Source organism: Phragmites australis, chromosome 18 (genome assembly GCF_958298935.1).
Source record: "Phragmites australis chromosome 18, lpPhrAust1.1, whole genome shotgun sequence".
Lineage (NCBI taxonomy): Eukaryota > Viridiplantae > Streptophyta > Magnoliopsida > Poales > Poaceae > Phragmites > Phragmites australis.
In genome coordinates, this window is record NC_084938.1 from 25,149,056 (window position 1) to 25,208,976 (window position 59,921).

At 45.6% G+C, this 59,921-nt stretch overlaps 6 protein-coding genes and 1 pseudogene across 6 annotated transcripts; 4 read left to right on the plus strand and 3 right to left on the minus strand.

Moving 5' to 3' along the window:
- Nucleotides 1-16,759: 16,759 nt before the first annotated feature.
- Nucleotides 16,760-17,471, plus strand: LOC133899045 (uncharacterized). Its single transcript, XM_062339946.1, has one exon. The coding sequence runs from the start codon at nucleotides 16,854-16,856 to the stop codon at nucleotides 17,274-17,276; it is 423 nt and encodes a 140-aa protein (XP_062195930.1). The 5' UTR covers nucleotides 16,760-16,853; the 3' UTR covers nucleotides 17,277-17,471.
- Nucleotides 17,472-19,733: 2,262 nt separating this feature from the next.
- LOC133898629 (uncharacterized) lies at nucleotides 19,734-20,633 on the minus strand. The gene has a single exon (XM_062339315.1). The coding sequence runs from the start codon at nucleotides 20,583-20,585 to the stop codon at nucleotides 19,734-19,736; it is 852 nt and encodes a 283-aa protein (XP_062195299.1). The 5' UTR covers nucleotides 20,586-20,633.
- Nucleotides 20,634-26,093: 5,460 nt separating this feature from the next.
- On the plus strand, nucleotides 26,094-28,819 carry LOC133898630 (wall-associated receptor kinase 3-like; annotated as a pseudogene).
- Nucleotides 28,820-29,823: 1,004 nt separating this feature from the next.
- On the plus strand, nucleotides 29,824-30,603 carry LOC133898386 (uncharacterized). The gene has a single exon (XM_062339064.1). The coding sequence runs from the start codon at nucleotides 29,917-29,919 to the stop codon at nucleotides 30,337-30,339; it is 423 nt and encodes a 140-aa protein (XP_062195048.1). The 5' UTR covers nucleotides 29,824-29,916; the 3' UTR covers nucleotides 30,340-30,603.
- A 4,607-nt stretch (nucleotides 30,604-35,210) lies between these two features.
- On the plus strand, nucleotides 35,211-36,140 carry LOC133899738 (uncharacterized). Its single transcript, XM_062340792.1, has one exon. The coding sequence runs from the start codon at nucleotides 35,314-35,316 to the stop codon at nucleotides 35,734-35,736; it is 423 nt and encodes a 140-aa protein (XP_062196776.1). The 5' UTR covers nucleotides 35,211-35,313; the 3' UTR covers nucleotides 35,737-36,140.
- Nucleotides 35,999-38,766, minus strand: LOC133899737 (serine--glyoxylate aminotransferase). Its single transcript, XM_062340791.1, has 6 exons — nucleotides 38,602-38,766; nucleotides 37,648-37,859; nucleotides 37,248-37,532; nucleotides 36,789-37,155; nucleotides 36,445-36,655; nucleotides 35,999-36,338 (listed from the first exon to the last, which is right to left on the minus strand). The coding sequence occupies exons 2-6, from the start codon at nucleotides 37,853-37,855 to the stop codon at nucleotides 36,201-36,203; spliced, it is 1,209 nt and encodes a 402-aa protein (XP_062196775.1). The 5' UTR covers nucleotides 37,856-37,859; nucleotides 38,602-38,766; the 3' UTR covers nucleotides 35,999-36,200.
- A 9,895-nt stretch (nucleotides 38,767-48,661) lies between these two features.
- On the minus strand, nucleotides 48,662-50,279 carry LOC133899026 (uncharacterized). The gene is made up of 5 exons (XM_062339916.1): nucleotides 49,841-50,279; nucleotides 49,487-49,595; nucleotides 49,307-49,388; nucleotides 49,071-49,128; nucleotides 48,662-48,958 (listed from the first exon to the last, which is right to left on the minus strand). The coding sequence occupies exons 1-5, from the start codon at nucleotides 50,165-50,167 to the stop codon at nucleotides 48,815-48,817; spliced, it is 720 nt and encodes a 239-aa protein (XP_062195900.1). The 5' UTR covers nucleotides 50,168-50,279; the 3' UTR covers nucleotides 48,662-48,814.
- Between the last annotated feature and the right edge of the window lie 9,642 nt (nucleotides 50,280-59,921).

A 59,921-nucleotide genomic window follows, 5' to 3' on the forward strand; every position in this document is an offset into this window, starting at 1 on the left:
TTTGTATTCCGTCCCTTGCTTGCTTTTAGCCGGTGCAAAGAAAACATCAGTCTCCTACCAAAACCATAAACTCCATCTGCAGAAACCACCATTTCGTCTTTTTTCCAAAAGAAAATGATTAAGTGATCGCATTGCATCTGGCACACGGCAAAACAAAACAAACCACTAGTGATAAGAAATAAAAAAAAAATCATGTGCAGCCTAATCTGCTTGCGTTGTGTCCATGCACTGTGGTGGTGGAGACTGGAGATTTTTTTTAGAAAATGGATAAAAACATCCGGCTTTTTGCATTCAAAGATACATACAGCCAACAAATTATTACAACTCCTAACAAGAGTAGCCCACATCACACCAAAAAAACATCAAGAAGCTTGCAACCTTGCGGGCAATTATTGGCTCGGCCGGTGACCGGAGAACAACCGAATGAGAGCCTGAAAACGAGCGGCTCGACGCGAAAAACGGATGAAACTGACGAGGAAGAAATGTGCCGCTCAGGCTTTGCAAACCGGACGTCTCCGTCTCGAAGTCGATTAAGTGATGAACCAAGTTTTAGCTTGGATGATTAGTGAAGATGACGGTATCTCCTAACCACTAGGGATTAAATCTTATGTTTATTTATTATGTGATTCACCAAAGTAGAATTTTCGTTAATCTTGAGGTTTCACATCTTTGATCTTCTAAAAGCGTTGTGTAAATATATGTGTAGTGATACGAATGTATACGTACGTCTATGAGTTGTATCAGCATTTAAAAAAGTGATGAACGTGATAGGAAGGACGAAGAATCTCTGTTCCAAGACATGTCATGGCGTTCTTGTTCGCCAGTCAGTGTTGTTAAGAGGCGAGATTTTAGGCGCCACTTACTTTACGTACTCTCTGCGCCTGTGAGCACCGACATGAAATTCAATCATACGGTACTGATGATTGTCGGTGTACGAGGGTAGAATCGGACGCTAGATCGGGTTGCCGGCCAGGTTTAAGGTGCTGTACCCATGCAGCTAATGTGGGTATTAAGGTGAGCCCCCGTACGTACCCTCTCTCTCCACGTGATAATTTCTAGCTACTTTTGCTCTGAGGTGAGGTTTACGGTGTCGTACCGATTCACCTGGTGGCGCCGCCTCCAGAGACGGCATGGACGGCGTTCTCGCCGGACTTGGCGTCCCCGGCCGCATGATCGCGTGGCAACGGTGCCAGCCGAGTTCTGTCTCGCTCCATCCATTTGGGTGGATGGAGCGATGCACTCGTGTGCATATTCGTGCCTGCCTGCCTGCCTTCCGGCTGTAAACTGAAGACGCGGATGGTACGTGCGCGGCCCGGTGCTTGTCCAGATTTCGTTTTAGCTTCTGCAGATTCATGCCAATGCAGGCTGCGGCGGCAATCGGCCGGTCGCCGTCGCGTTTGCTATGGGACGAGATGTGCCGCTGCGTGCGTCGGTGCGTGCGTGTTGCCGTGTGGGCATGAGCTGTGACGGCTTCCGAAGGCACGAGATTTTTTTATATATTTTATTTCTATAATATTTTTATGAATACATGAACTTTTTAAAAAATAGTAGATCTAACCTACCGTCTCCTGTTGTAAGTGTGAGATCTTGTGGATATCAACGATCAATGAATTAAATGACTAAAGAGAGAAAGATCGTGCCCGTGTAGAGAACGAGATCAAGTTCTCGCCTGTTGAACGAGCAAGACCTTCGTGACGTCTCCGTCACGTGAGACCACCCAAAATGTCTTGTCTGTTGAGGGAACGAGACCTTTTCAGTATTTAAACTGGCACGACTGGTTTTGTCGACATCACGCCTCATTTGTTTCCCATTGAGCCGAGAGGAGAGGAGCGGAGGGGAGGGGAGAGAAGAGGGGAAAATTGCGCGGCGAGGTTTTGTTGGAGAAAAAAGGTATTTTTTTCTCTGATTTATTTATAAACCCGGTAAGATAGTCACTAGTGCTAGATTTTGATATAGGTTATATGCTAGATCTAGAATTTTTTTACAAATCTAGTAGGATAGTCTTTAGACGTAGGTTAGAATGTAGATCTAGTTTTAGAATTAGGATTTGATATAATTTAACAATTAGATCATGTTTATACACAAATTTTAGCAATTAGATATAGATTTAGACATATGTTATATATTAAATATAGGTTTTAGACATAGTGTAATTATAACTGATGTGGTAGATATATAATTTAGATGTGTTTGATGTACGGTCTGGAAATATTTTGTTACAGAATAGATTACATGTTGAGCTATGTTTGTAATGAATTTTACATTGGAGACGTAGTTTTACATAATTATTTATATTTTGTTGCAATAATGTTAGAGTTTTTATCGATGTTTGCCAGAGATGTCGAATATGTGGCGGTTTAGGATTTTTTATGAGGACGATGAAATATTATATGTTCTGAAAGGGTAATATTGTCTGTATTTTAGTTAATATACAATGATATCTTTAGAACTATGAATAAAATTGTCGGACACTTGTATGTCTGTTTGATACGGGGTTTCAAAATAGACATCGAGATTCAAGAGATGATCATTAATATTGTGGGGAACCGTTACAGAGAAGGTGTGTACCAGGAGGTGTTCCCGCTTTGGGAAGATGAAGTGTGAAAGAGGTACCTGTAGGATGTTGTGGAGGTTGGCTTCCTATGTTTCTTGTGCAATGGAAGAATAAGAAGATAGTTAGGGAGATTCATGGTAGGGGAAAGCAGATGTGAGGAACCATCCAAACAATATTTGAATTAATCATTAAGTCGATCATTACTTAATCACGACTTCAACGATTAACCCGAATACCGCTCCGGTAGTCCCGGCACGTATTTTGTGCCCAAGATCGAAACACATGCCTTCCAACATGATACATCACAACATAGCTTAATAAAAAGCGAGTAATTAACATTATATTACAAGTTCTTTAAACATAAAACGGTTTCCAACAATTTACAGCAAAAAGGAAACAATAACTACACGGCGGAAGAAACCTATACAACAAAAGAGAGAGCAGTGCCACATGCCCTTAGGCACCATCCCAAAAGCACGACCTCCTAGAGTAGGATGAACTACTCTTTCCTGCCACCCTGATCGGCAGGTACGAAGTAGCTAAAGAGAACCTCTTCCTCAGCAGCAGCAATACCTGCATCAACTTAAGGGCAGCACCCTGATTACGAAGGTACTCACAAGACTTACACAATATGGATATATAATATTCCGATTCCAAGTATTATGCATTGAGCTGTTAGCAAGGACATGCCATAAGGTTAAGTAAAACATATACGGTAAGCAACCTAGACAAATATGTGTGAGCACCTATACTTAACCAAATATGTCATTCTACCCTGCAATAACCAACTGAACATAAATAAAACTGTAACATAAATGTAACATAAGCACTTGAACATATAAGTAAAATGAACCAACTCATCCATCACCATAACAACCGAACCATCAACCACATATCCGAACCATCAACCACATACGAGAATTCTATGACCGGGTGCAAATGAAACAATAGCATGCTCATAACCGAAAGCGCGGCCTTTCGAACTGTTTATACACCCTACAGGGGATACTCCTGGACCCACATGATATGAGGACCATACGGCTTATACCACCCGCTAAAGTGCACACAAGGGATACTTGTGAAAACCTTTCCCAACCAGCCCCAACCATGTAGATCGTGCATTGCTCGGCGCGGTGGTACTAGAACTACTCCCGAAGCAAACTAGTACCACTTACAAGCCCGTCCGCTCATTAGATTGTGAACAAGTAGTAAGCACTACAAAGGTATTAGTCTCACCTTATCATTAGATCGGCATGTGGTGAGTAAGGTAAGTGCTAAAGCCAACTACCCCGACGATCAGCCTTAAACGATGCAAGCGGTCTACGGTGCCCGGGTTTCTCTCCCGAACTGTCCCCAGGACTTTCCTTCGAGGCAGGCGTCACCCCTAACACCGCCCATATCTCGTCTCATACTCACCACTCATCCAACAAACATCCACATAACCATATACGTGAAGAAGTAGTAAGCACTAAGCTCACGAACAACGGTCGAACCATTGATCGTCTTCTACCGAGGACCTATGCATTGCTAAGCATTTCAATCGACTCTTAGACTTTTACCACGTTACTAAGGCTACAAGGATATAGATGAATAATTCAAGGTAGGGATTATGCAATCAATATAGGTTCTACCCATAAAAACCCGACCTCGACTCCCTATACATGCAAACCTATACATAAGCATAGTTTATCAATATTTAGATTTCATTCAATTCGACAAAGGTGCAATATGATATATGCTTATCTTGCTGCTCAGGTGGCTGCCTATAGTTATCCACGCAACACTCATAGAAATCCGGAAGATTAGAGTCATCTTCGACCACGGTCGCCTCCCGCTCCGGCTCCGTGTTCGCTAAATAAGAATGAGTGCAATGATGAGCATGAATGAATGTAACAAGGTATGCCACAATGCTCAACAACATGCTAGAAGTATAAGATATACGAATCAATGCAATACTAAACGATCTAAACAAAATCCCGAAAATAACAGTCATTGGTTCGGAGTATCCAGGTTCGGACCCTCTGGGTGAACCTCCAGAAGAGGCGCTCGGTTACTGCCTTTTGCTTGTCTCACTCAGAGTATCCGGGGAAATCCGGAATATCCGAGTTTCGGAGCCTCCGGGCCAAGCCTCCGGGCCATCCTCCGATGAAGACTCTCGGTTAACCACTATTCCAACTTAACCCGGAACCTTCGGACTGGTCCGGACTATCCGGGATATGCCGGACACTCCGGGTGAGGCTCCAGGAGAGGCTCTCGGTTATTCGCTAACGCAATTAACCGGAGTCTCCGAGCTTACCCGAATTATTTGGGTGATACAGACTTGGGTTCTTCCATAACTTTCCCCCCAGTGATTCGACTTACTTTACAAATTTATGCTACACAAACGTGTATATGCCATATCCAAATGATTCTAAACACATCTTGCACTCTAAACCCTAACTAATTTTGAACACAATTCGACGAACGAGTTTTTCTAAACCCAGAGTATCCGGGTGAGGCCAGAATATCCGGGTTAGCCTAGAAAACTGCTCTTGAGTGGATTTTTTGGTCGATTCGAGTTGTGATCATTTCCAAGCCTAAAGGGAACATGTTAGGGGTAGTCCAAGGGTCCTGAAACTTACTCACCAACTATCAACACGACTCTAGAGCTCATATTCGCCAAGACTCAATTTTTGCTCCAAAAAGCTCAAGAACGCCAAGAACTTCAAGAACTACTCGAATCTTCCACAAAAATGAAAATGGATTGGATAGATGAGCAGCTCATGATCTAGAGAATGCAATGGTACCACATGCATACCAAAATTCCTCCTCTTGAGCTCGGATTTGAGGGAGGAAGAGAGAGTTTGAGAGAGATGGGAGTGAGAGGGGAAGCTCCCAGCTGCTGCACGGGTGGAGAGAGAGCACAGGAGAGTGAGGGAGGAGAGAGAGAGGATAGGTGGGGCTGATGCTCATAGAGAGGTGGGGAGATTGGCCCACATCTGGGGCCCACATTTTAGAGAAAAGGGTCTGTTTTGACTGTAAATTTTATTTTTTTCCCTCACAAATTTCTTTTCTCTCATCTAATTGACTTTTAACGAAATGCATTAGTATTCCCAATTACAATTACGCAAAATTAAACATAATGCTTAAAAAGCATAATTATGCTTAATTGCGTGATTAAGGATTTGGGACGTGACAACAGAGGAGGAGGGTGTTGAGGAAGAGTATGAGAAGGATGTTGATCTAGATGGTGCACATTCACCAGATTATTCGAATGAACCTACCGGTGAGGTAGACGAGGGGGAGAAAACCCCTTCTCTAACTGAACAGATAGAGCGGAATGATCTTGAGGCTAACGAATCCCCTAAGTATGATATCTCGGATGATGAGGACGATGCTCCAGTTCTCGTGGACTGGGACAATCTCAACTGCAACAACCTTATGGTGAATGAGCGGAATTAAGTGGCCTTGGAGTATACGCAGAATGAGGTGACTCAAAGTGCTAGGTATCCTATTAGTCAGGCCATGAAGGATGTTGTGACCCAATGGGCGACATCGCTTCGACGATAATTTTAAGTTGTCAAGTCAAACAAGAAGGAATATGATGTCAAGTGCGCGAATGTGGGTTGCCCATGGCGGGTGCATGGCTTCAAAGGGAACTACGTTGACTATTGGGAGGTGTCGATTGTAGTCAAGCATACTTGCATGATGGACAAACTTGAGCCCAGCCACAGGAACATAACCTCATCCTTTATCACTAATTTGATATACACACATATTGTGAACAACCTGAACTATGAATCAGGATTCATAATTAGGTAAATTAAGAAAGAGTACAAGTACACTATCAGCTACAACAAGGTATGAAAGGAGAAGAGGAAGGCAGTCGAGATGATGTTCGAGACCTATGAAGTTTCGTATGAGAATCTGCCATATTTACTGTAGACCATTTCTCGATGGAAACCGGGGACGTATAATGACATTGACAAGTACCCATTGATGTCCAAACCTGATAAGTACGTCCTGAAACGATTTCGCAATAGGGGCATGTATTGAAGCTTTCAAGCATTGATGACCTATCTTGTGCATCAACGACACTTTTCTTATCGGCAAGTTCACGTGATAGATCCTAACTGCTATTGGGGTCGATGGGAATAATTAAGTTCTATCGTCAGCCTTTGCATTTGTTGAGGGTGAGAATAGTAGCAGTTGGTTTTGGTTCTTGTACCGTATGAGGATGGTAATTGTTTATGGTCGGTCGAACATGTGCATTATACATGATCGGCATGCTGGGATGCTCAAGGCAATTATGGATCTGCAAAATAAAACGGACGATGGCTTGATTGGACCTGTGTGGCCAGATCTGCAGAGTAGGAGGTGCATGAGGCATTTGGATGTAAACTTCTTTCGTCAATTCAAGAACAAGAACCTCATGAACATGTTCAAGCGGTTGTGCGGTCAGAACCAGCAGCGGAAGTTTGATGCTCTTTAGCCGATACTGGATGAGCTAATGAGAAAGCAAACACATGAGTGTGCAAGGAAGCCCATGAGAGGGCCGGAGGACAAACCAGTACCTCTTGAATCCCTACCAAAGGACAATGAAGCAGGCATCATACGGAGGACCGAGTCATCTATCAGGTCATTTAGCAAGTGGATTGAGAATGAGGCAAAGGAAAAGTTGGCTCTTCTCTACGACATAAATGGGGCTAGGTACAACATTATAACTACAAATTTAGCAGAGGTTTATAACTAGGTGATAAAAGGTGTGAGGGGATTATCGCTGGTAGGGATTGTAGAGTTCATACTTCAAGGGACATGCAAGTATTTCAGGGACCGCTAAATAATGCTAGTATGATTTATGGGACGAAGATGACTAAGTACATGGAAGACAAGGCAAAGAAGACAAAGATGCACCGAGGATAAAGATCATGCCTAGCTCGCTATCTTCTTTTCCTAATTTCTTGAAAACCGAATATGATATTAAATTCACCATAGCTCCACCATCTACTAACATCCTAAAAATCGGCCTCCCATCAATAGGCCCTTTAACATACAATGATTTCAAGTGTTGGCTCGATTATTTAGGTTTTTCAAATATGGCTTCCTTCGGACCAAGATTCAATTGAGCAACCTCCTCATCAATAGCTCAAAATTCCAAAGGTAAAAACCATATTGACATCCATACCATCATGAAGTGGAGAATAATCTCTAATCACTGGAGAGTCATCTAACATGTCATCCTAATCATCACTAGGTGATACAACATGTACTTCAACTTACTTCAATCTTCATTCTTTCCGAATAGGCATCATCGACTTAATTTCATTGAAAACTTCATCTCTCACCTTTTCTGCTTGAGCTTCTCCCAATTCTTGCTTGCGTAACCTTTGTAGCCTTCTCTTTTGGGAGTGTGAGAAACCTCGAGGACACCATTAGAGCTACGGTTTAGTTCTAAGCAGCAAGGACACCTTCCTTTTAACCTTCTGATCACCCGAACTACCGATCAGCTTGGCACTGGAACTAGTTTCTTCAACTTTTGGCGCCATGGACTACTGCACCACCGTAGGGGGTGCCAACTTGATCCCAAGATCAGTACTAACCACCTCTATAACTTCCTCCTCATTGCCGCCATTCAAACCGCTATTAGCTGATTGTTAATAACTGATTGTTTTCCCTTCTGTTCAAGATCTAATTTTTCATTAAAAACACTCACATTCTTCCCACGATACACATTTTTAATTTCCCTTCTATCCCTTCAATCATTTGACCGATTTCCTAAACTAAATCGGTCTTGTTTAGGATGAGATAGCATGTCGAATGCCAAATGTTTAGGTGATGTCCATCTTGGATGAAACGGTGCAAACAGCATAGGAGGTGATGCCCAAGGTCCATACCAACTCTATGACGGACATGGTAGAGACATCATAGGAAGAAACCCCTATATCATAGGTATTGGCGGCCCAAACGGAGGAAACAAAACTGTTGTAATATTACTCTCTCATTTCCTTTTCCTCCCCCCAAACTCATACTTCGGATGTGACCTTGAACGTTTAAGAGTATTTGACCGGTTGCCTCCCTTTTGGTTAGGCTTGCCACTCACATACTTAGTCAAAAATACACTGAATGTAGATTTTGGCTTTTCAAGATTCTCAGTGACTTTGTTTCTATTTCCATTCACTTTCCAATGATCAACCTCTGGGCTTTTAGGTTTGATCATCTTTGGTTGCACATTATCCTCACCAATAACCACATCCTTGCCTTTAGTTGACTCGGCTTGAGGTGGTCGAATCAAGACTTTCTTGCCTTCAAAATTGACCATGTTGACAGAGAATGGATCACTATCTAACTTAATCTTAGAATTTCTAGCAAACTTCAATCATCTTTCATTAATGGTCGATTGAACCTATCGACTGAAGACATTGAAATCATTAGTAGCATGAGAATAAGAATTATTCCATTTGCAATATGCACACTTCTTAAGCTCCTCAAATGGTGGAATAACATGGTTAGGAGGCAAACTGATCTATTTTTCTTGTAGCAAAAGATCAAACATCTTATCACACTTAGTAATATCAAATGTAAATTTTATCTCTTCTTGCTGATTCTTTTGTGGAGTCGGCTTCAAAACGGAGCATACAAATAGTTTAGATTTAGATTTTCATGTCCACTCAGCTATGCACATATCAACACTATACTCATCCGATGAATCGTCCTCATATTTGACTACATTAACACTAGAACGATCCACTTTGTTCTTCTCACTAAATTTTTGGACTTTTCTATACTCTTTGGCACGACTTTCTTGAGCCAGAGCCCGCTGCAAGACTTGATTCACATCTGAAAATTCTTGCCCCTCTAACTTTTCTTTTATGTGTGCTTGCAAATCAGTAAAATCTAATTTAGCAAGATCTCTATCGGATAGCGCTACATTGAAACATCGATTTTTTAGTATCTCTAAACCTTCTAATATATTCAAAGACAAACTCATTATAGTTTTGTCTAACCGATGTTAAATGAATCAACCTCAATTCCGTATCTCTAGTATAGAAATACTCATAAAATTTTTGCTCAATTTGTGCATGTGTATGAATAGAATTAGGTGTAAGCAAAGTAAACAAAGTAAATGCATTGCCGGAAAGTGATAAAGGAAATAAACTCAATCTTAAAATATCACTACCCCGGTTTGCCACATTGTGCAAGAAATTGCCCTATATGTTCTATTGTGGTTCTACCATCCTCCCTATTAAACTTAACAAAGTTAGGCACATTAAACCCACAAAGATATATAATTGTATCATAATAATCGGGATAAGGTTTTTGATAAATATGTGCTCTACCTTTAGGTTCTATCCCAAAATGCTTCCTTAAAAGACTAGTCCTTTGTTCTCTAATGATCTAATGTCTTATAGGTTGCTCGGCCATGGGCCGAGCAGTCGTAGAACTTTGTAGAACACTTTGTGGAGGCACATCTAAGCAAGTATCCGGCAATGGATCATAAGTGATGCCAGTACCATATGGAGGTATGTGAGACTTACTATATGATACGGTGTTATATGAAACTATATGAATGCTTGCTAAAATTTCATTAACTCGGCTATTGTGATTAGCTACATGTGGAACCGAGATAGTTACACTACATGTAATATTTGATACTGAAAAAATAAACGATGAAACCTCAGGTTTAATAATATTTGGTGTAGTAAGTGGAGGTGTCACAACATTGGTCGAACCTAGAACATTAGTTCGGCCATGAATTTGATCCATCTGCATATCTTGTTGTAGAGGTAGAATTGTGCCGATGAACCAAAAGAATCTTGCTGAAATTTGCTACCATTGTTCGAATTGGAAGTACTAGCATCATGTAACAAAGCCTATTTTTGTGTATCTCTAATACCATGCACCTCTAGATCTATAGAATAAAAATGGCTATTGAACAGTTGATCTAAAACTTTAGCTAACGTGTCAAATTTGTTACTCATGGTAGTACCTACGGATTGATCAACCATATGCATGATTTGTTGTTGCAAAGTATGAGACGAATCACTTACATTGGGATTTACCTCAATTTTTGCGTAGATGATCGGGGTTAGATCACTCTTCTTGATCACCCCTTGTCTTGTCTTTTGGTAGCACGCAAGCATCACCCTCTCCACCTCCCGCTTTTGAGTTTCAATGGCTTGGTGATCGTCCTCAGGAAGCTTTTCAAGCACCAGCGCGATGATGTTGTTGGGCTTGATTTTGGCTTCCTCATTGGCCATGGCACAGCAACTAGAGGAGGGGATTGGTGCTGAAACCATAGGTGTTGAAGTCGATGGAGAACCGTTGTTCCCCAGCGGAGTCATGAATTTGTGTTGGCACAAGATTTTGTAACCCCGTGCAACACACAAATCCTTGAATCCTAGATAACAATCCCAATTTTGTAGGAAAATCACGACTTGTTTGCGAGCAAATAAGCAAAGAATTTTAAATAACAATCATGAGAGTCGTTGCTCGGTTGATATACAAGCAAATCAATAAAGAAAACCATCCAAACCACGAGGATTTGGAGCAATAGAGCTAGCCCTAATATGCAGGAAAGAAAAACAAAAGTAGATGCGAAATTTGATGATTGACTAATGTGTTACAATCGGCATCCACCCCCTTAACTATTTATAGGGGCGGTTTGGACTTGGCCCTTATGGAATACGACTCTAACCCTAGCCTACTTGTAACATCCTGAGTTTGAGCATGTTAATTGATTGCAAAATTCACTCCAAATTAAATATTTTTAGGGTTAATTAAGCTAACTATGGGTTAAGAGAATAGGTATGTGGATATATATATACCAGTATATGTATACATTCATATTTATAAGTTGAGCTGAGTTGCATAGGTAATTCAAAGTGCACTAGAATCAAATTCAAATAGTCTCTACATTAAGTTGGTTCATATGCATTAGTTTGAGATTTATTTGGTTCTTTGTATGGAGGTTTGAAATTGAATGTCTCTCAACTTCAAATCTACTCTTAGATTATATTCAGCTCCAATCCAAATTGAGTTCGAATCCTTTGTTTCAAAACCTTCCCCAAAGATCTTATTCCAAATTCAAATCAAAGTTCAAATATTCCAAATGGAGTTGATCTTAATCCCAAGTTAAAATTCAAATTCAAAATTTTCCATTTTGAATTATTCCCAAAATCCCTCCCTCTCTCCTTTCTTATTTTTTTCTCTCTCTTTTCCTTTTCTCTTCTCTTTTTTCGCTCGGACCGAATTTCCCTCCCCTCCCTCTTTCTCAGCCCACCAGCCGGCCTTTCTTTCTCTCCTCCCACGCGTCGGCCCTTCCTTTCTCTCTCGCCACGCTCGGTCCACATCACAACGCTGCCGGCCCAGCTCGCGTGTGCGTGCCCACGCCCCGCGCGTCGCTTGGCCGTCCGCAGGTCCACGCGTCGCTGATCCGACCTCCGTTCCGCGCGCCTTCTTTCCCTCCTTCCCTTTCCAGCGTGACAACACCTCCGCCGGTTGTCGTTCCCCGGGAAGCTCTCCCGACTGGCTTCCCCTTTCTCCGCTCTCTCTCTCTCTCTTCTCTCTCCCTCTCTCTCTCTATCTCTGCTGCCCATGCGTCTGCACCGTGACTTCACACGCCCACGCGCTTCGCCAGGGCAGAGCATGCCCATGATCCGGGAAATAAGGTGGGCACCAGCTGCCACCTCGCCACCGACATCCCCATGACGCCAGTGCGCGCACCGCCTCTCCATGCTCTCTCTCCATCTCTATAAATAGTAGCCCCGCGTCTCTCTCTCCCTCTTCTCCATTCGCCTCGCCACAGCACTACCACCGTCGCCATTGTCGCCGCTGCGACATCTTCAATGCCCGTCTGTCGACGATGTGCTGCCAAGGAGCATCGGGAAGCCATCACCATCCTTATGCCGCCGTCCAATCGTTGGGAGCCTGCCGGGAACCAGTCCGCACCGCCAGTCGATTCTTTCCCCCTTCTCCACCGCGCGCTCGCGCACGCGCATAGCTGGGCCGTTGCTCGCACGCATGGAAATCGGCCACAGGTCATGGCTCAGCCTGGCTCTACCTAATCGCCAGCCTCACCGACCCAGTCTCCAGACGGGCCACTTGGTAGGCCGGCTTGCCTTCGTGGCCCGTTAGCCAGCCAGCCCAAAACCCAAGTGGGCCTGCACAGTGCGGGCCCAGTACTATACAGCCTGACACGTCCAAACCCAAACTTGACCCATCTAGGCCCAGACCTGGCCCAATCTGGGCCCATCGTGACCGGATAGGCCCCATCTATGAACAGTGCCATTTCTTAATTCCTCGATTTAAATTCTGAATAAACCTTCTGGGAGCCGTAACTTCTCCGTTCTGGCTCTGATTTCGACGATTCTTTCGCCGACATTCATCTAAAATCGAGATCTAGTCATCTGTCATGTTGTGGTATCCATTAGGGCTCATTTGGCTTTCTATTTGGTGTTAAATTGATTCTTCTTTAGTATCACCGTTGTTGATCGTAGTCGCGATTTCAGGGCAACCCGAGTTATGTGAGTGCTGCGCCGGAAGCATCGGGAGTGAGGAGGATCCCGATTACAATCAACACTTCAAAGAAAATTCCGGAGAAGGCAAGTCCTATCTTTTTTATCATATTGAACCTATGGTTTTCAATTAATATACATGATCAACTAAAATTGGACTTATTATCGCATGTGATATATATTACGTTTTCTTTCAAACTACTTGTAGTAGTTAATCCTATCAACACTGCCATGCCTTATATGTCATCATCCAGAATACATACCACCCTAGGATTACCTGTCGTTATCTATATTAACGTTGGACGACTCCATGATATCTAGCATGCTTAGGATTGAATACATCTCCTTGGAGATATCGCTTTTAAAACACCTCTTCTCGGAGACAAGACTTACTATTATCAACGAAAACTTATATACCATGCCTCTTTGATGGTTGTGAATTCCATAATGGTCGTAAAACCCTTGATGTCATGTGGGACATGGGTGGTGATGTGTAAAAATGGGTGAAAACTGTTTTGGCACGGGCAGGTAGAGTGGTCCTCGAGGGATGATGCTTTTGGGGGCTTGAGTTACATAGTGGTATTTATTGCCCATGAAGATGCCTAGCCCGGCCACTTAAGGACCGAGTCTTGCACCGTCATGTCTAGCCACCCCCGTGCAACCATGCGTCCTGTATGGGCAGGACTTGACTTTCCTTCACTAGACTGAGTTGGGCATCATACCAGGGTCCATATGTCTCGCTGTTGGAGGTTTTAGGGACTGGCTTAGGCTTAAAAAGGGATGCTAGCCTTCGGAACATGCAGCTCTGGGACTTGGCGTGTCTCGTGGAAAAGCCCGGCAGGAAAGGTGTTGGAGAATCTCTGTATGATTCGCTCCTCCACTTGCAACGGTTGGAGGCTGAGCATATCGCATGAGTAAAGTTGCACAATCTCTGCAGAGTGTAAATCTATTTGAATTGTCGTGTCTACGGTCATGGACATGTAAAGGCATGGTCACGCTTGAATAGACTCCGGGTGCGCGAAGTTTGATGAGTGAGTGTGTGGACTAGATGTCCGTGTGATGTGGTTCCTGGCTCACTCCGCTAGAAGCTGTGTGGTACTAGAGGTATACCAGATATGATAAAAAGGACTGCGGAGTGAGGTGTAGCCCCTCCCAGGATCGAGAAACCCCAGATACGGCTCGTCACTGATATTGAACTACTTAAAATATCTTGAAGTCAATCATAGTTGATACAATAGGTAATCTGCATAAACTGCTTTACGCTTAAATCTAAATCGTAAAGCCTATCCTTGAATAAACCCTTTATGAATCTATCAACATTTTGAAGTAGTATAGGGATTGCTGAGTACCTTCCGTACTCACTCTTGCTGTCATTCAGATGAAAAACCCAATGCCGACTCCGCCGGAGGTGAAGTCGGGGATGAAGAATAGTCTCTGAGGTCACGTTCGCCCCCTCGTTGCTTGTGGCTTGGGCTTTTGCTTCCGTTATGTGTTTTGCTGGCCGCTAGACCAGGCTTTTAATATTCAGTATGGATTGTAAACCTTTTTTTTTACCCAGAACCTTAGTATTTACATACGAAGTTTGACTATGATACTACAACTGTTATACTATGCGTATCAACTACATAATCCAGAGACTGATACAGGAGGCACAGGAGATCCCGGTAATGGGGGTCTTACACTACTTGTGCCATGTTCGATAGAAAACACGAAAAGAATCCAAACAGATCTATAATTCCAAATCAACTCGGACTCAGAGTAACACCGGATGGTCCGACAAGAAATAAATGTGAATACCGGACTATCCGACGAGTTCAATCAATCAACAAACCTAAATTATATTTAATAAACACCGAATGGTTCGGCGTAATAAATGAACTCACCGGAGACTTCCTTCGGAATAATTTTTTCAGAGAGTAATTTCTCTGCAAGAATTTCCTTTGAACGTGTCGGATAATCCAGCAATCGTCAGATGACTCGCCAGACTAGTATTTCTAGAGAGAAAAACTTTATGCAAGATTTTCCTTTGAATGCGTCGAATAATCTAGCGATCGCCGAATGACTCACCAAACTAATATTTCTAGAGAGTAAATTTTTTTGTAAGATTTTCTATTAAACACGCCAGATAACTCACCAGACTAATATTTTTAAGGAGCAAAACTTTCTGCAAGATTTGAGCTATACTCACCGGATGCTCCAGCGTTTCATCAAATACATCGCCGAAGCAATTTTTCAGAGAGCAAACTTTTTTACAAAATTCTATCATTTCACCTACCGAATAGTCCGACGATGATAATATCTTAAATACCGGACTATCTGCCCTGTAAACAAATTAGCCGTGTCATTTTTTGTTCTCCACACGCACGTGAACAAGTGGGAACATATATATGGAGATCGAAAATTTGATCTAAGTTTGAAGAATGTAGCTTAAAGTTTTACATCGCGGTTTCGCAGTGAGAGCCTGCGCAAAGCACGGGTGCGATATGCGGCCAGCGGCCAACCAGTCCACACAAGCCTGCTCAGCCCCAGTTCGCGTGGTGGCGAGGTAAGCAACGCACGCGACGCGATTCGCTACTGGTTCCGGGTCCGGTATCTCTCCTGCTCCGGTCGACTCGCCACCATATATACTCTAGCCGTGGGCGCGTCTGCTTTCGCCAGTCTTCGCTACTGTCCCTTGCCCACCTGCTCTTCCACGGAGTTTTCCAGCAAATAACGGCTGGCCATCGGATAGGCCTAGAGCTATCTGTGAATCTATTTTAATTTAACTCAATCAATTAATTAGTTATTTTAATTAGATCAAAATAATTAGTTAGTTAATTAAATTACATTAGCATATATTCATAGATATTTATTGGTGCTGTATGCCCATCACTAGACACCGGTTACCACGCTTTTATAGTTTACCCCCTATTGATGTCTCGGTTAGATAGATCAAGTCGGTCATCAAACTGGTTCGTACTATTGAATATTCAGGTTCAGCTGTTTCAGATAGTAAATAATGATGGTATTAACACTAACTAAATCTTACATGTAGGTTTTATATAGAGAAACATAGTGTCTCCGCTTTTGGATGCTATTTTGGCAAAATGAAGTGGATTCGGATATAATGCATAATGTTTGTCGTACGTCAGAGATGATGGTTATGTAGATTTTCATCTCACATGAATGGAGATTTAAAATAACCTAATAATTTCTCCTATCTGAGCTATATGGGCGTCTCTTGATGTTATGTTATGTCAAAAGATTTCTTGCATCACGTTTGTGTGATGATATAAACTTCATGTCTGTATTTTGTAATAAGTAACGGTCTAGTGTCTCGAGGGAAGCAGAAACAGGGATATAATTCCATTGTTTAAAATATCTCGCAGGACCCCACGGTCTCTCCGTCTCTGGCAACCCTGAGTTGTTGACCCATGCCAACGCCGCCGTGCGTTCCACTGCAAAGTGCAAACGCGGTCTTCGAAGCCGTTGGTGTCGGACCGCCCAACCGGGCACCGACTCCGCATATGCCGCGGGCGCGCATTTTCCATCCCGCGTCCCGCCCAAAAGATACGAACTTCGCGTGGTTACCAAGCACCAACGGCAACACGCGCCCACAGCATCTTACCGACGTCAAAATCCTTGGGCCCAACCCCAACCCAGCCCGTCAACAAAAACCGTAGGCCCAAAGGCGCCCGCCACCGCACTTGCAAGCCTATAAAAATGGCCCGACCGAGCGCCTTCGTTTCACATCAAACCAAACCAAGCCAACCTCACTCTTCCTCTCACACGAACACTTTCCAAGAACAGAGAGCGCGCGTCCGAAGATGAGCGTGGAGATCCTGGACGGGAGCACGGTCCGGAGCTTCGTGGAGGACGAACGCGCCTTCAACTCGTCGGTGGACGGCCGGTTCGCGGCGCTGGACGCCGACCGCGACGGCCTGCTCTCGTACGCGGAGATGGCCGGGGAGCTGATGAGCCTGCGGGTGCTCGAGAAGCACTTCGGCGTGGACGAGGCCGCCGTGGGCGCCGACGAGCTCGCGGGGCTGTACCGCGGCCTGTTCGCGCTGTTCGACAGGGACGGCAGTGGCAAGGTGGACCAGCAAGAGTTCCGGGCGGAGATGAGGGAGGTGATGCTCGCGGTGGCCAACGGGCTCGGCTTCCTGCCCGTGCAGATGGTCGTCGAGGAAGGCAGCTTCCTTAAGGTGGCCGTCGACAGGGAGCTCGGCGAGCTCGCGAAAGCTGCCTAAAGTTCACGGTCTACTGCTTGTTTGAAGAGATTTTGATGTGTTTCCTATTCATAACTGCAATTTTGCACGGAGCTATATCCGGGAATGGAGCCAGGATTATGTCACAACTCGAGCATGATTAGTGCGTTCTAGAGCAACTTCTTTGTATTTTCATTTCTTTTGATTTTTTTTTCCAATGAAATTTGCATGAGTTCATACGATGAAAACTATAGATCATATGTGTAATGCAACTCGAAAGACTAAATCTAGACAAGTCTCACGCCCTACTGCCGTACATATAGCCGAAGAAAACTCTGGATTCTATGGTTTTCATCACATAAAACGATGACTATTTATAAGATGACTTATTTTCCTTTAAGCACGAGGCACAATTTTCATTTATATAAACATTTGGTAAGAAACATAGTTGATATATAGTAAATGGAAGCTATGATACAGATACGGTGTTGAATTTAAAGGTGCGCTTTAAAAAATGCACTCTTTAGTACTCCGAAGAATACGGAACCGAAGTACCACAGCCAGTTCCGCCCAAGTCCATAGCCTCCTCTTAGGCCATCTCCAACAGAAACTCTAAAAATCCATACCCTATAACACTATTACAGCATCCTCTATCACTATTACAGCCTCTTCTATTTTTTTCATCTCCAACAGACATCCTATTTCCTACCTTACATTACTCTCTTCCTCCCTTCGGGACCACACGCATACTCAGTCTACAGGGTTACGGGAGCCTCAAAACCAACGGCAAATTTGCCGGCTGCCTAGTGCTACAGTCGTGCGTCTGCATCACTGTAGAAGCGGATGCCTCTTCCGCTGGAGCCGAATGCAGCAGCTGGAAACGGCAAAATTGGAACTACAGGGATGCGGCTTGGATTTCCGGCTCCCGTTGGAATTGGCCTTAATCGTCGCCGACACTGTCGCTGAAAAGACCACTAGAGGCCGAATCTCAACAAGAACCAGCGGTAATCGACTAGAATTTTGTTAATTTCCAGGCTTGTTAAGATTAGGAAAATCACGGCCAGTGAGCCCGTTTTGTATCATTGTATGCTGCGTTTACTTCCCAGCCTCCCAGGTCGCAGATCCTTCGTCAACACGAGCAAACTTCTCCAAATGTAAGCCCTAAAGAGTCGGTGATGTTTATACTAGTATTAAAAAGTGTATTCTATCTCATTGGAAAAGGACAATACGGTACTGTACTTCTGTGCTCCTGCTGAAACTTCTCTCATTTTTGTTGTCTTCAGATGAGGGAACAGAGGCCCTGCCGGCCGGCCGGTTCGGTGGAGAATGAAAAATATCAGGGTTTATTCCATTTTGTTGAAGTGGTGTCCAAGTTACAAAACGTATCAAGCAAGATTAAAAGATTTTTGCAGCGCTCACGCTTGTAAAAACGTTTCCCCCTATCGGGCATTCAACTTAATCGAAATCTGTTCAGGTAGTGGGGCTCCGTTGATTCGTCGAGAAAAGGATTAAAATATTTTTATTTCAAACTGTTTACTTGGTTATCATAGTTAACTTTGAACTTAATCTTGTCAAATGAGAGGAAAAGTCACAGTAACAAATAGCGAAAAACTTCACATTAAAACACCTATAGGCTAATCCCCTTTTGCTCGCCCTCTTTCTGCTATATTCTTATCTTGCCGTTGAAAGATCAAACTTATATTCATAAATTTAGAAGCTGTTTGGTAGAGCTCTGATTCTGTGGTGAGAGTGATTCTGTGTTGAAACTAGGGTGGAAGTGATTCTGTGGTGGAAGTGATTCTATTTGTAAAATCGTTTGGTATGTTAGTGGTGGAAGTGATTCCTGAGATAATATTGTGTTGAAATCGAGAAGAATCAGTCAGGAATCAGGTGAAAGCTAGTTTTTTCAGCTCCCACCTCGCTATACAAAACGGGAAGTGATTCTCGCGCGGAATCACTCCCCAACCAGCCCGTTTAGTAGCGCTACGAGCGATTCCAACACGGAATCAGCTCCCAAAGCTCTACCAAACGAGACCTTATTACATTATCTCAATCAATTGAGTTTAAGATCAAGTGGAATCTTCCCCGCCGTTGCTTCCTCAAAAATAATCGCAAAAATTCCACTGTAAGAACACCTACTACGTGCTCGAACTGCAACGTAGCAATTGCCACATAGTTTTGTACCACCTTTTTTTTTTTTGAAAGCACAGGGACTGTATTACTCAACTTGTGCAGGAATCTCACCTGCAACTATTACAGATACACACCCTGGTACCTCAAATTCCCAAGAGCACAAAGGGTTTACATCATTACTTACTCCAAATTTAGCTAGCTGATGCGCAGCGGCGTTACAAAGACGATTACAGTGCTGGATTTTGCACTTTTGGAAGCAGGTGTTCATCAAAAATTTTACCTCTTGGACGGTGACTGCCATAGCCGAAGCATCTGTACTTCTTCCTTGAAGTGTCTGAACAAGCACCACGGCATCGGATTCTATAACTAATTACCAATTCCCAGTTGATTAGCCAGACTAATAGCTTCTCGAACCGCATGTAGCTCCGCTGTGAATGCATCTCCAACATTCTGAACTTTCCCTGCTCTTGCTGCTATGATCTGACCAGAAGCTTCTCTTATGATAACACCCCAGCCACCAAAGTCATTTCCCACAGTGTAAGCTCCATCCACATTAGCTTTAAGTTGATCTTGCTGAGGTGGTTTCCACTTTGGGACAGGCTTAAGGATAACTGACTTCTCCGGCTTGAAAAGGTTCAAGTATTCCTTCGTGTAGCTTTGAACTCTGAATACTATATTTTCAGTAGAGCAGGCTGGGTCACCCTCTCTGATCTTGTTTCGATTTTCCCACCACATCCACCACATCACCACGATGAGCATGTATTGTTTCACTGGCAGGCACCAGATTTTGTGAATCACATCAGAGGCTGAGCTGCAAGCTTCTAAATCTCTTCTTACTGTCTCCAAGTTGAGCAATCTCCAGCATTGTCTCACTCTTTTGCATTTTATAAACAAGTGAGCTCCATCTTCATCAAGCCTATGGCATAGGAAGCATCTGGTGTCCTCAATATTGACCCTTTTTCTCTTCAAGTTCATGTTCACTGGAAGGCTGTTATGAGTCACCCTCCAAATGAACATTTTGATTTTACTAGGACACGGGAGTGACCAAATATTGAGCCAAAAACGATCCCCTGAGTTTTGTAAATTTCCTATAGAGTTATAGCTGGACTCGGCATCTCTCATATACTCTCTCTCTGAAATTTTCACATGCAGTTTATAAGCTGACTTCACTGAGAAGATCCCTTTGGGGTCAAAGTGCCAGGCCGGAAAGTCCTCCATCCCCTCGCACAGTGGGATCTTGGCTATCAGTTTAGCATCAATTTCACAGAAAGTTTGGTGGAGCAAACCTTGGTCCCACTGGCCAGTGTACGGGTCGATCAACTCGGACACTCTAGTGAGCAGGGATCCTCTTCTTTGTGATACTACTCTCCGTGACCATTCTTTTGGCACCCAAGGATCATGCCAAATATTGATAGTGCTTCCAGTACCAACTCGCCAAATCAGGCCTTCCCGAATGAGCTCAACTCCATACAGGATACTTCTCCATGTGTAGGAAATGCCCTGTTTTGTTCTTGCATCTAGCAAATTGCCATCTGAAAAATATTTTGCCTTTAAGATTGTACTGCACAGACTATCCGGGTTCAGCAAGAGTCTCCATGCTTGCCGGGCTAACAAAGCTATGTTGAAGCTATGGAGGTCCCTAAAACCCAGGCCTCCCTTCCCTTTTGGTTTTCTCAACTTTTCCCAGCTTAGCCAATGAATTTTGTTTTCCTTATCTTGTTGGCTCCACCAAAAATTGCAAATCATCTTGATCAACTCGTCACAGAAACTCCTAGTAAGATAGAAACACGACATTGCACATGTAGGGATCGTCTGTGCAACTGCCTTAATCAGTATCTCCTTTCCAGCTTTAGAGAGAAGCTTTTCCTTCCATCCCTGTATACAGGTCCAGGTCCTATCCTTCAAGTAAGTAAACTCTTTTGTTCTTGACTTTCCGATATAAATAGGTAAACCCAAATATTTTTCAGTGTGGGCCACATTTACAATGTTCAGCACTTCCTGTACCTCGGCTTTCATCACTTCATTTGTGTTAGGACTAAACATGATCGAAGATTTCTCGAAGTTTACACTCTGCCCAGAGCAGTCCTCATAAAGCTCTAGGATTCCTTTCAGAGTATCAGCCTCAGTGGTCCGAGCTTTCATCATCAAGAGCGAGTCATCCGCAAAAAATAGGTGATTTACAGTAGGTGCCTGGGAACAAACTTTGATCCCTGAGATGCTTCCATTTCTATCAGCTTTGTGGAGAAGAGCAGAGAATGCTTCCGCACATATCATGAACAAGTAGGGGGAGAGGGGGTCACCCTGACGAAGCCCCCTCGATGGAATAAAAATTTCGCTGAATTCTTCATTCACCTTGATCTGGTACCTTGTTGTAGTAACACAATGCATGATCAGATCAACCCACCTGCTGGAAAAACCAAATTTCGACATCATGGCCTACAAGAAATCCCATTCAATCCTATCATAAGCCTTACTCATGTCAATCTTGACTACAGCTAACCCGTCACGGCCAGTTCTCTTATTCTATAAGAAATGCGTGACCTCATAAGCCATCAACACATTATCCGTTATCATCCGGCCCAGTACAAATGCGCTTTGATTTTGTGAGATCACATTCGGTAGCACCAATTTCAGGCGATTAGCAAGAACCTTGCTGACAATTTTGTAGAGTACATTGCATAAGCTTATAGGCCTCAGATCCTTGATACGTGCTGGGTTCTTTACCTTGGGTATTAAGACAACGGTAGTATCATTCCAGCCAACTGGTATATCTCCTCCGTTCAGTATAGTCATTACTTCTTTTATAATCTGTTCTCCCATCATCTCCCAGTACCGCTTGTACACAACCGATGGCATGCCATCTGGACCCGGAGCCTTAAGGTCGCCGATGCTATCAAGAGCCTCCCTTATTTCGTCAGCTCTGAATTCTGCTGTTAAGGTTTCGTTCATAGGTGTAGTCACCTTGCACTCCACGTCCTGTAACAGCTCTGCAGTGCGTGTTCCTGCATTAGAGCTAAAAAGCTCCATGAAATAGGATGAGATATAGTTTGTAAGGCCCGCTCCCTCCTCAACCCATGTTCCATTCTCTTTTCTCAACTTTTTTATACGGTTTGCCTTCCTTCTAGCCGAGGCATATGCGTGATGGAATTTGGTGTTTCTGTCGCCATATTTCAGCCAAGGAACATGAGATCTCTGCTTCCATTGTATGTGCAGCATTTCCTCCAACTTCTCCAGTCGGCATCTAATCACCGCTTCCCTGTGCACTTTCTCCACTGAGATAGGTTCCCTCATACATTTTCAAGCTCCTTTTGCAGTGTTTTAATTCTCCTCTCCAAATCCCCAAGAACATGATCATTCCAATATTGAAGATCAGTGGCGACATTATTGAGTGCTTCACTAATGGGTATAGCTCCAGCCTCCATTGAGGTTTTCCACGCGCCTTCTACGACGTCTTTGCACCCTTCTTCTATCAGCCACTTCGCTTCAAAATGAAAGCCCCCCGCCCTCCGTTGTTTGCGAACCAAATGTTCATCAGCAGTACTTACTATCACTGGGCGATGATCCGAGTGTCTTGGGCCACCATTAGCTACATGAAGACCGGGGTACAGATTACACCATTCCAAATTCCCAGTCGCCCTGTCTAGTCTTTCGGATATGTAGTGTTGTGCCTCATGACAGTGATTTCTCCACGTGAATTTATCCCCCTCAAAACCCAAGTCCACCAGTTAACAAAACATTAAAGCATCACGGAAATGGTCCATGCAAATCTGGGGTCTAGTCGTTCCCCCTTCCTTTTCCTCTTCGCACAAGATTTCATTGAAATCACCGAGGCATAACCAAGGCAGATTCTGCTGATGTTGGTGCTTGAGAGTACGGAGTAGCCTCCATGTTTGTTCCTTATGATCAATGTGAGATTCACCATACATTCCCGTCAGCCTCCATTCCATTCCATCCTTGTCAACCACATCTACATCGATGTGCATACGCCCGAGAGAACGCAACGACACCTTTATTCCTGTGCGCCAAAAAAGCGCTATACCTCCACTCCGCCCCACAACATTGTTCACCACCATGTTGGTCAGGCCGAGTTGCCACCGAAATTGATCCATCTTTCGCTGCGGGAGTTTAGTTTCCGCAAGAAAGAGGATATCGGGATCCTCCTTCCTCTTGAGATCCAAGAGGCCTCGAACTGCCAGGCCATTCCGGAGTCCCCGGCAGTTCCAACTTATAATCTTCATTGGTTCCGGCGAGGCTGCATCTGCAGCCCCGCCAATGGGTTTATATTTGTCATGGCGATATTATCCCTAATCACTTCACTGTCCATCCTAGCCCTCTTCTCCGAGGTCTGCAGCTTCTCCACCAGCGCCACCACATTCTCAGCAGCTACCAGGCTCTGTTCTTTGTGTGAATTTGAGTTGTTATCAACATCATTATAAATTGGTACTGCAGTCAGATTATGGAGAACCGCTTCATGATTTTCATCCAGTAACCTAGGATTATAACTTTCAACTTTTACCTCTGACGTATCCTGAAAACAGCGTTTCTTCTTCTTCTTTGGTGGATCTACAACAGTGATGTTGTTTGTGCCATCAGAACACCAAGGTAGACGTCTGAAATAGCCCTGTTTCTTTCCTTTCCCTACCATTATGTCTTTGTCAGGTTGGTCATTAGACTCCTCTCTATCCCGTATCTCGTCCACGAGCATAGGAGAAATATCAGTACAGATGAAGTCAGTCTCACTTTTTCTATCAGAACTTTCGGGTACATGTAACCCAATTCTGTTGTTCCTTGTATTTTCACTTTCTTTCTCATTCTTTTCTCCCTCATCTATTCCTTTCTGCAAAATACCCATGCTTGCATGATGTATCTTCTCCCTCACATCGTCATTTGTGTCCTTCATCTTTTCATTAGGAGGATTATTAATCTTTTCGTCAAGTAAACTCAAAGGATGCTTCCTCCAAGATGAAACTTCATTTCTCCTCTCATCATTTACATTCGATCGTTCCAGGTACATAGGAATACGACCTTTTGTTCCCTCTGAAGATTTCTTCATAGCAGGTATTATACGCGGTTTAAGATCATATGGCCGTTCTTTACTTCTCCAATTCCCCGTCGAGCAATTTCTATCAATATGACCTATTATACCACAAAGATGACAAAACTCCGGCACAAATTCATACTCAAATGGACACCATCGCTCAAGGCCATGCTCATTCACCTCCATCATTACCCCCTGGAGAATTGGTTTGCGAATATCAAGGTGTACTTTGATTCGCAAATATGGTCCACTTGCCGACTCATCCACATCCAGACATTGACCTACTTTGTCACCAATTTGGATTCCCATTTGACGATCTATGAACCCCATAGGAATTTTAGTGACTCTGATCCAGATGGGAATAAAATTAAAATCGACTTCATCAATTAACCTGTTTTCTTCATATGCAGCTAATACCAGAAGTTCATGGCCATGACCAACAAACCAAGGTCCATCATTCATCGCATGAGACTGACCATCCGGATCATTAAAATGTATGAGGAATCTATTAGCCCCCATATCCTTGCAAAGCAATCCTTTGGACGGGCACCAGATGCGGCCAAGAGGTTGAGTGATCGCAATAGGATTCACATGTTTATCAGTAAAAATTTTTGCCACAGCATGCCACTTTATACTTCCCATACCTCTGTTGCTGCTATTCCTGAAACTGATGCAAGATTTCTCAGCCTCTGACAGCTTCAAACCCCGCATCATTCCGTTAAGTTCAACATCTTGGTCTCCCATTTTCAAATTCAGAGCCGAACAGAATCGAGAGGAAGGGCCTTCTTACCAGGTTCTTTTCTGTTTCGATTCAAGATTTCGTAAGTACTCGTATGTACAGCAGACACTTGACGATTGTGTAGTAAGATTGGTACTGGAAGCCTCCCCAACTATTCCTTTATCTATAGAAGAACCTTTTTTTACTCTTTTTTGAGATAAGAACCTCTATTTTTTTCGCTATTTTCTCTTTTTTTTTCTTTTTTTCTTTTTTCTTTTTTTCCTGAAGGTGATGAAGAAAGATGCAGTTGTCAAAGGCAGGGAGAGAGAGGAGTCGCAGATGCTGGAGAAGATGGATTTACAGTAGTGATGACGGCGAGGAATACTTGCTGCGGTACCAGATGCGGGCCCGAGAGTCAGAGGAGTCTGAATCACAGCACTAGAGCAAGCAGGAGGTGGATTTGAAGGCAAGGAGACTGAATCGATTCGGCGGCGGCATCAGATGAGGACGAACTCCGACAACGGAGACGAGAAAGTCCGAGTCGCCTGGAAGGCGCCGGACACAAACGCTCAAAAAGGAGCGACCTAGAGATTTCGTTATTGCCAGCTAGTTTTGTACCACCTTAAGTATGGAACATAGTAAGGTGCCCAAACCCGGATGATATCATCTGTGTGCGACGAGTACGCTGCATGTTCTTTCGACACATGGAGCATATGGAATTTCCTGTATAATCACACTGTCACTTACGCGCAACATCAGCATTCAGCAAAGTAAATGGTCTTTGTTGAGAGGGACCTTATTAAAAAAAAAAAGGCAAGCATCAGCTGGCGCGGCCGGCCGGCAGGCCATGGCCCAAACTGCCCTTGCCATTTCACCCTTCCCGATCGCCGACGGGCCACAGCACTATATCATGACTGCCTGGCTGCCTTTGAGCTGAACACTACATGCATACTGCCCTGGCTAGGACACGATGCATACTCTCATTGTAGCAGTGGCTTCTGTGCTGCTGCTGGAGAAGCAGCTTGCGACGATCACCGTAGCAGCTGCAGCAGCGAACATCACGTTGCCTGGCTGCCAGAGCAAATGTGGCGACCTGGACATCCCTTACCCCTTTGGGACCACTGCCGGCTGCTACCGGCCAGGCTTCTTGGTGACCTGCAACCTCAGGCCCGGCGCCGGCATGCCTCAAAAGTTGATGCTGGGGAGCGACGGGCCGGTGGTGGTGGAGATATCCGTGCTGAACAGCACAGTGCGCATCCGCAGCGAGGTGTGGTTCTTCAGCGTCCGCAACACGAGCATGACGCGGCTCGCCGTCATTCCCCGCCGGCGGGCCGTACGTGCTGCCCACGAAGCGGAGCCGCCTCGTCCACATCGGCTGCGGCTTCCGCGCCTCTTCGTGGACCACGATAGGAGTGCGCGCGTTCAACACGTGCTCTTCGTCCTGTCGGAAAGACGACCGGCGGAAGATTCGTGCCGACCGGTGCAACGGCATCGGCTGCTGCGGGGCGCGCATCCCGGGGGTCGGCCTCACTTCGTTCCGTACCCAATTCAGTTGGAATCTTACGGAAGGGAGCATTTCACCGTGGATTACGAACGACGCGAGCGTGTTCGCGGTGGAGAGCGAGTGGTGGGTTGACAGGATGAACGTGTGCATGCTCAATATGTCTCTGCTCGCCTTCGAGCGCGCCAGTGCAATGGTGATCCCGGCCATCACTTTTTGTATAAAGAGTGTTCTATTTCATTAAGCTAATAAAAATAGAGTAGTGCTATTTATCTGTCGACAGATTTTTAGATGAAATTAGTTGAATTCCTCACCTCAGGATTGACGAAGAAATTTGTGAACTCCCCAAACTCCATGAACTTCGGCGAGCTCCATTAACTCCGGCGAAGTTAGAGTTTTGGATTGGGGTTGAGGGTTTGGGTTTCAGGGGATTTAGGGTCTCTGGCTGTAGATGATGCTCCAGGGAAGATCGCCAGCCTGACAGTGGCTATGGGCGGGATGGCGAGGCGGCGAGGGTGCCGCCCACCGTGAGTGGCGGAGGACCGACGGTAGGCCAGTGATGGTGGTAGAGGCGTCGGGGATGTAGTGGTTAGCGACGGACGATGATGGAGGACGACGGCTCCAGTGGTAAGGGTGCCACCAGAGCCGAACGAGGAGGCGGTGATGGCAATGAAGCATGGGGAGGAGTTGCACCGGGAAGAGAGATTGGCAGAGGAAGGAGTGGGCCACGCTGATATCAGAGACAATGTTGGCGAGGCAAAGGGCGGTGGTGCGTGGGGTGGGTGCAATGCTTGGGTGAAGTCGAGGGTGAGTTGGACGGTGTGTTCGACTGAGGAGAACATAGTATAAGAGATAAGACAAGACGTATCTGATCCGTTGGATTTTGATCCAATGGTCATAAATTCTACAGATTTAAAATGTAATTTTTTATTACCAAACAACTAAATAGACTCATAATAATATCCTGGTCTCTTCATCTTGCAAAATTAGTAATAAATAAATAGGCTTATCTTAAAAATTAATTAAGGCTAATTCATTTCTACAGGGATAATATTTGCTATGGGGGCTGGCATTGGTATGTGCCTTTTGTTCTTGGTTCTAGCTACCATCTTTGCCACCAAAAAACTCAAGGATCAAAAGGCCAAGAAAATGAGGCAATACTTTTTCAAGCAAAACAGAGGGTTGTTGCTCCAACAATTAGTAGATAAAGACATCGCTGATCGGATGTTTTTTAGTTTAGAAAAGCTTGAGAAGGCTCAAACAAGTTTGACAAAGCTCTCATCTTAGGTGGTGGAGGGCATGGTACGGTATATGAAGGCATACTCTCAAACCAAAAGGTTGTTGCTATTAAAAAGTCCAAACTTGTGGTTCAAAATGAAATTGATGGCTTCATCAACGAGGTTGCTATCCTTTCTCAAATCAATCACCAGAACGTGGTGAAACTTTTTGGATGTTGTCTTGAGACAGAAGTTCCACTATTAGTCAATGAGTTTATTCCAAACTGGACACTTTATGCTCATCTCCATGTTGGTAGCCCACTATCTCTTCCATGGAAAGACCGTTTGTAAATCGCCTCTGAAGTTGCTAGTTCTTTGGCCTATCTTCACTCTGCGGCTTCGATTTCCATAGTGCATAGAGACATCAAGACAAGTAACATGTTGCTTGATGATCGCTTAACAGCAAAAGTGTCAGACTTCGGGGCATCTAGAGGCATCACTATTGATAAATCTGGAGTAACAACAGCCATTCAAGGAACTTACGGGTATCTTGACCCTGAGTATTTCTACACAAAACGGTTGACTGAAAAAAGCGATGTCTACAGCTATGGTGTCATGCTTGTGGAGCTATTGACTCGGAAGAAGCAAATTGTTGAAATGTCACAGGATGGTGTTAGTCTAGTAGCACACTTCATGCTGCTACTGTCTGAAGATAGGCTAAGAGAGATACTAGATGCGCAAGGAAGGGGAACATGAGGCCAAGGAAGTGGCAGCAACAGCAGCGTTGTGCTTGCAAATTAAGGGCGACGAAATCAGAGTTTAAACAAGTTGCAGAACAATCCAGAAGTGCTGGAAACTTCAATAGGACCAAATAACACAATATTTCAAGGATACGAGGCTGTAGTAGATGACAACAACAACACCAGGCGGTATAGTATGGAAAGAGAAATGTTGTTATCAGCAACCTTGCCACGATAATCTTGGACACATCAGAAGTAAAAGTGACTAGTTTGTCCCTCAGGCTTGCCGAAATTCGTCGCGCTAATATAAGCATTTGGAACTACCATGCACTATGTATTCTAGATTCTCTGCATCCGAGGCTTGTGTTTGCAAAATTAGTCGCAACATATACGTTGGGTATATGTACAGTCCTCTTAGTGAACCCTGTAAAACTGTTTGATGTACAATATTGTTCATATATGATGTAAATTTGTTTGGTCGATCCTACACGGTTCGATTTTACTACCAAATTCCGAAAATGTCTTATAGAGGAAATTCAAGCTAAGCGTTGCGCTCTGATCTTGACAACCTTCGGCTCAGGTCTTGCATAACTTCAGAAATGTGTGCTCACGTGGACCATGGATGCATGCTAGTGTTGTGGATAATAACCCCATATTTCTCCATATTCCAAAAACTGTTTCACATATTCTGCGGTTTTATTTTTTAGATAGGACGTCTGTAGATTCTAAGGAGAAGGGGAACACTCACTCAGTCGCACTGTGCCCAACAGATGCAAACTTGGCCACACGGACAATCTCTAGTTGCAGGCTTTCAGCTGCCGGATTTCACAGCCGAAGGTCAACTAAAGCCAGCAGAAAGGCCATTGTTTGCCTTTAGGCATGAGTACACGACGGCCCCGGCAAGCCATTGTTTGCCTTTAGGCATGGTTCGCGGTGCCAGCTCTCGGCCTCTCGAACGACCCACGGTCTCTGCCGACCCTGCAGAGTGTAAATGCCGTCCGACTTCAAAGACCTTGGTGTCGGACCGCCCAACCGGCACCAAGTCGGCAACTGCCGTGCATTCTCCATCGACGAGAACTTCGCGTGGTTCCCAAGAACCAACGGCAACACGCGCCCACAGCATCTTACCGACGACGTCAAACCCGTCGGCCCAACCCAACCCTTCAAAAACAAAAAAACGTAGGCCCAAACGCGTCCTCCAGCGCACTCGACAGCGGCCAGCCTATAAAACTGGCCCGACCGACCGCCTCGGCATCTCATCAAACCAAACCAAGACAACCTTCACTTTTCCACTCACACAAACACGTCCCGAGAACACACACAGCGCGTCCGAAGATGAGCGTGGAGATACTGGACGGGAGCACGGTCCGGAGCTTCGTGGAGGACGAGCGCGCCTTCAACTCGTCGGTGGACGGCCGGTTCGCGGCGCTGGACGCCGACCGCGACGGCCTGCTCTCCTACGCGGAGATGGCCGGGGAGCTGATGAGCCTGCGGGTGCTCGAGAAGCACTTCGGCGTGGACGAGGCCGCCGTGGGCGCCGACGAGCTCGCGGGGCTGTACCGCGGCCTGTTCGCGCGGTTCGACAGGGACGGCAGCGGCAAGGTGGACCAGCAAGAGTTCCGGGCGGAGATGAGGGAGGTGATGCTCGCGGTGGCCAACGGGCTCGGCTTCCTGCCCGTGCAGATGGTCGTCGAGGAAGGCAGCTTCCTTAAGGTGGCCGTCGACAGGGAGCTCGGCCAGCTCGCGAAAGCTGCCTAAAGTTCACGGTCTACTGCTTGTTTGAAGAGATTTTGATGTGTTTCCTATTCATAACTGCAATTTTGCACTGAGCTATATCCGGGATTGGAACCAGGATTATGTCACAACTCGAGCGTGATTAGTGCGTTCTAGAGCAACTTCTTTGTATTTTCATTTCTTTTGATTTTTTTCTAATGAAATTTGCATGAGTTCATATGATGAAAACTATAGATCATATGTGTAATGCAACTCGAAAGACTAAATCTAGACAAGTCTCACGCCCTACTGCCCTACATATAGCCGAAGAAAACTCTGGATTCTATGGTTTTCATCACATAAAACGATGACTATTTATAAGATGACTTATTTTCCTTTAAGCACGAGGCACAATTTTCATTTATATAAACATTTGGTAAGAAACACAGTTGATATATAGTAAATGGAAGCTATGATACAGATACGGTGTTGAATTTAAAGGTGCGCTTTAAAAAATGCACTCTTTAGTACTCCGAAGAATACGGAGCCTCCTCTTAATCGTCGCCGACACTGTCGCTGAAAAGACCACTAGAGGCCGAATCTCAACAAGAACCAGCGGTACTCGACTAGAATTTTGTTAATTTCCAGGCTTGTGAACATTAGGAAAATCACGGCCTGAATAACATTCAGTGAGCCCTTTTTGTATCATTGTATGCTGCGTTTACTTCCCAGCCTGCCAGGTCGCAGATCCTTCGTCAACACGAGCAAACTTCTCCAAATGTAAGCCCTAAAGAGTCGGTGATGTTTATACTAGTATTAAAAAGTGTACTCTATCTCATTGGAAAAGGACAATACGGTACTGTACTTCTGTGCTCCTGCTGAAACTTCTCTCATTTTTGTTGTCTTCAGATGAGGGAACAGAGGCCCTGCCGGCCGGCCGGTTCGGTGGAGAATGAAAAATACCAGGGTTTATTCCATTTTGTTGAAGTGGTGTCCAAGTTACAAAACGTATCAAGCAAGATTAAAAGATTTTTGCAGCGCTCACGCTTGTAAAAACGTTTCCCCCTATCGGGCATTCAACTTAATCGAAATCTGTTCAGGTAGTGGGGCTCCGTTGATTCGTCGAGAAAAGGATTAAAATATTTTTATTTCAAACTATTTACTTGGTTATCATAGTTAACTTTGAACTTAAGCTTATCAAATGAGAGGAAAAGTCACAGGATCAAATAGTGAAAAACTTCACATTAAAACACCTAATCCCCTTTTGCTCGCCCCCTTTCTGCTATATTCTTATCCTGCCGTTGAAAGATCAAACTTATATTCACAAACTCATTACCTTATCTCAATCAATTGAGTTTAAGATCAGGTGGAATCACCCCACCGTTGCTTCCTCGAAAAAAATCGCAAAAATTCCACAATAAGAACACCTACTTCGTGCTCGAACTGCAACGTAGCAATTGCCAATTGCCACATAGTTTTGTACCCGCTTAAGTATGGAACATAGTAAGAGCAACTACAACGGTCTCCCTATTCTGCTCGCCATCTCCACTTTTAGCGACCCGATCAAAAAATCGAGCTCCAATCCACTCCCTACTCCCTTTGCTATTTTTACCACCTCGGTACTTTCCCCCCCATCGCTTGCCACATTTGGTGAGCCATGCCCACTCGCTATTGGGCGTGGGAGGAGGCCAAGGGCAGTGCACGGGTAGTCTTCGCGCCCGACGAGCGCAACGGTGGGCTGGATCCGGAGCGCGGTGACGGTCGATGAGCGCAGTGACAGGCTAGATCCAGAGCTCCCAACTCGGACACGGCCGTGAGGTCCTCCAACCGGCACGGACGAGGTCCTCCAAGCTCCGGTCGACGGAGAGGCCGAGGGCGCCATTGCTGCAGCTGTTTGGGCCCTCCTCTGAGCCACGCAGTGTTTGGGGTGGCCTGGTGCTGGAGGAGGGGCGCGGTGGAGGGGGAAATTAGGGGAGAGAGAGCTGCTACTCACAGGAAAAAAGAGGAGATGAGAGGAAGAGAGAGGGCCGGTATGTGGGACCCGTGATAAAATGGTGTATAGAGAGCTATATTTAGAGAGTGAGTTGGAGCGCGCTAAGAAATAGGAAAGCGAATTTGAATAGGAAGCTCTCTATTTAAGGGAATAGGGAGACTTAAATAAAGAGTGGGTTAGAATTACTCTAAGATGCTCAACTCTGTATGATGTCATCTGTGCGACGAGTACGCTGCATGTTCTTTCGATACATGGAGCATTTGGAATTTCTTGTATAATCACACTGTCACTTACGCGCAACATCAGCATTCAGCAAAGTAAATGGTCTTTGTCGAGAGGAAACTTATTAAAAAAAAGGCTAGCATCAACTGGCGCGGCCGGCCGGCAGGCCATGGCCCAAACTGCCCTTGCCATTTCACGCTTCCCGATCGGCCACTGGCCACAGCACTTATCATGACTGCCTGGCTGCCTTTGAGCTGAACACTACATGCATACTGCCGGTGCTTGTTTTATTTGCAGTTCACCAACATACGATAGCATTCTAATTGTGAATGACTATTTGGCTTTACGCACGGGGCGAAACAAGTTTTTTTTATATGCTTTTGAATCTAGATTAACAAACCTTTAAGCAACTATTTATAGGAGATCATGTTAGCATTCTTCCTCTTATCACTATTTGTACATAATGCTAGATCGTTAGTGCTGTCTAGGGCACTAATGTCACCAGCCAGCTACAAATAGACACTCTAAATAAGATAACCTCGGCCTCTACTTAGTAGTGACTCATATCACTTAACATCCGTCAGATATATGGACAACAGAACCACTCTTATCATTTAAAGTACTCTGTAAATAAATATCTTAAATGGTGGCTGCAACCCTGTTCATTGTTATGCAATCATGTTCAACGTTGCATCCCAAACAATCTGGTAAATAAATTGATGATTGGTACCCCTACTATGGCCAACAAAGTAATATTTACCTCTTCATGGTACTACTAACCACCTAGAAAGCAATATAACACTTCACTCATCACTCAGCGATAATAAACTGTAACATTTTCATAATTCATACTAACAAATATCAGAGTTAAATCCTCCGGCTTACTGACTTAAATTACTTCCACATTGAAATTATGTCCTTTTATTTCGTTCCATTCCAATTTAGCTACCAAAATTTGTTTCACCCTCCTAACCATACATTTTCATATATTATCAATTGTAGATATACAAGCAAAATAAATACAAACAAACCAAACATTACAGATCAAAGAATTTTCACCAATTTTCACTTTCACCCACACACAGAGGTGCGTGCAAGCCACTAGTATCCTTCCAACACGAGCAAATTTCTCCAAATATAATCCCTAAAGAGTCGGTGATGTTTGTACTAGTATTAAAAGATGTATTCTCTCTCCTTGGAAAAGGACAGTACGGTGCTGTACTTCTGTGCTCCTGCCGAAATTTCTTCATATGTTAAAGTCATCTTCAGCAGTTACCTTAAATTTTTATTCTTAAAAATACTATTACATCATCCTCTATCACTATTATAACATCTTTTATTTTTTCATATATGACGGTTACTCTATTTCCTAACTTCTGATACTCTATTTCTCTCTCCAGTCTCGCTGTGGGACTCTGTAAACAGTACTGCTACAGTTCGGTATAGTGCCCTCCAGACCCTCTGACAGACATTATAAACAGTACTGCTACATTAGTACTACAGTGTGCATACTGCTAATACTGTGCGGCACTGTAGCGCCTATGGGTAGCTGCTGGTGCCTGATTCCCAGTGCTACAGTACTTGCGGGGGTACTGTAGCACTGGATAACTACTCTGGAGTTGGCCTAATCTTCTCATTTTTGTTGTCTTCAGTTCAGATGAGGGAACAGAGGCCATGCCAGCCGGCCGGCCGGTTCGGTGGAGCATGAAAAATACCAGGATTTATTCCATTTTGTTGAAGTGATGTCTAAGTTACAAAGCGTATCAAGCAAGATTAAAAGATTTTTGCAGCGCTCGCATTTGTAAAAACGTTTCCCTCTATCGGGCATTCAACTTAATCGAAATCTGTACAAGTAGTGGGCTCCGTTGATTGGTCGAGAAAAGGATTAAAATATTTTTATTTCAAACTATTTACCTGGTTATCATAGTTAACTTCAAAGTTAATCTTATCAAATGAGAGGAAAAGTCACATGATCAAATAGCGAAAAACTTCACACTAAAACACCTATAGGCTAATCCCCTTTTGCTCGCCCCCTTTCTGCTATATTCTTATCCTGCCGTTCAAAGATCAAACTTATATTCACAAACTTATTACTTATCTCAATCAACTGAGTTTAAATCAGGTGGAATCTCCCCCGCCGTACATTCTAAGAAGAAGGGGAACTGTCAGTCAGGCGCACTGTGCCCAACAGATGCAAACTTGGCCACACGGACAATCTCTTCTGGTTGCAGCTGCAGGTTTTCACAGCCGAAGGTCAAAGAAAACTAGCAGAAAGGCCGTTGTTTGCCTTTAGAAATGAGTACACGACGGCCCCGGCAAGCCATTGTTTCGCGGTGCCAGCTCTCGGCGTCTCGAACGACCCACGCCCACGGTCTCTGCCGACCCTGAGAGCGTTCCACATTTCCACTGCAAAGTGCAAGTGCGGTCTTCAAAGACCATGGTGTCGGACCGCCGACTGCCCAACCGGCACCGACTCGGCATATGCCGCGCGCGCGCACTTTCCATCCCGCGTCACGCAAAAAGACGAGAACTTCCGCGTGGTTTCACAAGCACCAACGGCAACACGCGCCCACAGCATCTTACCGACGACGTCAAAGCCGTTGGCCCAACCCAACCCAACCCAACCCGTCATCAAAAATAAAAAAACGTAGGCCCAAACGCGCCCCCCATCGCACTCGACAGCGGCCAGCCTATAAAACTGGCCCGACCGACCGCCTCGGCATCTCATCAAGCCAAACCAAGACAACCTTCGCTTTTCCCACTCAAACAAACACGTCCCAAGAACACACAGAGCGCGTCCGAAGATGAGCGTGGAGATCCTGGACGGGAGCACGGTCCGGAGCTTCGTGGAGGACGAGCGCGCCTTCAACTCGTCGGTGGACGGCCGGTTCGCGGCGCTGGACGCCGACCTCGACGGCCTGCTCTCGTACTCGGAGATGGCCGGGGAGCTGATGAGCCTGCGGGTGCTCGAGAAGCACTTCGGCGTGGACGAGGCCGCCGTGGGCGCCGACGAGCTCGCGGGGCTGTACCGCGGCCTGTTCGCGCGGTTCGACAGGGACGGCAGCGGCAAGGTGGACCAGCACGAGTTCCGTGCGGAGATGAGGGAGGTCATGCTCGCGGTGGCCAACGGGCTCGGCTTCCTGCCCGTGCAGATGGTCGTCGAGGAAGGCAGCTTCCTCAAGGTTGCCGTCGACAGGGAGCTCGGCCAGTTCGCGAAAGCTGCCTAAAGTTCAATAACTACACCTACTTGCTTGGAGTTGACCACTAAATTTTGATGTGTTTCGAATTCATAGCTGCCATTTTTACATTGAGTTACAGCATTGCTACTTATTTACGTAGTATTTGTTCCTTAGTTACGTGATGAAATTATATGTGTAGTGTAATTTGCAAGAGTAAATTTCAGAAAAAAAAATCGCATGTTCTATGTGTACGAACAGGAAGGCAAGAAACAGAATCGATCACTATCCAGTGGTTAAAAGAGGCAGGGGATTAAATACTGAGAGTTCAAGTTTTTAATTAAAGCTGCAGTTCACAAAATTATACTCCTTAGCACAGCTGAGTGTGAAAAATTAACATTACATACAGAGAGTATATCCAATAGTTACTGCGGCTGCTCTGCCAAACGGCAGAGGCACAGCTGCACGTTTGTTCTGCTCGTCGCCGGCCGGCCTTTTGCTGTCGTGCGTAGAACTCAGATCCTTGACGGGATCAGAGGCGTGGAATTCGACAGGTACGCCGCCGCGGCCGCCACGCCGCTGCCGAGCTTCACCGGGTAGCCCACGTCCTTGAGCACCATCTCCACCCCGCTCAGGCATGCCATCAGTTGCAGCTGCAGAGTTCCCACCGGCATACAGCGATCGTTAGTGCAAACTGCAACGCATTGCAGGATGTATGCATTGCGGATTTGCAGGTGGTGGCAAGCTGGGGAGACGTACCTCGTTGAGGTTGCCGAGATGGCCAATCCTGAACACCTTCCCGGCGACCTTGTTGAGGCCGAGGCCGAGGCTGAGGTTGTACCGCTTCCAGGCGTGCTTGACGATCTCGGAGCTGTCGATGTAGGGCGGCACGACGACGGCGGTGACCGTGTCGCTGAACCACTCCTCCTTCTGGGTGCAGTTCTTGAGCCCCCACGCCTCCACGGCCAACCTGCGACAGAAAATTCATTCATTCTCACAGCACAAACCATAAATCTCATAGATCGAGTGCATGCATTGGTGTCTACGCAAGCAAGCAATGGAGGTGTGGACGTGTGGTCACGTGTACGTGTGGTCACGTGTACCTTGTGGCGGTGCCGAGGCGGTTGTGCCTCTTGATGACATTGTCGAGGCCCTCCTCGAAGATGAGGTCGAGTGCGGTGCGGAGGCCGTAGAGGAGCTGGATGGAGGGGGTGTAGGGCCAGTAGCTGCCCATCTTGTAGAACTTGAGGTAGTCCTTCCAGTCGAAGAAGACGCGCACGGACTTGGCCGTCTTGCTGGCCTCCAGCGCCTTGGGGCTGGCGCACACGATGCCCAGACCCGTCGGCAGCGACAGCGCCTTCTGCGACCCCGTCAGCGCCACGTCCACGCCCCACTCGTCCATGCGGAAGTCCAGCGCGCAGATGGACGACACGCCGTCCACCAGCACCAGCGCCGGGTGCCGGTATGCGTCTGCAATTGAGCAATTCCATGCGTGCATCATAAGACCTCAGCGACTCACACGATCGAAAACATATGTATATCGGATGAATCAGGACACTGACCGAGGAGCTTGCGGACTTTGGAAAGGTCGTTGGTGACGCCGGTGGCGGTCTCGTTGTGGACGATAGCCACTGCCTTGATGGTGTGGAGGGTGTCCTGGCGGAGCTTGGCCTCGAGCACGGCGAGGTCGGCGCCCTGGCCCCAGTCGCTCTCCACCACGTCCACGTTGAAGCCCAGGCGCTGCTGCTGGTCGATCCAAAGCAGGCTGAACTGCCCGATCAGGAACGACACGATGCGGTCGCCCGGCGACAGCGTGTTCGTCAGCGCGCTCTCCCACGCGCCCGTCCCTGCACCGCACGTCCAGCGTTCATACGAACCATGCATCAGCACACTGACACTGTCACGCTTACTTGCAAGATGAACTGACGATGGAGCAACGGAGAGGTCAGTTGAGTAGAATACCGGTGGTGGGGATCATGAAGGGGGTGCCGGTGGTGGTCTTGAAGATCTTCTTGACGTCCTCGAGGAGGACCTTGGTGAGGGCAGGCACGGCCGGCGAGCGGTAGTCCTCGTTCTGGCGGTTCATGGCGCGGATGACGGGGTCCGGGATGTTCACCGGCCCCGGGACGAACAGGTGGGTCCGGCCAGGACCGTACACGTAATCGGCCATCTTGCTGCAATAAGCGCAGCAAATAAAAGAACAGGTCTGTGGTTAAAAGAGTGCGTGGGCATGGGATTGTTCATGTGCCTGTCGGGAGGCCCATTAGGACGCATCTACTCCTTACCACTCCCAACGTTTTTTTTGGTTCTGAAACTGTTTTGTGTCAGCGTTCCTCTAAGGAAATAGTTTCTTTCGCAAGCGAATTGTGCCAATCGGCCAATAGAAAAGGCCTGTAAATGCTATGAAGATAAAGTGGCTTGTTCCAGTGTGCAAAAATAATTCAATTACCTTCTGAATTTCTACTACACATGGTATTATTCCCTTTCATTTGTATAGGGCAAATTATGAGCAGAGTATTATACTGTTTCTTGATCGAAACCAAGAGAAGTTCCTGGCTACTCATTCAGAAGCTCATAAACTTCTCGAGGATACTGTAACTACCAATATGTCATGGGAGAACTACCACGCACACACATAGCGCATGTTCAGACAACAATATTCAGAGACAGGCTAATCGAACCATGCACTCTTCAGTCTTCACCCTTCATTTGTACCATAAACTGAAAAACGAAATAAAGTCTTCCAGTTTCTTCCCTATTTGCAAACTTCTTAGCAAACTACTGCTATACTGTACTGATCTATACAGCATCATTGATGCACTGAATAAGTAATTGAACCGGCAGAATTCGACGCATATACGATCATCCAAACTTCCAAAGAAAAAACAGCTCTGAGGCGAAGATGTATGTGCGTACCTGTTTGTTGTGAGCCCCCTTCAGCAGAGTGGAGGAAGTTGGGGAACGAAAATGAACCGCGCACGTATGTTAAATACGTGCGAACGAGAGGAGGCTGGGGGGAAGATAGGGTAGCGAAGAAGGCTAGGAGTCATGGTGTCCAAAGGACAGTCCTTTCGTGGGCCCCGCACCAGGCCTACGTGGCAGATAAGGCGACTTGGCGGGAGCCCGTGTTCGTGAGGCCCTCAGAGCTCGGTCGTGGAGTGACACTCAAGCTCTTCCAAGTTCCATGGATGATGTTGGTGGTGCCACTTAGACCCTAATCCTGCTGCAACACTGCTACAAAGCACATAGATTGATATATCACCGGAGCATGTGAAAATAACCATGTAACTAAGATAAAGAATTCTTGATAATAAAAAGAATTCTTGAAAATGATCTGGATTTTTACTAAAATAACTGCTCAATTCAGTTTCATCGGATGCCTGAATGTCCCCAAAAGGGACCAGACCTCTACTCCAGCAAGTGTACTAAGTTTGCAACGAATGTGATTAGCAGGTGATCTTTGAGCTAGGCTGATAAAAAGTTCATGTCGTTGGTCAGGGGATGCCACTCTCGGATAAACTGACAGATTAACTCGGCTCCAATCGAGGCCAATCTGCAGGCGACGGACGCGGATTCCTCCACGTCGCCCTGTGGTCGGAATGTTATCCCCTTCGGCTCCGCTCTGCGGTGTCCGTGGAAACCCAGCATAATTCTTCTTCCTCTTACTATGCGCCTTCGTCTTTAAATAGAAGAGACAAAATAAAATGGACCTTGAAAAAGAAAATTGAAAAAGGATAGGGGAGGCAATAGCTAGGGAAGGTGAAGTGTGAGCTGTATTGAGTGCTGAATGGGAGCGAAGGATTGGAAGTATCCATGCTGCCTGTTGTCTGCTCTGCCTCGAGCGGAAGAAAAAAAAATCTACACGCTGAATACACTTCAGAGTTCTTATAGGTGACGCCTCAACGTTTGACAGTTCGACCCGGGTGCAAGTCTCTTCTGGTCAGGTGACTGAAAGTACAAATAACTTTCGATCATTTCTCCAAGGTCCAGCGAAACAGATATGGAGGATGGAGCCTTGCAACAAGAAGCACCGATAGAAAACCACAGCCAATTTAACGGCGCACTTAGAGCCTGTTTATTTTCCCTGCGGATTGTGAGAATCTGGATTGTGGATTGTGGAAGTTGCTCTGAGGTGGATTGTGAAATAGTGTCACAATTTATATCTGGATTGTTACAATCTGCTTCTAGAATTCGTCTATTTATTTACATAATCTGATTATAGAACATAATTCAGAATCCAGAATCCGAAATAAATAGGCAAACTGTAATCCGGAGAGAAATCCGGTGACTGATCTGGGGATGGGCCGAGCTGATCTGAGGGAGTATTTTAGCACATATGCTGGCTCAGCCCATGGTGGCAGATATTTTCTGCGTGATCTTAGAGAAAATGTGGACCGACCCATCATGCAAGGCGTCAAACTGGGCCAACCTAATTCTTGGTCCATTAAGGCCCAATATTCAGAACGAAGGATTTGGATATGTTCTCACCCAGAGAACACAAGCGTCGTTGCGTCAAGTATTACAAGTACTGGATACGTGGATTTGTTCACACCTATACGGTACAGTGCATTCTCACTGATACATTGTATATACTACTACTGACGTATGTGCTCTTGTAGATAGTCCAAAACAGGTTGCCATGGGTGGAGTAAAGCAATAGATGCAGCAGCCGCGGCAGCAGTAGCAGTTGAGGTTTCAATGGACAGGAAGCTCTGGTAATTGTGGCAAGTGGCCCGGTTCAGAACGGATGGACACCGCGAAGGTCCACGAGCAAACATAGAAAAAGCACAAGATCCTTTGCAGGCTTTTTAACCGTTTGGCAAGGTACATCATCACCTATATCATCCATCTTATAATTCAATAGTTAGATAAAAAAGAAATTGATACATATCACAGATGAGAGAATCTTTTTAAAATTAGGACTTATAAAATTTACTTCTCGTTACTCCGGTGCTCTAGCTGGTTCTTTGAGAGAGCCAATAAGAAAGGAAACAAAAAAACTCGATCAAAGATCAATGCTTAGCGAGAGGCATGCTGTTTTAACAACGTTGTGGATTGGCGCTTCAATGATTGCACCGAGCCATCGACGTCTCCGATTTCTTAATTCCCGAGCTGCTCGCCTTGGAACACGCGAAAAGAGCAGGGAGAAAGGACGAGAAAGCAAAAGAGCAGAGCAGAGCAGGGCAGGGCAGGGCAGGCAAAGACCGTAGACCAAGCGAGACCACTGTTCGGCAGCACGCGCCACGCGGGTTGCAAGCACTGCGGCTGTAGCCAGTTTTACTCCGTACAGCAGAAATTTTCGTACTACACTTTCACCTCACTTCCGCGCAAAGAAATGCAGTAGCAGATAGGGGTGGCAAGGCACCGATCCTCACCGGAGAATGCTTTTCGTTTGTAACGAAAGTTTTCTTCTATGTTTATCTTTACAGAAAATTTTACGGTCTTTAATACAGTAGCAAATAGGGATGAAATGTAATATATATATATATATATATATATATATATATATATATGTATGTATGATATTAGAGATATAATAGGGAGCGGAAATGTAAAGTGACTTCCTATCTTTGTTCTCATATAAATTCATGGAATCAAATTTTTCTATACTACCTTCTAATAAGGAAATTCTTCACGAATTACGGAACGGAGTCTCATTACCATCCTAGTAGCAATCCATCAAGACGAAAAGAGCCGCAATCGCATGGTGTTAGACCGTGCCCGGCTCCACACTTCCGCCATGCTAGTCTTGCTTAGAGAGCACCCAACACTCTGGGTTAGCCGTGCCCCCCTAGGCTGGACATCGACCCCCGCTGGTCCTGGTGTAATGCTCCTGGCCGGCTGGCCCCCGTTGTCGCGTCGAAAAAAATCAAGACGAAAAGAGCTTGGCTAGAGCCCTATATAATTTCCCCACGGAGACAAGCATAACCAGAGTCCACAGAAAGCGAAAGGTGAAAAAATGCTACGGAGTAGTAGTATGGATCAATGCATTGTGCATCCCAAAACTTCACCTCTTTTTCCTCCTCCTTAATGTCCGAAGGAGCATGCAATGATGCAACCACGTGATAACAGCACCACAATCCAGATGAATATTACGTAAGCAAGCAGCAACTCAGCTAAGCACAACGAAGCTCGCGTTTCACTAGCATCGGATGCTGCCTCTTCCCGCGGACACGCATAATGTGCATTGGCCTAACCGGTCGGTCAGAGTTACACTTGCAGCGGCTGAGGCCAGCAGCTTGGCAGTGGCCGGAACGGGAAAACGCAGCAGGCAACCAGGTCAAAAGCACCGCGGCGTCGCCATCGCAACCCCACCGGCGCGTGCCAGGCTCGAGCTGCCCCCGCGGATCAGAGTGTCAGGCAACCGGCGTGCAGGCGAGCAGGTGAGCGGCCGGTGCCGACCATGTGGCGCGCGCGGGAGTCAGGACACGCTCCTGCCGGGGTCGCTGGCGCGCGGGGCCCTGGGACGGTGGGCGCGCGCGGACGGGGGTTGGGCAACCACCGCGGCGGTGCGCAGCGCACGAGGGTCGAGGCGGACGCGGACCGAGCGCAGGGGGCGTTGCGTCCGGCGGGGGCTACCTAGCCCGGGCGGTGGTACGGTTTATCCATCCATCGTCCGGGTTCGCTGCAATTCTGCCGACTTGGGAAGGGCAGTTGTGTCCTGTGGGTGCGCGGTGCGGTGCGCTTTACCACGGCAGTTTTTCGGCTAGGACCTTGGTTGTTGCGTTGGGTTTCAGGCTTCTAGCGTCTAACGGAGAAATGGCGTGTTGACGACTTGACGTTCGAGATTCTACCCAAAAAAATGAGCATAAGGAGACAACGTATCTCTAAGATTTTATTAAGAGAACATTAAGCTTTAAATCTGATTCGGCTTAGTAAAATCATGTTCAACTAATCATTAACATTATGAAAGATTTGACGAGATTCTACCCTCTAGTGTTACTTAACTCAACGCTGCAATCATATAAACACGCCTATAGAAAATTCTATACTATTTCAGGTTAGTGCAATCTTTATTTGCCTTTTTTTTTCAGAAATACTATGGTAGGGCCGAGGCTGACTTAAAAACTTGTCACTAAACTAGATAAAGTTTTACACCTAAGGATTTGTAAATATTAGGGCAGAGGAGAGTTGGGGTATGTAATTACACTATAGTGACTGCCTTAGGATGTAGGTTTGTCAAAGTACGGGGTTAGTTTTTTATTAGTGATATCATTCAAGTCTCATCACCATGTTATAGTACGTTTATAGTTTATTACTAGTGTCTCTAAGCCATATAGCTATATTGTTTACTCTGTCTTATATTACAGTCTGAAAATCCATCTCTCAAAATTAGATGACCACATACTAGAATAATATTGTTTATACGAACACATAGAGACCGAGTGACTTTGCCTATCAAATGCATTGATTGTTTTCATACTTTAAGTGTTTACGTAATCCCATATTCCCATTTGTTTTAAGGCCTAGATCCCATTTGTGTCAGAGTGTCCTAGGAATAATGTAAACGCCTTTTTTCTATAAGTGATATCATTGTTGTCTTTGTCTCGACGTTACCGGTGCATACGCTTCTAGTGTTACTACCGCTCTGCTCCCTCGGTCGTGAAATACAAGCCATGCAGTGCCGCCTCTTCTATTCTTTCCTTTTACTGCAATTCTAGTTCAGCTCTTAAAGTGGATGTTACTGTAATTTTTATTTAGAAACTTTAGGTTTTCTCTGTCGCTTCAGGCAATTACTATCTCAACATATTCTACCACTTTGTAATATTTAGGCTCATTCCACTAAAAATACCTATCAACTTTATCTATCAATTAGATATAAATTCATCGCACAAGCTCAATTAGTGGATACACATAAAATGACATAGATTCCAACCCTCTCCAAGTTTCTAAGATCAATATTCTTGTTTAATGGTGGAGCCATGACTGGCTGGAAGTGGGCTGATCTCATTCTTTCTCATGCAGCCCCATTCCCTTCTTCATTTCTCCCATTTTTCTCTCATTTTTTGTTACTGCTTTTTAAGGCGCAACAGCGCGTAAGGGGCTTGAGCCCCTCTGCATCCGCCACTGTTTTTGTTCAATTCTTCATCAAACTTCAAAGTATCAACCACGCATTCACGCCATAGTGCGCTCCTAGGATATTACTTATATCTGTTTTCGTTCACTTGTCATTAATTTATTACTGTAGCAATTTGATTTTACTTTTTTACAAAAAATTTACGTATACTTAAAAGTATACAATATTAATAAAGTATATTTTACGATGAATATGAAAGTTTTAGGTATTTATAATTTTTTTTGAAAAAAACATAAGTTCTAAATTATTACAGTAAAAAATTGGTGACAAATAAATAAAAATAAAGCTAGTATTATTCTCTACCCATGTTCGCAACAGGTCCACAGGCACAATGTTACACATCGAAATAACCGAGGTGCTAAACTGCAAAAGCGCCCCTCGTCTATCCCCACCCGGAAACCGAAAGCCAGCGGAGGAAACCACAGAACCAAACGGGACGACGCCCGAACCACCGCGAGCCCCAACCAGCGCCCCGAAACGAAACGCGCCTCCGCAGCAGAAGCGAGGGAGGGATCCCCACCCATTTCAATTTTCAAAACGCCGCCGACGACGAGAGAGGAGAGGAGAGGCCCCGCCCCCTCCTCCTCCCCGAGCCCAATGGTATCCGACCAGGAGCTGGCGCACTACGTGGAGTCCCTCGTCCGCCAGACCGCGAACCGCGGCGGCGTCGGGATATCCGCCGACTCCGTGGTGCGGCAGCTCGGGGCGCAGCTCGGAGTCGACCTCTCCCCCAAGGCGCCGCTCATCCGCGACATCCTAGTCGCGCTCCTCGGCCCGGCGGCCCCTGCTCCGGCCCCGGAGTCCGCCTCGCGGAAAGACCCTTTTGACCCTGCCCCTGCCGCTCCTAGCGCTGCTCCTGCGCAGCTGCCCTTCTCCACCTCGGCGCCCGGGCCCGCCGTGCCCCACTTCTTCTCGCAGCAGATGCAGTCCTACCTCCCCGCCTCGCCGCAGTACCAGCAGCACCGCCCCTGCGCGCCCGCCTCGGCGTATGACGTCCCCGCGTCGTATCGCTACGGACAGCAGCCCTTCCCGCAGCTCAGCGAGGCGCGGCTGCAGGGGCTCGCCTATCTGCAGCAGCAGCAGCAGCAGATGGCCGCTGGGGCGACGGCGACGGCTGCAGCCGCAGCTACTCCAGGGGAGGGCCCCCGTGCGGCGGCAGTGCCCGCCGGCTCCAAGAAAGACAGGTGATGCTTCCTGCACTCTGCTTCCTCTTAATTTTCCCCGTTCGAATTAGGGTTTGGATTATCCAATTAGGTGCCACATGCACCTGCTCGTGCGCTTTCATTTAGGAGTACATTCTACGCGAAGCTATGCTCTTAAATCTGTAGGATTACAGTTTTGTTCCCTTTCCATATTTGCTGGGTGGATTGAGGTGGGTTTAAGTGTAAAGGTTACATTTTTTGGTGGTTACAGAGTTTTATTTTTGGTGTGATTTGGGCTTGATTGTTTCTGGTGTAGGGATATACTTTACAATGATTACTCGAGTGATTAGTGGGGTGCGTTAAACTGGAAGGAACTGATTTTCTAGCGCTTCAGCTGGTTCAAGTGAGAAATTTTGTGGTGCCATGTCTACTTGTACTAGACATTTAATGTCCATGAATGATTAGAGGAATCCGTTCTAGTGTACCCGAGATAATCTTTGAATACTGCCGTAGTTATGTCAACCATACCCGTAGAATTAAAGCCTCTGAACTCGTTGGAGTAATAATGGTTCCATACCCATCAAAATGTTTGCTTTTCAAGCAACCGGCTTGAAGAAACAATGAAGCCTGCTTATCCATAAAGTCCATTATTGTTAACAAATGGATGCAGATTGAGCTATATTTAGGTTAGTTGGAACTTGAAAGAAACCTTTCAATTTGCTATGTCTATTTACTTGAAAGAAATTTATGACATTTCATTAGTACGAAAACCATGTTAGGAATACATCTATCTGTCAGCAAAGGAGAACGTTCCCGATATGAAATTCCGAGGTGTACTTCTAGGATAATAGGAGATATGGATATGTCCTGAATTGTTGATTTCAGCTGTCCGTTACTGGTGTTTAATCTGTAGAACGTACTCTTCTGGTTGTGTTAATGAAGCAGTGCTAGCATTGGAGTAAAACGAAGAGGTGGCTCAGGAGGGTTAAACAAAGTCTGTGGTGTGTCCCCAGAGCTTCAAGCTATTGTTGGTGAACCAACCATGGCTAGAACTGAGGTCCATTCTACTGACCCTTCTTTCTAATGTCTTGTCTTACTGATTACCTCATGGCAGAAACCCTGATATTGTTTATGAACTGCAGATTGTTAAGCAGCTTTGGGCATACATTCGCAGGAACAACTTGCAGGATCCTAACAATAAGAGAAAGATCATATGCAATGATGAGCTACGATTGGTTTTTGAGACTGATTGCACTGACATGTTCAAGATGAACAAGCTTTTAGCTAAGCACATAAGACCTCTTGAGTCTACAAGTAGGTTTTCCTCACACTTAGTTGCTAAATTATCACAAAATTTTAAGCGTTTGAACATGTGCTCAAATTTCTTGCAGAAGATTCAAAACGAGATTCAAAGAAGTTGAAGCCTGAGGGCGGTGAACCTATTTCTCCTGTTGAAACTGATGTTAACCTTCTCATTATCGTTTCTGATGCTCTTGCAACCTTTTTTGGGACTGGAGAAAGAGAGATGCCCCATTCCGAGGCTGTTAAGCGTGTCTGGGACCACATTAAAAGCAATAATTTAGAGGTTAGTGGATGATTACTATCAGACCCTTTATTTGCTATATTGTTCTTGTTTGAAATGTTGTATGCGAAATTAAACCTCTAGTGGGCATTGAAAATTAACTTTGTCCAACCATGGAAACATTTGGAAGGTGAAAGGAAATGTTTCTCTCTGTTGCATAATTAGTACCTGGATGGTCTTCAGGAAAAGAAGATATGTGCTTGATTCGAGGAAGTGAGAATTACTATTTCACCAGGAAGAAAGTGTGAATGCACATATCTTAGTAGCTGCTCAGACTGATGTTGCCATACCTGGGAAATTTTCTTATTCATGACAGATTTTGTTGACTGGACACCTTGGTAACTAATTATTTTTTTTGTTGGGTAGATCTCTTGCTTTCTGTTTTCTCTTTTAGATTTTGGTTTGGTTGGTGGCATGGTTGTTGTTGGTTGATCAACTAGATGCATATGGTGGCTGTTTCTAGATATAAGTTGCCGAGTGTATATTCCCATGCGCCTTTTCATTTTCAAACTTGGTAGAACTGGTACATGGTGTCTTATTTACTTTTCAATATAGTATCACACCTTATATAAAAGAATCAATAAATCTTTAGCATGCAAGTATTTGCAGATTGCTTTTATATGCAAGTTGGTTCATTGTCTACTCTTTTGTCCTATGACGAGTGAATCATAAGCAAAGCATGCCCCATATAACCCTCTGTTTTCCTTTAGCATTGTCATGCATCACTGACTAGTAATGATTTTGCCACCTAAGGCTTTAGGAATGATAAATCACAACGTAAGCAATAGTAATATTAAATTATTGACTTCCGTAGTCTGTGAACTTTTACCCATGGTGTAATAATACATCTAATTCTCCCCTTCTCATCCTGTTTTCCTTTTTTCGTTTTGTTGTTCATGAAGATGATCCAGGATGCTGGACCTCATTGAAAATATGCTTAAGCATTTGTTACTGTTAGGCATCTGTAAAAAGGCATATTTTATGATTGGCTCATTGACGTGGGAGCTTATCTTCCTTTGAATTGCCTCTCTGTTAGTGGGCTTGCTTCCTTAGTGAAATTAATTTTTAGGATCTATTTAGTACTGAACAGATGAGAAATCCTTGTACAACCTTCTGGCATCTGTGCAAAGTACAAACGGATTGATAGTCTGATTTCTTTTCCTTTTATTTCTTCTTGTTTTGTTGCAGGATCCAGCGAATCCTACAGTGATACTATGTGACTCGAAACTTAAACAGCTCTTTGGATGCGAAAGTCTTACTGCTCATGGTGTTTCAGAGTTGCTTTCAGACCACCTTTTCAAGCAACCTAACAAGATCTAACTGGTTAGTTATTGACTTTCTCCTAACAGCATCCTTATGTATATGTGGCTTGCCCTGCCTAGTGTTTGTGGGAGAGCATCCATCCTCTTGCAGTTGCTTTCTTTCAAGTCCTAGTTTTCCCCTTTTTGAATATGTTCAACGGTAAAATGAGTCTATAGAAATATGTCAAATTGGTACTGTGGAGTTTTTACTTACCGATTTTCTATTCTAGCCTTCCAGATTTCTTGCATAAGTCCTTGGTTCTTATGGATCCTTGACTACTGATAACTACCAAGCCTGTTTCATTCTGCAGCTTGGTGTTAGTTCGTTGAATATGCTAATACTGAAATGGATGCTTGTTTTACTGTTGTCTGCAGGTGAAACGTCTCCTGGACTCTAGCTTGTCTAACATCCTGGTAGTTGGCACTGATGAAAATGACAGAAATTTGCTGAAAGCGTTTGTTGATTTACCTGTGAGAAAGGGCTGTAGGCTAATCTCTTCACAGTAGCAAGGAAAAGAGTGATAATTGTTCCATATTATCCAGTCCGATCTTTCAAAAGGGTCAGACATAGTAGTTTATCTGAGTTTCTAGTCTGTTAAATAGCAAGCAGCATCGACGCAACAGGTAGAAAGCGAGGGCTGATGATCTTTGCTTGATATAAATTCGGCCACCATAGGTGTGTTTTCTGGTAAGAAGTTGCTTTCACGTTTGCTACCAGAAAGCCTCTTACATTGCTAGTCTTAGTCGAGACATCTGTACCCACCTATATTATGTTGTAGGTGACACCTAACTTATACAGTTAACATGTTATCGGAATGTTCGACTTTTGCTTCCGTTCATTCTTAATCCTGTCACACATGCACCTTCTGCATGATTAGTAGTTTGCAACCAGCAACTACTGTGTTCTTGCTTATATTCAGCCTTGTTCAGAATTTGGGGTTTCCAGTTCTGCATCATGTGGTTGACCATTTACAAGATGCTCTGACCACTGTACAACGGTTGATAAATGTTTCTTGCTCTCCTGAACCTACAAATTCTTGAAGACGGCGTAGAACAGCACCATGACCACCAGGCCCATGATGACGCATGAAATGATCGTGGCGTCCTTCTCGCCAAGGGTACCTTCTGGCAGGACCTTGTGCACGATAGTCCAAACTACCGAGTCCAAATTCTGCAGTTGCGAAAGATAATAATTTTCTTGAGCTGTTCAGCCTTTTGAAAAAAAAGGAATTACTATGAGGCGAGTAATAATTTTCTTTCAGTGTATGTCTTATCATGTTTACCTGTTGGATGATCTGAAGAATCCTCTGAAGGAGTGGCACACAGGCATTGTTCACTTGGCTACAACAATTGAACAACAATGTGATTCGGTCAGTGTGTATATCCTCCTGCAGTCCTAACGCTGACCATTGTTGCAGATAAAATAGTTTTATTCCTAATGCTTGCCCCGATTTTTCAGAATAAACACTAAACACCTATAGATTGGCCCTTGTCCAGAGTAGCCGGACACTAGAATCACCTGATGAGCAGGAGGCCCTTGTAGACGTGAGTAGTAGAGACGCTGCAGTCTAGGTCCCAAGGCAGCTTCTTCCCCTTCCATTCTGCAAGAAAATAGTTCCAAACTTCCAATCTTCAGTTTTGTAGTTGAGTGCTAAAACTGTTTTGGCGCATTTGCTGATGAAGTCTTGTTTTAACAAACCTAGAGACCATTTTATTCCCAGGTCGAAACCTGGTTCGTTTGGCGTCGGTTTAAGCACGAAGGATACTTGGTGCCGGAGCATCATTGCGTGGAGAAGCAGAAACATGTCCTGTCAAGAAAGTCACGGGTCAAAACGCAGACATAATATATGTCAAGAAAGTCACGGTGTCTAGACGAGAAGATTGCTCTACGAGTTTTTAGCATTTGGTTACTAAGGATTTCAATCCAAATCCTCTGGAGATAGCAGCCATTCTGCTTTCCCCCTTCTTATCACTGCTAAATGTTTGGACTGATATAATGTTCTGGTAGCCAATTCCTGGGATATAGTGCTGCTACGTACGATCATCTTTTTACCTTTCCCAGCTGCGAAACATCAACGGAGCGGATGCTACCCAATAAATACAGGCACTCGTCACCGATCAGCTCGAGCAGCTCCCTGACGCTCCGGTTCTGGATGGCCGAGTTCAGCTTCACCGCCCTCCTCACGGCCCGGAACGCGTCTCCTCCGCCGTCGCCGAACAGCCCTTTCGCGCAGAATTTACCGGCATTTCTTCTGCTCGTCCTCACACGCGCCGGCCTGCTGCCGCCTGGGCCGTCGTGATCTCTCGGAGATCTCGGGCGATTTGAACGGTGGTGAATCGACGGAAGAGGAAGAAGACGACACGGCAGAGTCGAGTTCATGGAGACAGGTTGGAACTTTAATCAAAAAGTGGCCAGCTTTGAACGAGAAACGGATGGATCGGAGGAGCCTTATACTTGCGGTGTGCAGGCGATGGATGGATGGGTGTCCGGCGCACAAGGAAAGGATTATATGCGATGAAAAGCTAGCCCTGCTTCCGGTGCATGCGTGACATGCACACGGTTGCAAGGTTGGGTTGCCAAGGTAAGCAAGGAACGATACTCTACCAAACGTGGCTAAGGGTCCATGCCCTACGATCGGTAGCTGCCCCTAGCCAAGTTTTCGAAGCTTGGGCACCAGGTTAAATGGCCCGGTTATTGTCTGGCCAATAATGTCCAATACTGTTAAACAAATTCCAGTGGTCCAACAATTAACCACACCATGTCACCATCAGCAAGCTAGTTGCCACGGTGGAGAGAATAAACGGATTAGGATGCACTGGGCCGCTACCCATTTGATGTTAGGTGTATTTTGTTTTGAAAAAGTTATAAAAATAAATTTTAACCGTTAAATTCTCTTATAATATGTTGTCAATTGCTATAAAATCAATATTATATTAAAGTACTTTGAAATACAAATCTATCGGAACAAAATTTGTATATTAAACATGCATATAATTTGACTAATTACTCGTCAAAACTTATAATGTTTGACTTTTTTGAAACAAAATATGCCATACATCCTTGAACAAAAGGAGTATCATTTTTTAAGAAAGTATGATTATATCAAAAACCAATAAAAAAAGAATCGAGGCCACATCCCACATCTTGTATGCTTCTTTCTGAAGAAAGAGTACTGACATTGGGAATCACTCCATGGCGTATTCGATTGTAGAATGCAGAATGACCTGAATGATTTGAAAACAGATGCTTCACGCCACCTTGACACCGTGGAAGTCCGTGCAAACCACTGTTCAGGAAGGACTGCTCTTGGGTGCCACCCCACCACCCCGATCTGGTGCCACATCAGCGTAGCTAGCATGTAAGCTTCTAATGAAGCACCGCTCTAATCTCTATGCCCAGCCACTTTGCGGCCACTGGTGTTTCCCTGTGTTAAAAAGGTGGTAATTTTGGGGGGTTGAAGGGAAACATATATGATATATGGAACCTGTGCTTTACCACCATTGTAAGCACCCGCGTATATTTAAAAGGTGACTCCTAATCAAAGTGAGTGAAGCCATATATGATATCTGCAAAGCTCCTTCAACCTCCATCATGACAGGAACCGCAGGGACGACGACGATGACGATAACTATGGTAGATGCAACAGCAAGCACTCATCCTCCTGGCTATGTGACATCTTCCACCGTAGTCATACCAGGCCAAGCCGCAGGGCCTCCTGTGAGTGAGAGCAATCACCATGCCAGCGCGACCGGTCAAATCCTGTGCGGCGCCATGGGCACAACAACATCAAGCCTACCCCTCAGGACGAACCTGAGGATCCTCCGCGTGAGAGGAGCAGGAGCGCACAATGCTATTTCCACCGCTGCGTGGGAAAGGAGGTGTCCTCTGACACGACAACGTTCACCATGGGCTGCCCATGGGTGTGAGCGGGCAAGGTGGGCTCCTCCACTGTGGCCCCCTCCCAATGGTTGATGTTCTTCGACAAGCCACCCCAAATGGGCCATGTTGATGATGACAACTCCCCTCCTGGCTTTAGTCGAAGGCCCCCTCCGGCCATCGACCCGGCGCCCCTCGTCGATGCGTAGGCCAGCATGCAACTCCAGCACGTGCCAGCTCCAGTAGGGATGATGCCACCACCTCTCCTGCATGTCGCGTTGTCCACGGGCCAAACACCTTTACTGATGGGACCGCCCATCGTGCAACAGATTCTGTCGATCCACTGCTCGCCTCACCCAATTAGAGTGTGGCTCTAGTGGCTCAAGCAAGTGATGAGGCAACTCACAACCCAACCCTAATGATGCAGATAATGTCACACGCCATGCAGTAGGGGAAGCAGTCAACCACTAGCTTCATCTACACCATCACCAAGATATCTTCACCGTCGCTGCTCGAATGTCCGCTCCGCACTACTCGCGGTTCTTTGGGCTAGATTCGTGGCACTAAGGGGCTCGCCTAAGGAAGAGCACACACATCACACTCAACCCACGCTCCCACACCGTTGTTTAGGCAAGGAACACCGTCATGAAGTAGGTTGGCTTCATCAACACAGATGGCGACATCGATGAAATCAATATCAACATGTACCTCTAGATGTTTAAGGGACCACTGACGTACCTCTAGATCGCTCTATGGCCTCAACACCACTCCATTGCCAACACACGACAATGACGATGATGGCACGGGAGGCAGCAACACGACACAGCCGAGCATGCCTCAGCTTGCCTGATGCACTCGGCCATTGGTCAATTGTTATGTGCCTTTATGGATCAGTTAGCAATGCTTCTCAGTTTGTACCATCGCTGAGGACGTGTCCTCGCACCTGCCTCTTCTGGGTGCCTCATGTGTCCATCGCCATCTCCTGATATATCTCTCATCTTTTGTATGTTACATTGTCTGATTGTACCTCATCATCGAACTGAAACCAGTACTATCATCATCCAGTTTGCATGCCTTCACCCAAAACCTTAGCATGAGGCCAGACTTAGACTACAGTGCTCGATTAACCCCTCTCTATTTCTCTCTTGGTTTAATTTATGGCACAACATAATTGTCAGGTGCTATGTTGGAACATCCACAGTCTTAATGAGATCATGCGTCGAGACATCATCCATGAGTTGGTCACCTAGTGGAACATCACTGTGGTATGTCTCCAGGAGACAAAACTTGATCTCATCAACCAGGACGCTGTTGTGTTCCTACCCGCACAACACACTCGCGGTGGCATCCTCCTTTCATGCAATGACAACTTCTTCACCTTAACAGAGACAACAAGCTCACTATGCGAGAGGATTGTTCCTCGTGGACCATCACCGGTGTATATGGGTCACAAGGTGATCCTGACAAACTATTCTTTCTCAGGAACTACATGATCTTGCGTTGCTCGCATAGCCTGAATATATGCTTCTAGGGGACTTTATCCTCATCTACCAACCTGAACACAAGAGTAATGCCAACTTGAACAGAAGACTCATGAGGACATTCCGATTTGTCATTGATGACCTAAACCTCAAGGAAATCTGGCTAATGTTTGATGATATTTTGTTCATAACCTTGGGATATATTATATCATCAGTGTATGTGTTAAAGATGATATGCATACTCACATGTGTGCTATCCAAGAAGCAAGGAAAAAGAAAGAAAGAAAGCAAGCACCTGCATGGGCATTCGCCATGCATTCACGTACATGCATGATAAAGAGTGCATGCATTCACAAACCACGTTCTTCTCTCTCTCTCTCTCTCTCTCTCTCTCTCTCTCTCTCTCTCTCTCTCTCTCTCTCTCTCTCTCTCCAAAATACATACATGAATACGTACAGCGTGGCCGGAGTCGTGGGACAACACCTGTCCTTAACCCGCGAGTTAGCCTGCGCACGATTGCACGTACATACAATACAGGATTGATGAACCTATCAACTCGTTGATATGCGGAGCGCTCGACGAAAGTATAATCATATATTTTGATATGAGCTCATACATGCTACTCAGGAAGCAAGGAGAAGGAAAAAAAGCAAAGCAATTTCATGCATGGGACATGCATTACGTATTTACGTGTGGCAGTTTGAGCTAGCTAGAGTGTACATGCATGCGTACGTCCAATACGAGATGAGCACCGAGAAGCTACCAGCTTTTCGACTCGCCGGGTTGTTCGTATCTCTCGACGCATGATCTGATTGGCTCGCTCGCACGCCATCCAACGGATTAGCTCAACCACCTTCGAGAATCGCGCGCCTGCTAAACAGAATGGCGGCGGTGCTCCGTCGCGATGCCCTCTCCACACGGGCTGCCCCAGCTGCTGCTTATAAAAGGACATCTTCTCTCCACGCCAAGGGGGAGGCAAGAAGAAGATCCCAACACACATCCATTTTCATCCACGCCCGTTGCATTCACATCTACGCGCACGCAGTCATCCTGCCACCACCACATCACACGCCACCGGGAGCCTGCTGATCTCCGACTAGCCGACATCCCCGACGGACGACTACACAGGCGCGGACCATCAGCCGGAGCTTGGAGATCGATTTGCCAAGGATCGGAAGGCAGAGAAACCATCTGCTAGGAGCACAACGTGAAGAAAAGCACAAGCAGTAGCCAGGAAGGAGATGGAGGTCACGTCAGCTATGGGTGAGAATGCGTTTTGATGTTTTCTATCTTTTTTTTTCTCCCTCAAATTGCATGCATGGAACCGTGGCCTGCCTTTCGCCACCATGGATGTCGTAGCCGAGAATGCTAAGCTCACCACGGAGGACGTCGTCGAGAGCCTGAGCCGTGCTGACGTCCAGTTGGTCGCCCTCCTAGTGAAATACGTCATTGTGCTCGCGGCTTGGGCCGCCGCAATCGTTCCTAGAGGTGCTACTGGAGTTCACCCTCGTGCTGCCTATGGCGAAGCCTTCCACTACTGCGACCTGTTCATCACACGAGGCAACGACACTGGCTGTCCAATCTGCCGCGTTCATCACCCGGCGAAACAGCCGACGTCACCAAAACCGTCTCCAGGAGATCGCCGAGATCGGTGTTGAGGCCGCCAAAGATGTCACCAAGACCGTCGAGATTACCTGTGAGTTGACGATGATAGCGCCAAAACCACGGAGTTCAGCATGTACGCCGCCGCGGAGGAGTTGATGTCGCCGATGCCAAGGCTATCGAAGTGCCACACCGTCGCACGGATTCTTGATGTCACCATGATAGCCCCCAGCGTCATCACGAGCAACTGGGAGGCCAAATAACATACATACACGAGCTAGTGCATGCATGTGTACATGCTTGCATTAGTGAATACGTGCATGCATGTGTGCTGCTGCATGCAAGCAGATTGAAACGTAGCACTTGAATCTGAAGGCACCGCGGATGGAGTTTCCCGGTCTACGCGCATCTACTACAGGACAATTATTTTCACCAATTTCCTCTCCCTTGCTTCTCACCTCGACGACGCTGCCAAGTCATCGAATCGGACAAGCCGAGCGTCACCATGCATGTTCATCCATCTACTACAACAACTACGTTCCGTTTGCGACCGACGAGGCCAGACGACCAGGGCAGGTGCAGCTAACGCAGTAGCTGCGCTACCATCAGCTCATGGGCCTATGAGGCCATGGATGACGCTGACACCCTCATCTACGCCAACCACATCATCACATGCATGGAGAACGCAAAGCGAAGACCGAAGAAGACGACCACGTACGCAGCTTAATCAGAGATGTTCTGTGAGCTCGACTCACGAATGTAATTAACTAGGAGCCTTTCGAGGCCCTGGGAATGAGAGGACCACGTTGCCCAAGTCAGATTGCCATCAGCAGGCTATGGAGCACGCGCACACATATGGGAACCTATATTTATATTATCTAATATGAATAAAATGTGTTCCCTACCTTTTATCTTTTGTTTGTTTATTTTGTGTACTTAGGTACACTGGCACACCCGCACCCTTACACCTAGGGCTGAGAAATTCTAGTTGGATTTCTCGCATCCAAATAGCTAAATTGGCCCAAATTCATGTGGTCCAATGGGCGAGGTAACCCAACTAATATACAGATTGATAGAATTTTTTGCACATCCGATTGGGAATTGATTTTTCCCACTTGTTTCCTTCACCCGCTACCACCCTTGATCTCGAACCACTATCCACAACTCCTGCAAGGCCAAATAGAAATCGAGAAGCGTCCACGGTTCAAATTTGAGAACTATTGTGTTCACACAGAAGGTTTCCAGGATGTGGTTCCTCATTCATGGAACAATCATGTTCTGGCCACATGTTCTAGCCACATATCCCATTAGAATCTTGCACATCAATTTGAGGCAGGTAGTGGACTGATATCATATCTCTAATTGGGCGAGGCAGGCAGTGGACCAAAAGCATCAGCTACGTGATGGGAGGTCCCACCAGTAAAGATGTTTGGCCTATGGACAAGACCCATAATCATGTCCTGCGCCTCGACATCACTTAGGAGCAACACTCCCTCTCCCCGAAGAGCTAGACCTCCGCAAGAGGCTAAAAGCTTGATGTATGGGACTGACCACCATAAAAAAAAAAAAAAAAACTCAAGCAATGGTTGTGGCTTAGATGGATAAAAAAGGGGGTCGCAAAATCAAAATTCTTTCAGCTAGGAGCAACTGCACGACAACGGAAAAACTACATTCAATGCCTTCACACTACAGCCGGGCTCATCCACACCCAGTCGGACAAAGAGCAAGTCTCGTTCAACCACTTGAGTGAGCAGGTTGGTCCACCACCAGTGAGACCAACAACGCTTGATTGGGAGGCCCTCGAGATCAGCCATACAAACTTGTGCCATCTGAAAATACCATTCACCAAGGAAGAAATCAAAGAAACCATCTTCTCCATGCCTATCAATAAGGCCCTAGGGCCAGACAGCTTCACTTGCACCTTCTTCAGATCCTACTAGGAAACCATAAAAGATGATCCGTTAGATGCTATCCTTGCCATGTACGAGCACAAAGCAGGTAATTTCCACTCGCTCAACACAACCCACATCATCCTTCTCCCCAAAAAATTCTACGCACTAGTTTTATCTAACTACCACCCCATTAACCTCATCCACAACATTGAAAAAAATCTTCACTAAGCTATTAGCGAACATACTCGCACCCCACTTGAAGAACATCATCTCCACTTGCCAAAGTGCTTTCATCAAGAAGCGTGTAGCAAAAATGGTCCTATTAGACTATGATTGTAATTTTGGTGATTAATGACAACATAGTCATTGAGACTAACATGTTTATCAAGAATATATGTTAGTAGGTCTTATGGATGCAATACACGAAGAAGCCACCGAAGCCGGGACAAAGTTTGGTTGAATTGGAAAAAGTCTCAGGAGAAATGACTACACCGGATGGTCCGGTGCTCTGGGTATTTGCACTCACCGAAGCATCTCTGTCAAAGGGGGACAATGGTATGAAAGCCTCACCGGATAGTCTGGTGATCGAGTGTTGGCAACACCGGACAATACACCGGATAATGAACAGTGCAAAGATGAAAAAGAAGTAGCAGATCCCAACGAATAGTTCGGTGATTGATTTGAACACACCGAAGGAAATCACCAGAGCATTGTTGATAAAGGGGAGAATGCAACGACCTCACCGGATAGTCCGGTGATGATGTGGTAAGAACCAGAGAAGGCACCAGAGCAATTTACAGAGAAGATGTTGGTTCGGATGGCTAAGATATACTCACCGGAAAGTCCGGTGATAAAGATGAAGTATACACCAAAGTATCTGGTGTTCACAGAGGCTTGAGTGGGGTTCCTATGGCTAATTTATGAGGAAGTACTCACTGAATGATCTGATGTTTGTACTATTGTTCTCACCGGATCATCCGGTGTTAACAACATTAGAGCCGTTGGGTTAACGGCTAGTGCATGAGTTTGAAGCTATAAATATCCCTCCACTCAGTCATTTGAGGGTGCTAGAGTCCTGAGAAGTTCATGTACACCCGAGAAAACATCCAAACCACCAAAGTGCTTAAATTGATCATCCAAGGCGATTAAGCACAAGACTAGTGAGTGATTAGTGCTTATAGTCCTAGAGAGTGAGTTGCTAGCTGATTGCTGCATAGAGAGTGGATCAAGGAGTGATCCAACAGTGTATCTCTTGGTACGTCAGCACCTTGGAGTCTTGGTGACTCACCGGCAAGCTTGTTTACCCTCTGACTTGGTGTGGAGTGGCGGCAAGGCAATTGTGCGGGGATGCGGAGACCCTTGCCTTTGTAGCTCAAGCTCCAAAGTGATCACGGCGGCAAGGAACCGGAAGAGAGGCTAGTGGAGAGATCTTGCCTTGATGGCTTGGTGGCTCATTCGGGTGGAGGCCTTGTCTTTGTGACTTGGTGGCTCAAGAGCCGTGACCGAGTGCCGACCGGGAGCATATCCTTTGTGGAGCTTCAACATGGACCAGGGGTGGTATTCATGCCATCGATACCATAGGAAAAAAAATCCTTATGCCGAGTTTGCTCTCTCTACTTTATTTATGTTTCCGTATTTATATTCTTTCAATTTACCTTGCTAGATAGGTTGCAAGCTCTTTTGATTGGTAGAGTAGACACACTAGATAAACTTAGAGCACATTTAGATAGAAATTGATATAGGTTTATCTTGTGTTGTTTTTGGAGCCGAAATAGTTCTAAGTGTCCTAATTCACCCCCCTCTTAGGACGTCACCGATCCCCTACAAAGCGGTTCATTCAGGGTAACTTTCTTTATGTCTAGAATGTCACACACTAATTTCACAAATCCAAGACACCAGCGCTCTTCTTGAAGTTAGACATCACAAAAGCTTTCGAATCAATAAATTTGGGTTGCCTTTTGAAGGCTCTTCATAGGTTCGACTTTGGGCCCAGATGGTAGGAGTAGATATCTCTTTTATTTGAGACAATGAGCTCTCGCGCTTTACTCAACAGTATTTCAGAGAATGGATTTAAGCACTGTAGAGGTGTGAATCAGGGTGACCCCCTCTTTCCAATGCTATTCATCATGGCCATTGATCCCCTTCACCGCATCCTCGAGCTAGCCACCGAACAAGGCATTTTATCAAATGTTTATCCCATAGTTGCCCGAATGAGGATCTCCCTATATGCAAATGATGCAGCTATTTTCATCAATCTGACATGTAACGAAATAGTGGCGATCCGCATGATTCTGGACGCCTTCGGCCATGCCACCGAGCTAGTCACAAATTCCCATAAAAACACTATCCACCCAATTAGATGCATAGATCTTGACCTCTTGGCAGCCCTCACCCATTCCCTGATGAGGTCAAAGGATTCCCATGCAAATACCTAGGCCTACAACTGCGCACACAAAAATTGCGCAAATCTCATGTTTGCTCGATCATTGACAAGATGTGCACCTGCCTGCGTGGTTGGAAAGGAAGGTTACTCAACAAGGTCGATCGACTTACGCTCGTCAACTCCGTGATGTCTTCCATTCCCACCTACCACCTCACGGTCTTCCCCATCTCAAAAGAGACACAAAAAGAGATGGAAACCATTAGGAGATCCTTCTTATGGAAAGGATCTGACCAAGCAAGCGGTGGTCATTGGTTGGTCAACTAGAAACACGTTTGTAGACCACAGAAATTAGGTGGCTTGGGCATTCTTGATCTTGAGAATTTTTTCTGTGCACTACAACTTTGATGGCTTTGGAACTCCTGGATCTCTAATTCCAAACCTTGGGTGGGCACCAAAGTCCCATGCAACGACACTGATCGTAGCCTTTTTGATGCTTCAACCATCATAACTATAGGGGATGGCCACAAAGCACGCTTTTTGGCATGACCATTGGCTCAATGGAGCAGCCTCCAAAACCCTTGCCCCCACCCTGTTCAGCCTAACAAGAGGCAAAAACAATACGATGGTATTCAAAGTAGAGAATAATAGATGGATCAAAGCAACATGACTTAGAATCGTGGCACCTACCCTGCAGCGGATCCACCTCAACGCAGATACTCTAGATTCCATCTCTTGGTGATGGACCGCGAATGGAGAGTACACCTCCCAATCGGCCTACCTCGCACAATTCAGAGGATCGATACATCCCTTTGATGCAAACATCATATGGAAGGCAAGAAGAAAAAACAAGTGTAATTTTTTTTTGCATGAACTATGATCCAAGATAAAATCTCGACATC

Excerpts from the sequence above, each read along its gene's own strand:
- LOC133899738 (XM_062340792.1), top strand. The coding sequence starts at position 35,314 with ATGAGCGTGGAGATCCTGGACGGGAGCACGGTCCGGAGCTTCGTGGAG.
- LOC133899045 (XM_062339946.1), top strand. The coding sequence starts at position 16,854 with ATGAGCGTGGAGATCCTGGACGGGAGCACGGTCCGGAGCTTCGTGGAG.
- LOC133898386 (XM_062339064.1), top strand. The coding sequence starts at position 29,917 with ATGAGCGTGGAGATACTGGACGGGAGCACGGTCCGGAGCTTCGTGGAG.
- LOC133899737 (XM_062340791.1), bottom strand. The coding sequence starts at position 37,855 with ATGGCCGATTACGTGTACGGTCCTGGCCGGACCCACCTGTTCGTCCCG. Across the intron at positions 37,533-37,647 it reads CTTCATGATCCCCACCACCG|GGACGGGCGCGTGGGAGAGC; the intron begins GTATTCTACTCA and ends CGTGCGGTGCAG. Across the intron at positions 37,156-37,247 it reads CAAAGTCCGCAAGCTCCTCG|ACGCATACCGGCACCCGGCG; the intron begins GTCAGTGTCCTG and ends GCTCAATTGCAG.
- LOC133898629 (XM_062339315.1), bottom strand. The coding sequence starts at position 20,585 with ATGGAGGACTTTCCGGCCTGGCACTTTGACCCCAAAGGGATCTTCTCA.
- LOC133899026 (XM_062339916.1), bottom strand. The coding sequence starts at position 50,167 with ATGAACTCGACTCTGCCGTGTCGTCTTCTTCCTCTTCCGTCGATTCAC. Across the intron at positions 49,596-49,840 it reads ATGTTTCGCAGCTGGGAAAG|GACATGTTTCTGCTTCTCCA; the intron begins GTAAAAAGATGA and ends CTTTCTTGACAG. Across the intron at positions 48,959-49,070 it reads TTCTTCAGATCATCCAACAG|AATTTGGACTCGGTAGTTTG; the intron begins GTAAACATGATA and ends TCGCAACTGCAG.